At 45.5% G+C, this 71614-nt stretch overlaps 1 protein-coding gene across 5 annotated transcripts; it reads right to left on the bottom strand.

The window, feature by feature from the left end:
- Window positions 1-45926: 45926 nt before the first annotated feature.
- Window positions 45927-66205, bottom strand: CSF1 (colony stimulating factor 1). Of its 5 annotated transcripts, none has more exons than XM_021921961.2 (9): window positions 65723-66205; window positions 62319-62441; window positions 61012-61074; window positions 59261-59431; window positions 54917-55064; window positions 52727-53751; window positions 52087-52139; window positions 51713-51771; window positions 45927-48054 (listed from the first exon to the last, which is right to left on the bottom strand). In XM_021921961.2, the coding sequence occupies exons 1-8, from the start codon at window positions 65759-65761 to the stop codon at window positions 51726-51728; spliced, it is 1668 nt and encodes a 555-aa protein (XP_021777653.1). In that variant the 5' UTR covers window positions 65762-66205; the 3' UTR covers window positions 45927-48054; window positions 51713-51725. The 5 variants fall into 5 exon arrangements, with proteins under 5 accessions (XP_021777653.1, XP_009213123.1, XP_009213110.1 ...); XM_009214859.3 differs by having other exon boundaries at window positions 52727-52857; XM_009214854.3 differs by lacking the exon at window positions 45927-48054 and adding an exon at window positions 50175-50852.
- Between the last annotated feature and the right edge of the window lie 5409 nt (window positions 66206-71614).

The following is a 71614-nucleotide window of genomic DNA, read 5'->3' as shown; positions in this document are numbered from 1 at the left end:
CTTTTCTGAAGAGTCTGCAGCCAAGAAAGCCAGATATGGCTGATTTCTCAATCACGTTATTCTGCCACACTAAATGTTCAATTAATCGCCATGTTACACTTACAACAGCAAAAGAAAAGTTCAGCAGTAAGTGACTAATAATACTGTACAGTCATAGAAGGCTGTACTGTGTAGCCTGGCAGAAGGATATTTAATGACATGGAAAGTTGTTCATGATAATATTGGTAGCTGAAAGAAAGCAATTTTGAAAACAGCATCATGATGTGACCCAATTTTTTGGTAAACACGAAATTAAATATTTATATAAAGAAAAAATAACTGAAAGGTAAACACCAAAATGCGTATTTCCTCTATGTGGTAAGATTATAGATCATTTTTATTTTCTCATTTTTGCTTGTCTTCCTTTTTCAAAAATTCTGCAATGAGTGTGTATTATCTTATGTTGCTGAATAATTCAAATTAAATTTAAATGTAATTTTTTTTTTTCCTGAGACAGTTTTGCTCTGTGGCCCAGGCTGGAGTGCAGAGGCACAATCATAGCTCCCTGCAGCCTCAAGCTCCCAGGCTCAATTGGTCCTCCCACCTCAGCCTCCCACGGAGCTGGGACTACAGGTGTGTGCCACCACACCCAGCTAATTTTTTTTTTTTTTTTTTAGTAAAGACATGGTCTCACTATGTTGTCCAGGCTAGTCTTAAACTCCTGGGCTCAAACAGTTCTCCTGCCTCAGCCTCCCAAAGTGTTGGGATTACAGGCAAGAGCCACCATGCCTGGCCTAAAATAATTTTTTTAACCTACAAAAGTAAAACATACTCATTGTAAAAAATCTAAACAAACAGGTGTACGTACAACAAAAGTGAAAACCCCTCACTCTCTCTCTCCTGACTCCCACACTCCAGGTGTAGAGTGGGGTAACCTCACCTCCACATCATATTTTCATATGTGGCTTTTAAAATTGTACATATGGTACTATTCGTATTACTTGGCAAACCCTCCTGTGATAGTTTCCTAGTGAAATCAAGATAACAATGATACCCACCCTATTAGGATATTTTTCAGAATTAAATTAGTTAATACATGTAAAGCTCTTAGAGCAGTATCTGGCATATAAAAAGCACCACATGAGTTTTAACTATTTTAACTTACTTATTAATCATTTATTTCCCACTCTACTTCATAAGCATCCCTCCACATTAGGACTATATACATTTAATATGTAGGACAAATTAAAAATAGTTTTTTAAAAAGATGGAACAAGATAAATGAATAACTAACTTCTCGTCTATTCTTCCCAGCACCGGGAGAGGGACTGCCTGGTGGAAATTTCCCGCTTTGTCTGCTTTCACATGTCCTAGTCGATGACCTGGGACGGCCTTTATCTGAACAACCATGGGTCTCAGGTGGGCAGTCTCCTCAGCCAAATGCTGTGCTTTGTTAGAGGCCTGGGTTACCTGACCTATATGTACTTTTCTGGAGGAAAAGGAAACAGAAATACCCTCAGCTCCTTGGAATCTACATAGTTGTGAAATGCACAGAGGTCTTGTCTTAGTTTACCCAGTTGGTAGATTTTGTTCCACTTTGGCTGTGGCTATGAAATAGAAGAAGAAAAAGCCATCAGGTTGGCCGTGCAGCTGTAGGAAACTGTAAACATTTGTTGCATCAGTCACTGAAAATGTGTCAGCAGGAAAAACCCATTTTAACAATTATGATAAGACAGCGAGATTATACAAGTCAGTTATCACCGAGAATAACATGACTATCATCTGTATTTGAAATTCAGGAGCAAAACATAGTCATATTCAATTCATAGACCAACAAATGCTACCAGGAAGTGTCTTTTGTGGGATGTTTGCAGAATCCTTGTCATTTCTTAAGTTCCATCCTTTAAAAATAAAGCATTGGTACATGAACAGGATATCATTATACCAAGGCCAGAAAAAAATCAGAAAACTACAGACCAATATCTCTCATGAACATAGACACAAAAGGATTTCTACACCATGCTCATGTGGGGTTTATCTAGGGAGTGCAAGCCTTGTTCCATATTTGAAAATGAAAAAAAAAAATCAATGTAATCCCCATATTTGCCATTTAAAGAAAAAAGCCATTGCAACTGATGCATAAAAACCATTTGACAAAATGACATCTATTTATGATAAAAATAAGAGGCATACAGTTTGGACAAGAAGAAATAAAACCATCTCTATTCACATATCACATAATTGTATATGTAGAAAAGCTTGAAGAATTCATGCAAACACACACACACATATTGTATAACTAATAAGTGAGTTTGACAAGGTTGCAGGACGTAAGGTCAACATATACAAATCAATTATATTTCTATATACTAAAAACAAAAATTGAAAACCAAATTCAACAAAACCAATGCCATTTCCAATAATTAAAAAATGAAATATTCAGATGTAAATATCCTAAAACATGTACAGGACTTTTGTGCTGAAAACTATAAAATATTGATGAAAGAAATCGAAGATGATCTAAATAAATGGAGAGAGAAACCATGTTCAGGGATCAGAAAACTCAATCAAGTATACATTCAATTCTCTGCAAATTGATAAATAAATTTAACTCAATTCTAATCAAAACCCTGGCAGATTTTTGGTAGGCATAGACAAGCTGATTCCAAAGTTTATACAGAAAGGAAAAGGAAATAGAATAGCTAGAAAAATTTTGAAAAAGAATAACAAAGTGGATGAATCACACTACCTGATTTTAAGACTTACCACAAAGCTACAGTAATCAAAACATTGTGGTATTGGAAGCAGAAGAGATACATACATTAACGAAACAGAATGAAGAATCTAGAAATAGACACACACAAAGATGGTCAATTGATGTTTTACAAAGGTGCAAAGGCAATTCACTGGAGAAAGGATAATCTTTTCAACAAATTGTGTTGGAACAGATGGATATCTGTAGGCAGAAAAACCTCAACCTAAACCTCACACTATACAAAAATCAATTCAGAATGGATCACAGATTTAAAACATAAAACTATAAAACTTTCAGGAGAAAATGTTAATGACCTGGAAGTACGCATAAAGACCTAAGACATGACAAGAAAAGCATGATCTATAAAATAAAAATATGGGTATATTGGACTTCATCAAAGTTAAGAAAAAACTGCTGTAAAATACACAATAAAGGGGTATGAAAAACAAGCTACAGACTGTGAGAAAATATTTGCAAATCAGGTTTTTAAAAGGACTTGAATACAGAATATATAAAGAATTCTCAAAACTTTGCACAAGAAATCAAACAACCCACAAAAAAATGAGTAAAAGACACTTTACCAAAGATGATATATAAAGCAAATAAGGATGTTCAACATCCTTAGTCATTAGGAACATGCAAATGAAACCCTTAATAAGATGCATGACACACATCAGAATAGTGACAATAAAAATATTGACAATACAAAGTGCTGATGAGAAGACTCTCCTACAATGGAACTCTCATACACTGCTGGTGGAAATGCAAAATGGTACAGCCATTTTGCATTTTGTTCAACACAATTTGTTGAAAAGATTATCCTTTCTCCAGTGAATTGCCTTTGCACCTTTGTAAAACATCAATTGGCCATCTTTGTGTGTGTCTATATCTAGTTCTAGGGCAACTAAACAGTTGCCCTAGAAAAATAAAAATTTGTGTCCACACAAACACCCATACAAGAATATTTATAGCAGCTGTACACATGATTGCCCAAAATGGATAATCTAAATATTTTTAAACAAGTACATGGATAAACAAACTGCAGTTCATCCGCACAATAGATTAAAAAAGAGTAAACTGTTGATACATGAAACAACTTTGATGAACCTAAGGCATGCTGAGTGAAAGAGACCAGTCTTTCAAGGGTTACATACTGCATGGTTCCATTTATATGACATTCTTCAGTAATGGAGAACAGATCACTGGTTGGCAGTGGTTAGACACAGGGAAAAAGTGTAATTACAAAAAGACAGAATGAGGAAGTTTTGGGGTGATGGAACTGTTCTGTGTCCTGATTAGGGTGGTGGTTACACCAACCTATACATATGTTAAAATTTTCAAGTCTACACCCATCCATGCCAATTTAATATTATGTTAAAATTTTTAAAATTAGATGATTTTTTAGAGCAGTTTTAGGTTCATAGCAAAATTGAACAGGAGGTACGGGGATTTTTCATATATCCACTGTTCTCACACATGCACAGCCTCCCCCACCATGAACATCCCTCACCAGGGTGGTATATTTGTTCCAATCAACAAACCTACATTAGCACATCATTATCACCCAAAGTCCATAGTTTGCATCAGGGTTCACTCTTGGTGTGAACATTCTACAGGTTTTCACAAATGTATAATGACACAGATCCACCATGACAGTATTGTACAGCATATTTTCACTGCCCTTAAAATCTGTGCTTTGCCAGTTCATTACTCCCAGCCCCTTGACTCCTGGCAACCACTGATCTTTTTACTGTTTCCATAGTTTTGCCTTTTCCACTATATTATATAGTTGGAATCAGATAGCAGATGACTTTTTCAGATTGACTTCTTTTATTTAGTAATATGTATTTAAGTTTCCTTCATATCTTTTCATGGCTTGATATCTCATTTCTTTTTAGCACTGAATAATATTCCATTTTCTGGATGTACCACAATTTATCCATTCACCTACTGAAGGACATCTTGGCATCCACGTTTTGGCAACTGTTAATAAAGGTACTATAAACATCCATGTGTAGGCTTTTGTGTGGAAGTAACTTTTCAGCTCCTTTGGGTAAATATCAAGGAGCCGGACTGCAGAATTATATAGTAAGAGTATGTTTACCTTTGCATCTGCTTCTGGTGGGGGCCTCGAGCTGCTTCCATTCACAGCAGGAGGGGAAGTGGAGCTGGCATGTGCAGAGATCACATGATGAGGGAACAGAAGCAAGGGTGTTGGGGAAAGTGCCAGGTTCTTTTTAACAACCACCAATCTGTCTTCCAAAGTGTCTGTACAAATGTACATTCCCATCAGCAATGAATGAGCATTCCTCTTGCTCTACATCCTCAGTCACACCTGGTGTTGTCTATTTTCTGGATTTTGGCCATTCTAATAGATGTATAGCGGTATCTCTTTGTTGTCTTGGTTTCAATTTCCCTCATGACATGTAATGTTGAACATCTTTTTACATGCTTACTTGCCATCTGTATATCTTCTTTGGTAAAGTGACTGTACAGGTCTTTTGCCTATTTTTTAAATAAGGCTGTTTTCTTATTGTTCAGTTTTAAGAGTTCTTTGTATATTTTGAATATGTCTTTTGCAAATATTTTCTCCAGTATGTGGCTTATCTTCCCATTCTTTTAAAAAATTTCATTGCAGTAAAATACATATAACATAAAATTTGTCATCTTACTCATTGTAAGTACACAGCTCAGTTGTATTAAATACGTTCATAATGTTGTGCTACCATTATCACCATCCATCTCCATAACTCTGTTCTTCTTGCAAAATCTGAAACTCCATGCCTATTAAACAATAACTCCTATTTCCCCCTTCCCCAGCCCTTTGCAACCACTAGTCTACTTTCTGTCTCTGTGAGTTCGACCACTCTAAGTATCTCACATAAGTGTAATCGCACAGTATTTATCACTTTAAGACTGGCTTATTTCACTTAGCATAACGTCTTCAAGTTCCATTTATGTTGTAGCATATATCAGAATTTCCCTCCTTTTAAAAACTGGATAATATTCCATTTTACATGTTGCTTATCCATTCGTCTGTTGATGGACACTTGAGTTGTGTTTTAGCCCATTTAGTGTACTATAAAGGACTACCTGAGCTAGGTAATTTATAAAGAAAAGCAGTTCATTTGGCTCGTGGTTCTGCAGGCTGTGCAAGAAGTATGCCATTGGCATCTGCATCTGGTGGGGGCCTCAAGCTGCTTCCATTCATGGCAGAAGGGGAAGTGGAGCTTGCGTGTGCAGAGATCACATGATGAGAGAACAGAAGCGTGGCTGTGGGGGAAGGTGCCAGACTTTTAAACAATCTTTGCTCTAGTACAGCAAAGTCGTTCATGAGAGATCTACTGCCATGACTAACACTCCTCATTAGGCCCCACCTCCAACACGAGATTAAATTTCAGCCTGAGGTTTGGAGGGCCAAATATGCAAGCAATAGCGTAAGCAAAAACAATAGTTGCTTCCATGTTTTAGCTGTCGTGAATAATGCTGCTATGAACATGGGTGTACAAATACCTCTTCAAGACCCTACTTTTAATTGTTTTGGGAATATATCCAGAAGTGTAATTACTGGATCATGTGGTAATTCTATTTTCAATTTTTTTGAGGAACTCCCATACTGTTTTCTACAGTGACTGTATCATTTTACATTCCTGTCTTCTCGTTTTCTTGAGTTTTTTCACAGAGCAGAAGTTTCTAATTTTAATGAAGTGTAGCTTATTAATATTTCTTTTTCAGGTTGTGCTTTCAATGTTGTATCTATAAAGTCATTGCTATACCCAAAGTTGTCTGTATTTTCTCCTATGTTATCATCTAGGAGTTTTGTAGTTTTGTGTTTGTGTAGTTTTGTGTAGTTTTACATTTAGGGCTGTAATCCATTTTGAGTTTTATTTTATTTTATTTTATTTTATTGTTGAGATGGAGTCTTGCTCTGTCACCAGGCTGAAGTACAGTGGCACAATCTCGGCTCACCACAACCTCCACCTTCCAGGTTCCAGATATTTTCCTGCCTGTGCCTCTCAAGTAGCTGGGACTACAGGCGTGCACCACCATGCCCGGCAAATTTTTGTATTTTTAGTAGAGACTGGGTTTCACCATGTTGGCCAGGCTGGTCTCGAACTCCTGACCTTGTGATCTGCCCACCTCAGTCTACCAAAGTGCTGTGATTACAGGCATGAGCCACCGTGCCTGGCCATCATTTTGAGTTAATTTTTGTAAGAGGTATAAAGTCTGTGTCTGGATTCATACTTTCACATGTGGAAATCCAGTTGTTCTAGCACTATTTGTTGAAAAGACTGTCTTTATTGATTGCCTTTGCTCCTTTGTCAAAAATCAGTTGACTATATTTGTGCAAGCCTATTTCTGGACACTCTATTCTGTTCCATTAATTGATTTGTTTATCCCTTCACCAGTAGCACATTGTCTTGACTAGCTATGTAGTAAATCTTGATATCAGGTAATGTTGGTCCTCCAACTTTGTTTTTCTCCTTCAACATTGTATCGGCTATACTCGGTCTTTTGCCTTTCTATATCAACTTTAGAATCTGTTTATCAATATTCACAAAACAATTTGTTGAAATTTTGATTGGGATTATGTTGAATCTACAGATTGAGTTAGGAATAACATATCTTGACAATATTGTCTCTTTCAATCTATGAACTTGGAATATCTCTCCACTTATTTAGTTCTTTGATTTCTTTCGTTGAAGTTTTGTAGTTTGCCTCATATTTATCCTGTACGTATTTTGTTATATTTATATCTGAGTATTTCGTTTTTAGAGATGCAAATGTAAATAGTATTGTGTTTTTAATTTCAAATTCTGTTTGTTTATTGGTGGTATATAGGAAAGTGGTTGACTTTTATATATTAACATTGTGTCCTGCAGCCTTGCTATAATTCCTTATTGTTCCAGGAGATTTTTGTCGATGCTTTCAGATTTTCTACATAGACAATTACGTCATCTGCAAACACAGACAGTTTTATTTCTTCCTTCCCAATCCGAATATGTTTTCTTTCCTTGTCTAGTCTTATTTCATTAGCTAGGACTTCCAGTACAATGTTCAAAAGGAATGGTTAGCGGGGACATTCTTGCCTTGTTCTGATTTTATTGGAAGACTTTCAGTTTTTTACCCTTAAGTATGGTGTTAGCTGTAGGGCTTTTGCAAATGTTCTTTATCAAGTTGAGGATTTCCCTTCTATTGCTAGTTTGCTGACAGTTTTCATCGTGAATAGGTATTGGATTTTGTCAAATGCTTTTTCTGTATCTATTGATATGATTGTATGATTTTTTTCTTTAGCCTGTTGATGAGATGCATCACATTAATTGATTTTTGAATGTTAAATCAGCCTTGCATACCTGGGATATGACCTATTTGGTCATGGTGTATACTTTTTGTTTTTTTTTTTAAGAGACACGATCTTGCTCTGTCAACCAGGCTGAAGTGTAGTGGCTTGCTCATAGCTCACTACACCCTTGAACTCCTGGGATCAAGCAATCCTTCTGCCTCAGCCTCCCAAGTAGCTGAGACTACAGGCATTTGCCACCACATCTAGCTAATTTTTTATTTTTTGTAAGGACAGTATCTCACCATGTTGCCCAGGCTGGTCTCAAACTCCTGGGCTCAAGCAGTTCTCCTACTGGCCTCCCAAAGCACTGGGATTACACTACTATGTAATCCCATGAGCTACCATGCCTGGCCTGTATAATTCTTTTTGTACATTATTGGATTTCATTTGCTAGTATTCTGTTGAGGATTTTTGCATCTATGTTCATGAGAGATATTGGTCTGTAGTTTTCTTTTCTATAATGTCTTTGTCTGATTTTGGTATTAGAGTAATTCTGGCTTCATAGAATGAGTTAGAAAATATTCTGTTTGCTTCTATCTTTTGGGAGAGATTATAAAGAAATGGCATAATTTCTTCCTTAAATGTTTGGTAGAATTCACCAGTGAATCCATCTGAGCATGGTACTTTTTGCTCTGGAAGGTCATTAATTATTGATTCAATTTCTTTCATAGATATAAGCCTATTTAGATTATCTATTTGTGTGTTTGTGTGTGAGTTTTGGCAGATTGTGTCTTTCAAGTAATTGGTTCATTTAATATAGGTTATCAAATTTGTGGGCATACAGTCACTCACATATTTAGTTATTATCCTTTTTTTCTTTTTTTTTTTTTTTTTGAGATGGAGTCTTGCTCTGTCGCCCAGGCTGGAGTGCAGTGGTGTGATCTCCACTCACTGCAAGCTCCGCCTCCCGGGTTCACGCCATTCTCCTGCCTCAGCCTCCCGTGTAGCTGGGACTACAGGCGCCCACCACTGCGCCCGGCTAATTTTTTGTATTTTTTAGTAGAGACAGGGTTTCACCGTGTTAGCCAGGGTGGTCTCGATCTCCTGACCTTGTGATCCGCCCGTCTCGGCCTCCCAAAGTGTATTTATTATCCTTTTAATGTCCATGAAATTTGTAGTGATGCCCCCTCTTTCATTTCTAATATTACTAATTTGTGTCTTCTCTCTTTTTTTTCTAAGTTAGCCTGGCTAGAGGCTTGTCAATTTTATAGGTTTCTTCAAACAACCAGTTTTTGTTGTTTCATTGACTTTATCTATTGATTTCTTGTTTTGAATTTTATTGATTTTGTCTCTAATTTTTATTATTTCTTTTCTTTTGCTTACTTTGTATATAATTTGGTCTTCTTTTTCTAGTTTCCCTAGGTAGAAGCTTCAATTATTTATTGTTTTAGTCCGTTTGGGATGCTATAACAAAATACCAGAGACCGTGGCTTAAACAACAAACATTTGTTTCTCACAGTTTTGGAAGCTGGGAAGTTTGAGATCAGGGTGTCAGCATAATTGTGTTCTGGTGAGGGTTCCTTTCATGTCTTGCAGAGGGCTGCCTTCTTGCTGTGTCTTCACATGGTGGAGAAAGGAAGTTCTGGTGCTCCTTCCTCTTCTTTATAAGGGCACAGATCTCATCATGGGGGCTCCACCTTCATGACCTTATCTAAATCTAATTATTTTCCAAAGGTCCCACCTCCTAATACCATCACATTCAAGGTTAGAGCTTTAACATATGAATTTCGGCCGGGCGCGGTGGCTCAAGCCTGTAATCCCAGCACTTTGGGAGGCCGAGACGGGCGGATCACAAGGTCAGGAGATCGAGACCATCCTGGCTAACCCGGTGAAACCCCGTCTCTACTAAAAAATACAAAAAACTAGCCGGGCGAGGTGGCGGGCGCCTGTAGTCCCAGCTACTCTGGAGGCTGAGGCAGGAGAATGGCGTGAACCCGGGAGGCGGAGCTTGCAGTGAGCTGAGATCCGGCCACTGCACTCCAGCCTGGGGGACAGAGCGAGACTCTGTCTCAAAAAAAAAAAAAAAAAAAAAACACATATGAATTTCAGGGAGACACAAACATTCAGTACACAACAATTATTAATTTTAAATCTTTGTTCTTTTCTAATGTATGCATTCAATGCTATAACTTTCCCTCTAAGTGCTGCTTTCACTGCATCCCACAAATTTTGATAAGTTGTATTTTCATTTTCATTTACTTCAAAATATTTTTAAAAGTCTCTTGAGATTTGTTTTTTCCATCCATGTGTTGTGTAGAAGTGTTTTATGTCCCAAGTATTTTGGGGCTTTTCAGCTATCTTTCTGTGATAGATTTCTAGTTTAGTTCCATTGTCATCTGAGGGCAGACATGGTGTGATTTCTATTCATTTAAATTTGTTAAGGTGTATTTTATGGCCCAGAATGTGATCATCTTGGTGAATGTTCCGCGTGAGCTTCAGAAGAATATGTTTTCTGCTGTTGTTGGATGAAGTCGTCTATAGATGTTAATTATATCCACTTGATTAATGGTGCTATTGAGTTCAATTATGTCCTTACTGATTTTCTGCCTGTTGGATTTGTCCATTTCTGATGGAGGAGCGTTGAAGTCTCCAACTATAATAGTAGTTTCTTCTATTTATCCTTGCTATTCTATCTATTTTTGGCTCACATATTTCGAAGCTCTGTTTTTAGGTGCACACACATTAAGAATTGTCCTGTAGGCTGGGCACGGTGGCTCAAGCCTGTAATCCCAGCACTTTGGGAGGCCGAGACGGGCGGATCACAAGGTCAGGAGATTGAGACCACCCTGGCTAACACGCTGAAACCCCGTCTCTACTAAAAAATACAAAAAATTAGCTGGGCACGGTGGCAGGCGCCTGTAGTCCCAGCTACTCGGGAGGCTGAGGCAGGAGAATGGCATGAACCCGGGAGGTGGAGCTTGCAGTGAGCTGAGATCTGGCCACTGCACTCAAGCCTGGGTGACAGAGCGAGACTCCATCTCAAAAAAAAAAAAAAAAAAAAAAATTGTCCTGTCTTCTTAGAGAATTAACCCCTTTATCATTATCTAATGCCTCTCTTTACCCTTGATAACTTTCCTGCTCTGAAGTCTGCACCTAAAATTAATATAGTTTCTCATACTCCCTTTTGATTAGAACTAACATAGTGTGCCTTTCTCCATAATTTACTTTTAATCTGTATGTTTATATTAAAAGTGGGTTTCTTGTATACAACATATAGTTGGGTTTTTAAAAATCTACTCTGACAATCTGTCTTTTCATTGGCATATTAGACCATTGATGTTTAAAATTATTATTGATACATTTGGATTAATATCTACCATAGTTATTACTGTTTTCTATTCATTATCCTTATTCTTTGTTCCTATTTTTGTCTTCTATTCTTTTTCTGCCTTTTGTGGCTTTAATTTAGCATTTTGTATTATTCCATTTTCTCTCCTTTCTTAGCATATTAATTAATATATACTTTTTAAAAAATGTTTTTTAATGGTTGCCCTAGAATTTGCAATATGTGTTTACAATTAATCCAAGTCTACTTTCAAATAACACTATACCACTTCAGGGATATGGAAAGTACCTTACAATAACAAAATATTCTTAATTCCTCCCTCCCATCCTTTTAATCATTCATTTGTTTTACTTAATACATAAACATACATAAGCATATATAGACACACACACAAGTATCCATAATATAATTACTTTGAGCAAACTATTGTTAGATCAATTAAGTATAAGAAAAATAAGTTTTGTTTTACCTTCACTTATTTCTTGTCTGATACTCTTCTTTATATAGAACAGTTTCTGACCTATATCATTTTCCTTCTCTCTGAAAAAACTGTCTTAGCATTTCTTTCAAGGCAGGCAACAAATTCCCTCAGTTTTTGTTTGTCTGAGTAATTATTTCTCTTTCGCTTTTGAAGGATAATTGCACAGAATTCTAGGTTGGTGCTTTTTTTTTCTCTCTTAACGTTTCAAATATTTCACTCTCCTCTCTCTTGCTTGCATGGTTTCCGAAAATTCTAATGTAATTTTTTCCTTTGCTCCTCTACAGGTAATGGGATTTCCTCCACTAGCTGGCTTCTCTATCTTTGATTTTCTGCGGTTTGAATATAATATGACTAGGTGTGGGGCTTTGCTTTTGTTTTTGGCATTTATTCTGCTTGGTGTTCTCTGAGCTTCCTGGATCTGAGGTTTGGTTAACTGATATTGATTTGGGGAAATTCTCAGTCATTATTGCTTCAAGTATTTCTTCTGTTCCTTTCTCTTTTTCTCCTCCTTTCGATATTCCCATTATGCTTATGTTACACCTTTTGTAGTTGTCCCACAGTTCTTGAAATTCTCTTCCTTTTTTTTTTTTTTTCAGTCTCTTTTCTCTTTGGAATTTTCTATTGCCATATCCTCAATCTGAGAGATTCCTCAGCTATGTCTAGTCTGCTAATGAGCCCATCAAAGGCATTCTTCATTTTTGTTAGTGTTTTTTATCTTTAGCATTATTAAAATTCTTTCTTAGAATCTCCATCCCTCTGTTTACCCGTTTGTTCTTGTATGTCGTCTACTATTTCCATTAGAGGCCTTAATATACTAATCACAGTTGTTTTAAAATCCTGGTCTGATAATTCCAACATCCATGCTATACCTGAGCTTGCTTATAATGCTTGCTCTGTCTTTTTAAACTATGTTTTTTGCCATTTGTATGTCTTGCACTTTTTTTGTTGAACCCCAGATACAATGTACTGGGTAAAAGGAACTCTGATAAACAGTCCTTAGTGGTGTGGAGTTAAGACGTAGTGGGAGGATGAGCATTTTATATAATGAGGTCTCAGTTTTTTAGTAAGCCTGTGCCCCTGGGCTGTAAACTTCACAGTGCTTCTCAATATCCACCTCAACCCCCAGTGTGGGACAGGATGGCTGCAGTGGGCTGGAGTTGGGTATTTCCCTTCCACCCAGTTGGTTTTAGGCTCTGATAAAACCCCATTCGGTTAGGCTCTGGTAAAATAGTTTCCCTTGAAGGCAGACCTTGTTCAGAAGAACAGAACGCTCTGGCATATTTCAAAATGGTTACTTTTCCCCAGAAGTATAAAAGGATTTTTCTGTAGTACTCTCTGTGAGAACCTGGTAGCGCTCCTGGAGCTAAACCTCACAAAAAATTTGTGGGGCCTCCCTCTGACTGGGACCCCCTGGAATTTTTATTTCTCAGACTTGTCCACATGGAGCCTCTAGCAATTTATCAATTACAGTTTAAGTTGTTGTACCCTAATACTGGTTCCCGCAGAAGTTTCTGCTCATGGGTTTCTGCCTTGGTTAAGTTGTAATTCTCTGTATCTGTCTCTAATTTTAGAGGCAGTGATTTGTCCCGTGACCTCACTTCTCTGAAGGATCTAAGAAGAGCTGTTGATTTTTCAGTTGTTCTTAAAATGTTTTTAAATAAAAGAATAAGGAACGGAGTATAAGGAATAAGAAAATTTTTCCAAATGTTTGCAAGATATCTCCACATGGTTATCATCAACATATCAAATTCAACGTATTCACAATCCCTTTAATTGACTTTCCCTCTTATGTTCTGGATTTTCAGTCTGGTGCCACCTTTCTGTTGGTCACTCATGCTTGAAACCTTGGGTCATTTTTGACCATTCTCTCTATCTAAAGGTTTACCAATTGCCATGTCATGTGTGCTATGCATTCGTAACTTAGTTGTACATCCATTTTCTTGTCTTTTTCCCCCCGCGTTCCCCTAGTCCATCACCACTTGTCAGAACTTTTGAAACTGCTTCCTAATACTTCCCTGCCTTAAGAGTCAACTTTGGTGTCAGATCAACCTGAGATTAAATCCTAGCTCTGCCACATGTAGTTCTTTGATCTTTGGTATAAAATACTTAACCTCTTTGAACCTTGGGCAGTGCTATAGGTTCAATATTGGTCCCCTCCAAAACTCATGTTGAAATTTAACCCCCACTGTGGCAGTATTGAGAGGTAGGGCCTTTAAGAGGTGATTGGATCTTGAGGGCAGAACTGTCAGGTGCATGGGGCCTGCACATAGTTGCCTACAACTCCTCTGCCCCCTTCATTTCATCTACTTTTTTTTTTTTTTTGGTAGAGTCTTACTCTGTCACCCAGGCTGGAGTGCAGTGGTGTGATTTTGGCTCACTGCAACCTCCACCTTCTGGGTTCAAGCGATTCTCCTGCCTCAGCCTACCAAGTAGCTGGGATTACAGGGGCCTGCCACTATGCCCGGCTGATTTTTGTATCTTTAGTAGAGATGGGGTTTCGTCATGTTGGCCAGGCTGGTCTCGAACTCCCGACCTCCAGTGATCCACCCGTCTTGGCCTCCCAAAGTGCCGGGATTACAGGTGTGAGCCACTGTGCCTGGCCATTTCACCAACTTTGTGAACTTTTCTTCTCCATTTCCCCTGATCTGTTTGCCAGAGGGGTGGGACTGGAAACAGAACAGCTGTGGCTGCTTTGTCTCTCCCCTCCATGGTGTACTTATAGCCTGAGTGGTGACTCACAGGAACCTGGCCACCTAGGTACTATGCACCTTCTTAACCTTTGAACTGGAACTGCTGGCTCACACAGGGTTTTGAACAGCTGCAGCAAAAATCGTACAGAAAAGCTGGATTCCTTTGCCTTATGTGGAAACAGCAAGGCTCCTCTGCCAGGTGCTCACCACTGGTCCTGGCAGAAGTGGCTGCTGCTGAAAGTGACCTCCAAATCCTTGGTGTAACTCGGCACTACAGGCTCTTAAATAAAAACCCTTTAGGCACAGGGGAAAAAAAAAAATCAAACATTTGATGTGAGCAGTGCCCTCATTTGTGGATTAATTCATTCATGGATTAATGGATTAAATAGTTAATTAATTAATTAGCATGCTCAGCCTCTCACCATGGGGTGCCCTGCACTACCTGGGGACTCCCCACCAGCAAGAAGACTCGCCAGATGCAGCCCCTCAGCCTGGGATTTCTTAGCTTCCATCACTGTAAGAAATAAACTTTAGAAGTTAGTCAGTTTCAGGTATTCTGTTATAAGCAATAGCAAACAGACCAATACAGACATCATCTATAAAACTGAGGTAATAATAATAATCAATTTACAGGACGATTGTGAGGGTTGGAATACATTATGGGCCAGACACCGAGTCTTAAATGCATTAACTATTACTTTCATTAAGTGAGAAAATGTATGCAAAGAGTTTGGCATGGTGCTGGGTGCATAGTAGCTACTCAATCATTGCTGGCTACTTTATATAGTTATTCTTCAACCCAGTCCAATTTAGGAACTGCTGGCAAATTAATTTGCCTAATAAGCATTTTTTATTATGTTTATCACTTGCTCAAAATCTTCTTTGGCTCCCTCTTGCCTATTTCAGTAAGTCCAAACTCCATGCCACACATTCAAAGCTCTACTTATCAGTTCCCTCCTACCTTTCAGATTTTATCACCTGAATTTGACTATTCAGTATATCCCATACATCCTCCTGGTTTTCCCTCCGCTTTAGCTTTGTTCAAACTCATCTCTCTCCCCAGAATGCCCTTCTTGTCCCATTTTGCTCAGTAAATATTTGCTGAGTAAATAGATGGTGTCCTTTGGAAAAGCTGTCCAAGGGAAGCCAGCTCTTATTCATGCTATATGTCCCTCCTGTGGTGGGAACACACAGGGCAGATTATGTTTATTACCAGCAGGACTCTCAGTAGGGGACGCATATATGCAACTGAGAGGTTTTAAAGAAGTCACCCCTGCTCTACAACCTCTCCACCCCTCCTGAATACTGATGCTACATAATACTGATGCCAAGAGGTGATATTGCTAAATTCCTCTTGTTTAATTAGCCTCTCAATTCAGGGCATATTTATCAAATACCTACAAAGTGCTCTGCAACTTGCCTGAAACTGTGCGGGTCAGAGCACATTTAAGACCATCTGGCTGGAAGTGAGAAGACTTGAAAAACATTGGCAAACAATGCATGTGAATTCAGAGTTGGGTTCTAAATTTTGTAATGCTGAAGACAAGTCTTTGATTAGGATGAGCCTGTGCACTAGAGCAAAGGTCAAAAGAGGTTATGGCCAGTTGAAACTTTGAAAGGGCCCTTCCTGGGGTGCATCTCCTTGTCCCACATGCTTTAAGAATGTATGGTATGCTAAGACAAACATCTGATGTAGGCTGGTGAAATGCAAACCAATAGTCTGTATTCGTGTGATAAGCCAGGCCCAGGGCAGTCTCCCAAAAGGCAGCTTTCTTAAAATCACTGGTAACTTTCTGCTTCTAAACATATGGGTGCAGGGAGAGAGTTTTTTTCCCCCAAGGACCAGCTCCCACACCCAATGTAGTCCATTGGTTCAGCACAAGCTCAGTTGTTTAAGATGCTAAGACATCTTTAACAACAGGAGCAGTAAGCACAGGGAGATGACAAACAGACGTATTTCTGAGTTTACTCAGTGTCTTAGCCCAGCTTAACTCACTATCTAGGCTTTTGGCAGGTCTCTAACCTGGATTCCCAGAATATTCTCAGCTCCCAGATTATTCAGAATGAGATAATAAAAGTTAAAATTGGAGCATGTGCTTTGAAATCAAATGAATTTGGGTTTGAACCCAGCTCAACCACTTACTAGCTCTGTGACCTTGAAACTCAAAGATGTTCTCTGAGGTTTGGTTTCCTTGTTTTGACAATTGGGGTGATACCACTGATGTTAGGATTTATTGTGAGGATTAATGAAATGATGTGTTTGGAGTGTAGACTCAGTATTTGATGGTTAGCATCACCATAACAATGACTAGAGGTCCCCCACACTCCATTCCACACCCAAATTATCTCCTCCAAAGCTACCCAAATTCTATTCTATTTTATTTTATTTTATTTTATTTTTTAAGACAGAGTCTCCTGTTGCCTAGGTTGGTGTGCAATGGCACCATCTCGGTTCACTGCAACCTTCACCTCCCAGGTACAAGCGATTCTCTTGCCTCAGTCTCCTGAGTAGCTGGGACTACTACCACTCCCTGCTAATTTTTTTTTTTGTATTTTTAGTAGAGACGGAGTCTCGCCATGTTGGCCAGGCTGGTCTCCAACTCCTGACCTCAAGTGATCCACCTGCCTTGGCCTCCCAAAGTGCTGGGATTATAGGCATGAGCCACCGCGCCCGGCCCTAAATTCTAAATTTAACAGCTCTCTTTGGTCTGTATTCTGCCTACACCTCTTAATAACAATAAGTGTAAACAGTAATATTTGCCAAGCACTGCTATAACCTACTACATGCCCATGCCTGTGGTGGACACTTCCAAACGTTATCTCCAATCCTATTTCCAGTTTACAGTGCAGGAAACGGAAGCTCAGAGAAGGTAAGTGACTTGCCCAAAGTAAGTGGCAGAGCTGGAATTAGAACCCAGGCCTTCTCTCTCCAAAGCACATGCTCTTTCTACTTGGCCACATTTTCTCCTTTGTAAAGAGAAGTCCATTTTTCTGGATGCAAAGACCAGATACTCTGGCTTCCCCTTAACAACTTTCAGACCTTTTCTAATTGTTTGCCTCTGTAACTATAATTAATTCATTTATTCACCCCACAAATGTTTACAGTGTATATCAGGTGGTAGGGATATAAAAATGATAAAGACAGTCATCTTCAGAGTTCACACTTTGATGGGGAAGACAGACACATAAATGGGTAAGTGAGGAAGCCAGTGATTAGATGAAAGGGCACAGTAGGACCGCAGAGTCCAGGTGGGGTTGGACGAAGAAATGATGGCATCAGAAGAAGCTTTCAAAGGACTTGGGTTGATTCATTGTCCTGCTCTTTATTTCATTCATTTCAGAAATGTGTTTTAAGCAACTGTTCTGTTTCAGGCTCTAGGCTAAGCCCTGGGATTAAATGTAGGCATGGCTTCCTTCCATCTGGCCAGGAGGGATGGACTATAAATAATTAAATGACATTAAAATTGTCTTGGGGTTATGCCAGAAGGATGTACAAGTTAAATAGGTCAATGGAGTGGGGGTTGGGTGCACAAATAAATGGTTAATTCTCTAGGGCAAGGGTTGTTTCGAAGGTCCAATTTCTTTTAAACATGTTTTTTCTTTTTCCTATTCATTTCTGTCTTACTGGGTTTTTTTGTTTGTTTTTTTGTTTTTTTGTTTTTTTTTGCATTTTAAATACCTTTGAGGATATCCCACAGACCATGCCAAGTAAAAATAGCACATCTAAAACTACATTTATATTTTACAACATTCTCCAGGGAAAGAAGCTTTAATTCAAACCACAATACGTCAGGACTGGGCGATGTCTCCACAACTATCAACATCTTGGTGAAATGAAGGAGATGAAACTTTGGCCATAGTATTACAAAATGAATTATTAATTATGTTTTAACTCTGTTATTTGACCACTATTGTCCTCTATAGAGTGGACAATAGTGCAGGACAGAGTGCAGCTCTACAATTTTGTGACTTTCCCCCCATAAATCATTTCTTAGACCTAGTAAACTTCAGACTAGGTCTGATTCAGATTAGGTGAAAGCATGCTCAATAAGAAGTCTTCAGAAATAAGTATGTTTAATATATGATAAAGGTGGCCTTTTACATCAGGGACAATGTGTGGCCATTTGGAAAAGATAAAATTATATCTATAATATAGGCTTTTATACCAAAATAAAGTCCAGATGGATCAGAGATATTTAAATTTTGACAAATGAAATTCCAGAAGCACAAGAATATAGAAGTTTTTTTGGTTTTGTTTGCTTGTTAGTTTTTTCATAATCTCAGGGGTGGAAAAGGCTGAAGCCATAATATAAAGAATTGATAAATTCAGTCAGATAAAAATCAAACATTTCTGCATGGTCAAAAAAAATCACATAAATGATTAAAGTCAAATAACAAACTTGGGGGGTGGGTGAGGATATCTAAAAATTATAATACAGCAAAACAATAATTATACATATTATTATATTTTATTATATTTGTATCTATGTCTATAACTATTATTCCCTCCAGAATTGCTCACATCTACCTGCCTCTCCAGGGCCTCAGTGGCTTGCTCCATAGGGTGCCCTGAACACTTCCCTCTCTACCTTCTCCCCAGCAACACTGCCTGTCTCATCTCCCCTCAGGATGAAGGCTGGGCAAGGGCCACAGTTGCACAGGTACCCAAATCTGGAAGATATGATGCTCTCCTCCTTTGGTCTCAGGCGGGCCATAGGACCTGGCTTTCCCATCATCTGTGCTAGGTGAGGCAACCCAGAAGTGCAGGATAGTTAATGCCCTGTGTCAAAAGAGGATCTATGAGAGGCTGCAGATAGGAGGACAGATAAAATCCTCTCATTCCCATTCCCACCATCCTTCACTCCTGACAACTGAGCAACTTAACTGAGCAAATGTCTGTATCCTCATGAAGCTATGGTCAGCCTGATAATGTATCATGTTGTTCTTGCTTTCTCTCCTTTTTGTCCTCCCTTCCGTTTTTCCCTTCATGCATTCTGCTCTGGGCTTGCACTCCCTCAGTAAAGCATTACCATGTGAGCTTTGCTTCAGGCTCTGTTTCATAGGGGATTCTGAGCCAAGACCATATATAAAGAACTATTATAAAACAATGTGAAAAAGACCAACAACCCAATAGAAAAGCAGGCAGGTCTAAATAGTTTACCAAAAAGCAACTCTAAAAGCAAATAATCATGTAAATTACTCTTAAAAAACGTGAAGAGATGTTCAATCTCACTCATAACATAAAATACAAAACAAAATTCTAGTGATATTTACTTTTTTACCTATCAAATGGAATATTTTGTAACGTGCTGTGTCAGCAAGGGATGGAAAAATAGACACTCTCATTGCTGGTGGAAATATACATTGCTATAACTTCTATGGAAGATAATTTAAAAATAGAAAAAAATACACATACTTTTTAGTCCAGCAATTTTATGCTCATTTTTGTTTGTAAAAAGATTGGAGATAATCTAGCAACCACCGACTAGAGACTGGGTCTGCAAATTATGATACAGCCATAAATGGACACTTTTTAAAAAGAAAGAGGGCTTTTAAAAATGGACTGATATGACCTTGTCTCTACCAAAAATACAAAAAATTAGCCAAGCATGGTGGCGGGCGCCTGTAGTCCCAGCTACTCGGAGGCTGAGGCAGGAGAATGGCGTGAACCCAGGAGGCAGAGCTTGCAGTGAGCTGAGATCGCGCCACTGCACTCCAGCCTGGGCGACAGAGCGAGACTCCGTCTCAAAAAAAAAAAAAAATTGGACCGATATGTAGAGACCTGCAATTTATATTAAGTAAAAATATGTCTAGAAACATACATCGTAAACTGGTAACAGTGGTTGCCTCTAAGGTTGGGCACTTACTTAAAATCTTTTGTACCTTTGGAATTTTGTACAATGTGTATTATCTATTTTTTCCTAATCAGCTTTATAGAGCAATAATTTATGTATAGTTAAACCACATCCATTTAAAATTTACAATGCAATGACATTTGAAAATTATACACTTGTGAGGCTGGGCACAGTGGCTCACACCTGTAATCCCAGCACTTTAGGAGGCTGAGGCAGGCAGATCTCGAGGTCAGGAAATTGAGACCGTCCTGGCCAACATGGTGAAACTCTGTTTCTACTAAAAAAACAAAAATTAGCTAGGCACGGTGGTGCGTGCCTGTAATCCCAACTACTCAGGAGGCTGAGGCAGGAGAATCGCTTGAACCAGGGAGCTGGAGGTTGCAGTGAGCCGAGATTGCACCACAGCAGTCTAGCCTGGTGCCAGAGCAAGACTCCGTCTCAAAAAAAAAGAATGAAAGAAAGAAAGAAAGAAAGAAAGAGAGAGAAAGAAAATTATACACTTGTGAAACCAGCTCCACAATCAAGACACAGAACATTAACGTTTCCTCAAAAGATGCCTCATGCCCTTTGCCATCCGTCATCTCTCCTCCCTGGCCCCAGGTAACCACTGATCTGCTTTCTGTCATTAGAGATTAGTTTGCATTTTATATCAAAGGAATCACACAGTATATACTCTTTTGTATCTGACTTCTGCACTCTGCATAATGATTTCGAGATTTATTAGTGTTGTTATGTGTATCAATAGTTCATTCCTGAATAGCATTCTATTGAATGGATATACCCCATTTTGTTTATCCAGTCTACTGTTGATGAACATTTGGATTGTTTACAGATTTGGACTACATGAATAAACCTGTTAACGATCATTTTGGTTTGTTTGTTCCTGAGACAGAGTCTTGCTTTGCCACCCAGGCTGGAGTGCAGTGGCACAATCTCAGCTCACTGCAACCTCCAACTCCTGGGTTCAAGCAATTCTTCTGCCTCAGCCTCCCGCGTAGCTGGGATTACAGATGCCTGGCTAATTTTTGTATTTTTGGTAGAGATGGGGTTTCACCATGTTGGTCAGGCTGGTCTCAAACTCCTGACCTCAAGTGATCCTCCTGCCTCTGCCTCCCAAAGTGCTGGGATTACAGGCGTGAGCCACCACGCCCTGCCCAGCCATTGTTATGAACATTTGTGTATAATGTTCCATTTGAGTGGAAATATGTTTTTATTTATTTTGGGTAAATAGTGAGTGGAACAGCTAGATAGTATGGTAGGTATATGTTAACTGTTAAAGAAATGCCAGGTTTTCAAAGTGATTTTATCATTTTCCATTTCTACCATAAGAATTCAAGTTGTACTCATCCTTGCCAGTACTTGGTGCTGTTGGGTCTTTTTAATTTTATATTGAGTGTGTAGTGGTGTATTCACTATTTTAAAAGAAATATTTAAAATAAAACATAAATAAATAGGTCATTACTTATAGCCTCTCCCTCCAAGTCTGTAAATAATGCTATGAAAAAGCTGAATGTTGAAATTTTGAGAAGGAAGGTGTCTAAGTTTTTTTCTATTGCTATGTAGCAACTGACCCCAAAGTTAGTAGCTTAACACAGCATACATTTATTATCTCACAGTCTCTGCGGGTGAGGAGTCCAGGCATGGCTCTGCTGAGTGTTCTGCTCAGTGTCTCACAAGGTGGCAATCAAGATTTCTGCCAGGCTGCATTCTTTTATGGAGCTCGGGTCCTCTTCCAGCTCACATGGCTGTTAGCGGAATTCAGTTCCTGTGGTTGTAGGACTGGGCCCCTGTTTTCTTTTGACTGTCATCTCTGGCCTGCTCTCAACTTCTAGAGGTCACCCACACTTCCTGGCATATGACTTTTTCACAGGCTGTCACAACATGGCCTCTTACTTCTTCAAGGCCAGCACAAGAACCTCTCTCTAGTCCTCTAAGACAGAATTTCATATAATGTAGCGACATAATGTAAGTCTCGCATAATGTAAAGTGTAATGTATACTGTAACATGAGAGTCTATCCCACTGTCTTTGCCATTTTTCTTGTATAATGTATACATTTTTTACATTCTTATATACATTCTTGCATAATGTATAAATTTTTCTTGCATAATGCCATTTTTCTTGTATAATGTAACATGAGAGTCTATCTCACTGTCTTTGCCATTTTTCTATTGCTCAGAGGAGGGTCACAGTTTCCACCCAATGACTCACTAGGGGGTCACCCTAGAATCTGTCCTACATAGGCAGCATAACGTGTCAAACTTGGGCGGTGGTTCTGTTTTGTGTATACCTAAGAATCGCCTGGGGGCCTGTTAGTAGATAGATTCCTGGGACCTATCTCCAGAATTTCTGACTCAGTGAGTCTGAGGTGGGGCCCAGAGATCTGTTTAGTTAGACAGCAGTTAATTTCTCAGATACATCTGAGGCAGGTGGTCCCCAGGCCATAGCTACACAAACACCACCATGGAAGCTACTTCAGGAATTCGGAGAAGGGCACACTTGTATCTGAACCTCTCCTTTTCCTATAATCTAATGAGATTGACCAATTCCATCTTCTTTCTTGAAGATCAAAGAAGAGGACTGGGTTCTACTTATCAGCAGATTCCTATAGAGGCAAAGAGCACAGCCAGGGACAAAGAAGTCACCTGAAAAAACTTTCGGTAAAAATAATCTACTAGGACATTATCAAAAGGCAAGATTAATGAATCAAAGTAAAAACAACTGGTAATATGATATTTAATAAAGTTTAAATTACGGTTCTACCACTAACGAGATATAAAACACGGACAAGTAACCAACATCCCTGAGCTTCAAAGTCTACAAAATGAAGATAATAGCTACTTCCCACATTTGTTACCCCATATAAATGGGACAATGTAGGCAAAAAATATGCCTGACATTCAAATATCTGTCAAATCCCATCTGAAAAACCGGAACCTCAAAAAGGATTTCAGACTGTCAAAATATAACCACAAAGATTGGTATTGGTACTTCTGTTCCTCTTCAAGACGAGTTAAAGAAATCAAGAAAGTCAAGAATGATGAAATAAAGATAAATACCAGGACCAATTAAAGATCTTACAAGTATATCACTTATACATCCAGAAGATAACTCCCTATAAGGAGAAAATAAGTTTAAAGACTGAGTTAAAAAAGAAATGTAACTATTAATTATCTATAAGAAAAATAATTAGGCCAGGCAGGGTGGCTCACGCCTGTAATCCCAGCACTTTTGGAGGCTGAGGCGGGCAGATCACAAGGTCAGGAGTTTGAGACCAGCCTGGCCAACATAGTGAAACCCTGTCTCTACTAAAAATACAAAAAAAAATTAGCTGGGCATGGTGGCGCACGCCTGTAGTCCCAGCTACTCAGGAGGCTGAGGCAGGAGCAGGAGAATAGCTTCAAGTCGAGAGGCGGAGGAGGTTGCAGTGAGCCAAGATTGCGCCCCTGTACTCCAGCCTGGGAGACAGAGCAAGACTCCTTCTCAAAAAACAAAACAAACAAACAAACAAAAAAAACAAAAAAAAAACAAAAAAAAAGAAAGAAAGAAAAAAAAAGGAAAAGAAAAATCACAAATCACAAGACTTTTTTTTTTTTTTTTTTGAGACAAGTCTCACTCTGTCACCCAGGCTGGAGTACAATGGTGTGATCTTGGCTCACTGCAACCTCTGCCTCCCAGGTTCAAGTGATTCTCTTGCCTCAGCCTCCGAAGTAACTGAGATTACAGGCGCCTGCCACCACACCTGGCTAATTTTTATATTTTTAGTAGAGACAGGGTTCCACCACGTTGGCCAGGCTGGTCTCGAACTCCTGACTTTAGGTGATCCGCCCACCTCATCCTCCCAAAGTGCTGGGATAACAGGCATGAGCCACCGCGCCCGGCCTAAAACCACAAGACTTTTTTTAAAAAAAGACTAAGATGATGGGAGTATCCTAACTTCTCGCCTGATTATATAAAAAAATGGCAGCAAAGGAGATTTTATGATAACAAATATGAAGAATGATAACCTATGTTGAGCAATGAATGTTTAGTAATCCTCAAGTTTTAGGATCTAAATAACGCAATAATAAAGACATGCAAAAAGAGAAAAATGAAAATATAATTGCATTTGGATTCCTTGGCACTTTATTAACTAGCTAATTTTCAAAAGAGAGAAAATAGGGAAAATTAAACCGTAAATAAAAAAAGAAAAATGATTTTTAAGCAAACTATATTTTTAATATTTGTTGAAAAGTCAGTCAGTAAAGTTTAATATGTATTCCTTATTAAATCTTTGTAATTAGATGCAGAGATTTTTATTCTCAAATAAGAACAAAATGTACTTAATCTGAAGAACCAATGTCATACTTATTGGAGATGCATGAAGCTTGTTTCTCTGGAAAACAGAACAGAAGGTGCACCCATGTGTATTTTTCTCAATATGGTACTAGAAATGCTGACAATAGCTGTTTGGGAAAGGCATAACTAATTAGGGTAGGCCAGGCGCAGTGGCTCACGCCTGTAATCCCAGTACTTTGGGAGGCTGAGGTGGGTGTATCACAAGGTCAGGAGTTCAAGACCAGCCTGGCCAAGGTGAAACCCTGTCTCTACTAAAAATACAAAAAATTAGCCAGGTGTGGTGGTGGGCGCCTGTAATCCCAGCTATTCGGGAGGCTGAGGCAGAGAATTACTTGAACCCAGGTGGCGGAGGTTACAGTGAGCCACTGCACTCCAGCCTGGGTGACAGAGTGAGACTCCTTCTCGGAAAAAAAAAATATATATATAATTAGCGTAAAAAATACTACTCCAGTTGATGCGATTATTTATCTGAATGTTCCAAGAATAGTATCCCCTAAATTACTATAAATAATAAATGAATTTAGCAAAGATGTGAGCCAAAAGAAACCCACATAGAACAATTGCATTTCTGTCAGTGAAATATAGCTGCGTATTAATAAAAACATAAAATAAAAAGAAAGATTCCATTCATAACCATAAACCAAAAATAAATTTGCTTGAGAATTTTCTTTAAGCCACAAGATTTATTCCAAGAAAATTACTAAACGATAGCAGGAAAAGTAAAGGAGGATATGAACAAGTGGAGAGATATACCAGATTATTATTGGAAAAATACATATTAATAAATGTGACAGTGTTTCAAAGTTAATAGATTTCAAGCAGTACTAGTTTAAGGCCTTACAAAATAATTACAGAAGTAGAATAATAGATAACAATCTTAGAAAATAAGAAAAGATACAGAAAAAGTAGGGCTTTCACAGGATTTAAAATGTATTACAAAAAGTACATTGATCAAAACTTTCTCAGCACCACAGCCAGGGTGGCCCTGATAAGCTAAGTCAGACCCTGCCTTTCCTTTGTGCAAAACCATCCTAGACTTCTCATCTGCCTCTGAGTAAACACCACAGTCCTTACAATGCACGACCTGGCCCTGCAAGATCTGCTCTCGCCCTTCCATGTCAGGTCACCTCTCCTGTTCTGTCCCTCACTTATTCCACTGCAGTCACCTTGGCCTCTTGCTAGGCCTGAATGCATTAGGCACTTTCCAGCTCATAAAATTTGATGTTCCTTTATACTCGTGCTTCTGTCTGGAATCCTTTTTTCTCCCACATATTTGCATACTTCTTCCCTCCCCTCCCTCCTTCAGACTTTGCTAAAACAGCCTCTTCTCAATGAGATCTTCCTTAAGATTCCCAGAGAAAAGTTCAACTTTTCATTCCCATGCCAGGCTCCCTATCACTCGTTCCTATCTTATTTATTATTTATTTATCCATCTATTATCTATTTTTAAATTGTCTCCATCACCACCAGAATGATATAACTCCATGAGGGCAGGGATGTTTGTTTTGTTAACAGCTGTATCCTTGGCACCCAGAATGGTACCTGGCACATAGTAGGTGCTTAACACATATTTGTCAAATGAATGAATGAATGAGATAGAACAGAAATTCCTGTGGCACTGCTATGCTATTTTATAAACTTAATTTACAACAAAGCAGAAGCAACACAACAATGCAGAAAGATTTCACTGCTTGCTAATTGTTTGAGCAATGAAATAATAAAAAGGGAATTTAATATCTTAGAGTAATACATGGCATTATGTATAATAATACAGCCAGGCACAGTGGCTCAGGCCTGTAATCCTAGCAATTTGGGAGGCCTAGGCAGGCAGATTGCTTGAGTTCAGGAGTTCAAGACCAGCCTGGGCAACATAGTAAAACCCCATCTCTACAAAAAAATAAAAGAATTAGCCAGGCATGGTGGCACACACCTGTAACCACAGCTACTCAGGAGACTGAGGTGGAGGGATCACTTGAGCCCATGAGGTCAAGGCTGCAGTGAGGCTGAGATCATGCCACTTCACTTCAGCGTGGGAGACAGAGTGAGACCCTGTCTCAAAAAAATAAAATAATAATAATAATAATAATAATAATACATTTCAGATGGATTAGAGTAAAACCTACACTGGTTTTTTTTGTTTTTTGTTTTGTTTGTTTTGGTTTTTTTTTTTTTGGTGGGGGGACGGAGTCTCGCTCTGTCACCCAGGCTGGAGTGCAGTGACGTGATCTCGGCTCACTGCAACCTCTGCCTCCCAGGTTCAAGAAATTCTCCTGCCTCAGCCTCCCGAGTAGCTGGGATTACAGACGTGTGCAACGACGCCCTGCTAATTTTTGTATTTTTAATAAAGAGGGGGTTTTATCATGTTGGCCAGGCTGGTGTCAAACTCCCTACCTCAAGCGATCTGCCCACCTCGGCCTCCCAAAGTGCTAGGATGACAGACGTGAGCTACCGCACCCAGCTTAGTATTTTTTTAAATGGGAAAAATAACATGGTTATCTCATGTTTGAAGGGGTCATAAATGTCTGACTATTGAAGAAATGAAAAAAATGTATTATGGACAAGGTAGAGAAATATAAATATATATTATTTTATTATTTTTTAGACAGGGTTTCACTTTATTCCTCAGGCTGGAGTGTAGTGGCACAATCTTGGCTCACTGCAGCCTTGACCTCCTGGGTTCAAGCGATCCTCCTGTCTCAGCCACAGAAGTAGCTGGGACTAAAGGCACACTCCACCATGCCCAGCGAACTTTTGTATTTTTTTTGTAGAGATGGGGTTTCACCATGTTGGTCAGCCTAGTCTTGAACTCCTGACCTCAAATTATCTGCCTGCCTCAGCCTCCCAAACTGCTGGGATTATAGGTGTGAGCCACTATACCTGGCCAAATACATAAAGATTACTCTGAACTTTACAGTAGCTACTACATACAAGACTACGCTATAGAAATAAAAGATATGTGAAAAAATTAATTATTAAAAGCTTATCCCCAAATAGAAAACAACAGATGGAGAAAATTCTTGGCTGTGTCTGGATTCTACTCTGTAAATTGTCAAAGAAGAGGAATAGTTTCTTCCCCCCAAAAAGGAAGAACAATTATCACATAGAAAAACATACAGCCTTGAAAGCAATAAAGAGAAGACCATTTAAACAACTTTAACATATCATTCTAGAACTATTAGACTAGCAAAAAGCTAATAAAAGTGATAAATCCCATGTTAACAGAACTGTGGGGAAACAAGTGCTTATATGTTGCTGGTGATAATATGAACTTGTGCAATCTCTTAAACAATAAAAGGACATGCATCAAAGGCAGCAAAAATGCTCATATCTTTTGGACTATTGACTCTGCTTTTGGAAGCTTATCTACAAGGAAGCAAATAAACCCAAAATTAAGCAAACAGAAAAAAAAAAATCAATCTGTTTCATCCTGTGTGAAAAAGTGAAACTTTGAAATGACTCAAGTGCCAAATAATAGAGGAAATTCTAAGCAGCCTTTCTTGTAATAACACACTGGACAATTAAGAATGAAAATCTGGGGACTTTTTTTTAACATGAAAGAATGCGAATGTTAACACAGCAGTGCTACCACCTGAGATGCTGAAGTATGATTTTTCTGTAATAAAGCCAAGAGAGGTCACCCCTGAGAACAGAATTCTAATCTTTGGAACAGTGCGCTGCCCAGAACTTATTGTCCTAGGTGAACAATCCTCTTACACAGGGTTATGCCAACCTGCCAGACTGAAAAGTCTAAGAAACTCCCTGGTGAGGCTTGAGGCTTGAAGTAATGATTTCATTTCACTTCATGGACACTATTAACTTGGCCTCAAGGACACACTTGTCCTGCAGTAAGAGGAAGAGAGGAGGGTGCCCAGGCAGGCAGGACTGAAAGGTTCAGCTTCATTAGGAACTGGGTGCCCACAAAGGAGGAAGCTGTAAGCCACACTCGGGGAAACTAGAGAACTTTGCAGGGAGCATTGCACCAGGGAGGAAGTGCCTTCTAAGGCTGCAGGAATGGCAGGCCTTGGGATGGGAAAATTCCAGAGTAAAGGTCCGTTGTGAGGGAATTCTGCCTGTGTGAACCCAGAGCCTTCTGTAAATGCCACAGGATGCATGAAAGTTCTAAACAGGACACATGGCAAGACGGAGAGGAGTTACAATTTATTTGTCCAACTCATAATACAGGTAAACAGGAAGATGAGATGTTTTGCCTACCTGCATGGCATGCCAGACTGCCTGACTTTGAATTCTTTTTTTTTTTTTTTGAGATGTAGTCTCACTCTGTGACTCAGGCTCAAGTACAGTGGCTTGATCTTGGCTCACTGCAACCTCCATCTCCTGGGTTCCAGCAATTCTCCTGCTTCAGCCTCCTGTGTAGCTGGGATTACGAGTGTGCACCACCATGCCCGGCTAATTTTTGGATTTTTAGTAGAGAAGGGGTTTCACTATGTTGGCCAGACTGGTCTCGAACTCCTGACCTCAGGTGATCCACCAGCCTTGGCCTCCCAAAGTGCTGGGATTACAGGTGTGAGCCACCACACCCAGCCCTGGCTTTGAATTCTGACTCTACCATTTATTAGCTGTGTGACCTTGGGCAAGTCACTTACACGCCTGTGGCTCAGTTTAACAACAGCACCTTCCTCTTAGGGGTGCAGTGAGGTTTAGGTGCAACAAAACAGGAAAAGTTCCCACATTAGGATTCTCATTAACTTCAAGCTCCTGTCATTATTTTGTACTACGGTTATCTTGCCATGCAGCAAGGTGCCTGGGAGCACTGCTCAGAGAATAAGAAAGGTTGGATCAGACAGAAGCATCAGGAATTTATAACCAAGAGCTACCCAACCCAGTGAGTATCTGGGAGGAGGAAAAAAGAAAGCCTTCAAGTTATTTACACTGGAGAGGCTGGGTTGGCGTGGGGAGGTTGGATGCCCTAAGCCTTCAGTTCTCAGTTGGGCTACGAGGCAGGTTTCTCCCCTCACCGGAGGCCCTCTCAGAGTCAGCCTTGGGGCCCCGGCTAGAGGAGTTCTTCTTGAATTGCTTCTAGTGAGGCAGGACTGGTCCCAAATGGAGCCATGGGATCATTGGGCACTAGACCACGGGTGCCTTGAAGACCCCACTGTGTGGGAGACAGATTCAGAAACACATCCAAGAATTTAGAAAGTAGATAGTGCTTTTTTTTTTTCCTTCCTGCTGATTGCCTGCCCATTGGTTGAGAGTGGGTAGTGTCAAAATTAAATCCTGATGCTTGTGCATTTTCCCTGGGAAAAGTTACAGATTTGGCTGGCTGAGGCAGTGGATGGGCAGGCAAGTGCAGGGACCAAGTGAAGGGGTCTGGAGGAGGGAAGAAATGTCTTCAGGGCATTTTTAGGAAGCGTTGCTGTGCAATGTGTTGTATAACCTTCTCCTCTACGTCCCAAGATAATTTTGCTAAAGACTGACATTTATTTTAAGGCTTTAAAAGAAAAGTCAGCTTTAGATTTCTTTGGAATGTTGTGCTGTGATGCTCCCTAAGGCAGAAGCAATAGAAGTCTGTAAGTATGGGATTGTTTATTCACACAATCATTATTTATTAAGCACCTACTGTATCTGAGGAGCCATGTTAGGAGATGAGAATAGAGAGGTAGATAACGTACAGTCTTTGTCCTCAAGTTGCTCACAGGGTATTGGAGATACAGATACATATACAAATAATAGGTAAATTGTGGGTGTAATAATAGTTGTGGTAGGCTGAATAATGTCTCCCAAACAGATCCAGGTCCTTGTGTCTGGAACCTGTGAATGCCATCTTACTCAGGTGGGCCCTAAATGTGATCAGAAGAGTCCTTATAAGAGGAAGGCAGAGGGAGATCTCCCCACAGAAGAGAAGACAATGTGACGGTGGAAGCTGCAACTGGTGTGATGGGCGTTGAAGACGGAGGAAGGGGGCACACACCAGGAATGCAGGAGGCCTCTAGAAGCTGAAAAAGTCAAGGAAACAGATTTCCCCCTCGGAGTGTCTGGAAGGAACCAGCCCAACCCACACCTCGACTCTGGCCCACTGAGACCAATTTCAGACTTCTGAGCTCCAGATCTTTAAGAGAATAAATTGAATAAATTTGTGGGGTTTTTTTTTGTTTGTTTCGGAGACAGGGTCTCACTCTGTTGCCTAGGCTGGAGTGCAATGGTGCCATCTTGGCTCACGGCAACCTCTGCCTCCCTGGTTCAAGCAATTCTTCTGCCTCAGCCTCCTGAGCAGCTGGGATTACAGGTGTGAGTCGCCATGCCCGGCTAATTTTTGTATTTTTAGTAGAGACCTGGTTTTACCATGTTGGCCAGGCTGGCCTAGAAGTGCTGACCTCAAGAGATCCACCCACCTTGACCTCCCAAAGGACTGGGACTACAGGCTTGAGCCATCACACCCGGCCCAATTTGTGTTGTTTTAAGTGACTAAGTTTGCAGCAATTAGTTATATTGGCAGTAGGAAATTAATATATTAGTGTTTAGTGAAAGAAGAGGCACAGAATGGAATGGACATCCTGACAATTGCTCTGTTGACATGCAGCTCATCCAGGTGTCAGAAGGGAATACAGAGAAGTGGTGCTATTGACTCTTGCCGTAAAGGAAGTTGGGAAGTATGTTAAGAGCATCTTTACCTAGCACTGTTAGGTGTGGAGAGGTGAAGGGATTGTCCAGGGTCATACATATCCATTTATTGAGCACCCGCTCTGAACCAGCTCCTGTGTTGGTTTTGATGGGATATGAAAATAATTAAGGCAGGGTTCTTGCCCTCAAGGAACTTACAGTCCAGCAGGGGAGTCTTGGCATAAAAGCTCTGGGTTGTCATGACTTTGGACCAGTTATTTAACCTCTTTGGGTTTAGGTCCTTCTGTGTAAACCACAGAAAGAGCTGCTTCACCAGATGTGAGGACCAAGTGATAAAATATATGCCAACTTGCTTTGTAATCTGTAAAGCATTATAGAAATAAGAGGTGTTATTGTAATTAGGTATAAGAAAAACAAGACACTCACTTAAGTAGCTTGAAGGCATATGGGAAAGACATAAAAAACAAGACACTTAAGTAGCTTGAAGGCATATGAGAAAGACATAAATGACATACTGGAGATTCAGATGGAATGACAGAAGAGATTAACTCAGCCAGCAGGATCAGGACAGCTTTCTAGAGGAAGGACATTTTAGCAGGTTGTGGTTGGACAGGAAGTAGATGTGAGAAGGGGAAGGGGAGCGAGAGCCCAAGGAAGGGCAAGGAGAAAGAACATTTACTAGATGTGAATGTGAGTGGCTGCAGATGAGGTTAAATGGTTAAATGATAGATTGGGCCCTGATTGTGAAGGGATAACCTGCATCCTTTGTAGGTGACTTGAACCTCTGGATGATGAGGAATTTCAGTGGTGGGGAAGTTGGCACCTTCATAGGGCTAAATCTTAACTTTTCCATAAGCCCTTCTTAATCCTACTTCCACCACCTCATCCCAGCTCCTCATTAAGGTGCCCAGAGCAGAACCCAGGTTGTGTGGTTCCAATCAGTGCTCCTTTCTCCATCAATTCTATTTCAACACAAGGCAGAGTTAGGAGCTGAAATTTGTTCGTGTTTTTTTTCCCCCTTTAAAAAATACTGTTGACGTTTTTTTGTCTTGTTTTTGGTTTTTGTTTTAGAAAATTACTCATTGTTGGTCAGGTGCAGTGGCTCATGCCTGCAATCCCAGCACTTTGGGAGGCCGAGGCAGATGGGTCACCTGAGTTCAGGAGTTCGAGACCAGCCTGGCCAACATGGTGAAACCCTGTCTCTACTAAAAACACAAAAATTAGCCGGGTGTGGTGGTGAGCGCCTGTAATCCCAGCTACTTGGGAGGCTGAGGCAGGAGAATCACTTGAACCAGGGAGGTGAAGGTTGCAATGAGCTGAGACTGCGCCATTGCACTCCAGCATGGGCAACAAGGGCAAAACTCCATCTCGGAAAAAAAAAAAAAAAAGGAAAAGGAAAAGAAAATTGCTCATTGTTAAATCATGCAAAGGATGAAGACAACAGTTTCTGCGAGAGATGAGCATTCACTGTGAGCCAAAAAGCCAAATGCTGTTTAAAGTACATTCTACTTGGACCTCTGCTGATATTCTCATATCAAATAACATTGTGCTGAAAAATTGGTGGAGAATGGTTGCACTAGAACAAAAATTCTGGTTCAGGGTTTGGTTCTTGGTTAAAAAATGAACTATGGGAGGCCGAGGAGGGCGCATCACAAGGTCAGGAGACTGGGACCATCCTGGTTAACATGGTGAAATCCCGTCTCTACTAAAAACACACCAAAAATCAGCCAGGCATGGTGGCAGGCGCCTGTAGTACCAGCTACTGGGGAGGCTGAGGCAGGAGAATGGTGTGAACCTGGGAGGCGGAGCTTGCAGTGAGCCGAGATCAGGCCACTGCACTCCAGCCTGGGCGAAAGAGCGAGACTCCGTCTCAATAAATACATAAATAAATAAAATAAAAATAAAAAATAAAAAGGGGAATAATTGGTCTGAAAGTTGTATTCGTCTTCTCTTTCCATTTTGCTCTTATCAGCTCCACGGATGTTAAATGAGCGCCTTCTCTCTGCTGGTCTGTGGTGGGTGGTGGGCAGGCCCTGTGAATGGAGTTCCCGTCCAATGATGAGGGAATGTCAGACGACGTTCATCTACCTCAGTATTTGAGCTTTTAACTCAAAGAGTTATGACTTTTAAGGAAGATTCTAAAGACCACTTAAAATTTCTCCTCCTCTATGTATTCTTCCCTGATAATTTGCTGGAAGGACTCTCTCTCTCTCTTTTTCTGTCCCTTGGCCTCTCTCCCTTCTCCATACCCTTTCCTCTAGGTAGGAGTAATCTTTTATTCTACATCTCCCAGGACAGTTAAGATTTCAAATATTTTACCCCACAATCTCTACGTTACAGTGAAATGCAAATATTTTGACAACCAAGCAAGAGCTTCTGAAATACCTGTGTCTCCCAAATGATAAAAACTACAACTTGCATGGTGCTATTTTCCAGGACAGTTTAGAAGTAAGAACTGTGCTATTATCACCCTCAATTTACAGATGAGAAAACTGAATCACAGACAGATTAAATTATTTACCCAAGAGCACTTCGGTCAGATCTTGTGGCTCAATTTTTGGCTCAGAAAATTTGGTCCACAGAACTGCCTATCATCTGTCTCCCATTCCTGAGACACATGAACTTTCTTTCCTCCCTGGCCTTGTCTGAAAGCTTTGAATGCACAAAACATAGAAGGTAAAAGAGTAAAAAGCTATCTACAAAAATTGTAATGACATGCAAAAATATTCATGATTATGTGATTATGTAAAAAATCAATACTATACATTCATTATGATATCAACTATGTAAAAATATAAACATACTATTAAAATACTGGAAGGAAATACAACAGAATGTTGACAGTAGTTATTCCTGAATGGTGCGGTTAAGAGTGATTTTTTTGAGACGGAGTCTCACTCTGTCGCCCAGGCTGGAGTTCAGTGGCACAATCTTGGCTCATTGCAACCTCCGCCTCCCAGGTTCAAGTGATTCTCGTGCCTCAGCCTCCCAAGTAGCTGGAATTATAGGCATGTACCACCATATCCGGCTGATTTTTGTATTTTTAGTAGAGACGGGATTTCACCATGTTGGCCAGGGTGGTCTCCAACTCCTGACCTCAGGTGATCCACCCACCTTGGCCTCCCAAAGTGCTGGGATTACAGGCATGAGCTACCGTGCCCAACCAAGAGTGATTTTTATATTCCTAGTTACAGTTTTCTGCATTTTCCTATTTACCTATTATCAGCTCATGCTAACTTTATAAAAAGAGAAAATGTTTTAAAATAAATCATCCACTTAAAGGAACACATGAACACCATAGAAGAGACTGGTTGATTGAATGGTCATCCTAGTGATCTGTGGTGTCTGAAGGGTGGAGCTGCATAATGAGTAGATTTGTGTATGTGACACACTGCTGCAATTAGATGGTCTATATGTGGGGATACAGATTTAAATTATTACTTATGAATGAGGAAACAAAAAATGCCTCTTCTTAGAGTTTAAATGGTTTATGGAATTTGGAGGAAACCAGTCCAGAAAAGATTAGAGTGTCAGAGCTAGAAAGGGGCTTCAGAGATCCTAAAATCGAATCTTCTTTTCTTACAGATCAGTATCTGATGCCTCCTTTGTTCAGGGTTAACATCGACCAGGAAGGAGAAGAAGTTTGAAATCAGAAATGGAAATCTCACATCTTCCTCTGTCCTGGTCAAATTTCAAGTCTGGCCTTTGCTGTCCTGGTGGAAGGACCCTTGGGCATGCCTTCCATAGCTGCTACGCTAGTCTAGCCCTGCTGGAGATCTTTGCTGCTAGAGGGATCGCGCCTCTGTGGCTGTGTGAGTGATTTGGTCTCATAGTGAACGATTTAACGGAGAGCACAGGGCAGTGAGACTGGGCTTTCTGAAGACTCAAGCCTACTGGCCAGACCAGCTGAACCAAAGGATCTTCTCCCTTGGCCTTCCTAATGAACTCTTCTCCACTCTTGCCAGGCTCCCGTGAGCAGCAGACTGATTTTTGTGACCAAAATAACCACTCAGAGTCATCAAACAACCAGTGACCAACCAGCAATGGACTAGCAATTTGTTCTATGACCACACTGTTTAGTATGTTTAGATCTTGCCTCAAGGTAGCATTTTGCCATTCTGTGGATCAGCAGTCCCCAGCCTTTTTGGCACCAGGGACCGGTTTTGTGGAAGACAATATTTCCATGAACCAGGGAGTGGGGGATGGTTTCGGGATGGTTCAAGTGCATTACATTTATTGTGCATTTTATTTCTATTATGATTAAATTGTAATATATAATAAAATAATTATACAACTCACTGTAATGTAGAGGGAGTGGGAGCCCTGAGCTTGTTTTCCTGAAAGTAGATAGTTCCATCTGGGGGTATGGGAGACAATGACTGATCATCAGTCATTAGATTCTCATAAGGAGTGTGCAACCTAGATCCCTCACATGTGCAGTTCACAATAGGGTTCGTGCTCCTCTGAGAATTTAATGCTGCTGTTGATCTGACAGGAGGCAGAGCTCAAGTGGTAATGCCAGCAATGGGGAACAGCTGTAAATACAGATGAAGCTTTGCTCACTGGCCCACCGCTCACCTCCTGCTGTGTGGCCTGGTTCCTAACAGTCTATGGACTGGTACCAGTTCCTGGCCCTGCTGTGGATGACTTCAGAAAAATCACAACTTCATTACAAAAATACGAGTTTTATAAAATTTTTTTTCAGATTATAAAAGTAATGTAAATGTATTATTAAAAATTGGAAAATGTAGAAGGAATAAGAAAGAAATTAAATCACCCATAATTCTAACCCTTAGTAATAGCCTCCATTAACATAGTCATTTTTCCTTGCAATTAATGGCTCCTTTTCATCTTTTTTTCTATGTACAGGTATATGGCTTACCTTATTTATTTATTTATTTATTTATTTATTTATTTATTTATTGAAACAGAGTCTTGCTCTGTCACCAAGGCTGGAGTGCAGTGGTATGATCTTGGTTCACTGCAACCTTCACCTCCAGGTTCAAGTGATTCTTGTGCCTCAGCCTCCTGAGTAGCTGGGATTACAGATGTGCACCACCATGCCTGGCTAATTTTTGTAGTTTCAGTAGAGATAGAGTTTCATCATGTTGGCCAAGCTGGTCTCAAACTCGTGGTCTCAAGTAATCTGTCCACCTTGGCCTCCCAAAGTGCTGGAATTACAGGCATGAGCCACTGTGCCCAGCCCCATGGGTATTTTCTATTCTCATTTATTCCTTAATATTATATGATTAGCATTTCCTATATCACTCAGTATTCTTTAAAAACTATGACCAGTAATGATTGCACAAAATTCCACTGTAAATGATGAACTATTATTATATACTATTCTCCTAATATCAGATATTTAAGGTGTTTCCAAGTTTAAAGATAAAGATATCATGAAGGCAAAAGGAGACAACTGGTTCTATGTACCCTTCTGATCAAAGTATACAACAACACCTATGAAGTATTCTTATAAAAACAACTGATCCAGAACCTGGTTAAATCTCTACATTGAATTTCCAAATTTGTAGAAAATATAAGTGACAGAGGAACACGTTAGTGACATATTGAGGCTGCAACCAGAAAAATTCAGATATTGGGAAACTCTATAGGACAAATAAACAAGTTTTTCATCAGATAACCTGCTGAGGGAAAGAGATGAGGAGAAGGAGACCTAGAGATGAAAAGTGTTAAGAAACATATTGACTAATTGCAATGTATGAATATTGGATCCATATTCAAACAAACTTTAAAAAATTTGAGACAAATTATTGGATTACATTAAGAGATTATTAATTTTTAGAAGTGATGAGTATTGTAGTTATGTTTTTAAAAACAAATCTTTATCTTTTAAAGATTTGTACTGAGATTGTTATGTTTGATAGGGTATACGTGGGATTTGTTTCAAAATAATGAGGTGGGGCAGGGAATAGTGTGTGGTAATATAGATGAATGAATATTGGCTGTAATTTTTCAGGCTGAGTGATGAGTGCATGGGATTTCATTTTACTATCTGTTTATTTTGGTCCTTTTTTTTTTTTTTTGAGACAGGATCTTGCTCTGTTGCCCAAGCTGAAGTGCAGTCACATGATCTCAGCTCACTGCAAGATCACAGTGATCTTGCAGCTCACTGCAAGAGCCTCCTGGGCTCAAACGATCCTCCTGCCTCAGCCTCCTGAGTAGCTGGGACTACAGGCATGCATCACCACACCTGGCTAATTTTTGTATATTTTGTAGAGGGAGGTTTCATCATGTCACCCAGGGCTGGTCTCCAACTCCTGGACTCAAGCAATCCACCTGCCTAAGCCTCCCAAAGTGCTGGGATTACAGGTGTGAGCCACTGTGCCCAGTCGGTACATGTTTTATATTTGCCATAATTAAAACTTAGAAAAGAAACAAAGGAAAAGCAAGCCAGCATTTCTGACAGCCATGTGCTAAGCTGAGCTGTGGAAGAAAGAGTCGTGAGTAAGATAGACCTCACTCTTATCCCAACTCTCACACTTACTGGCTGTGTGTCTTTGAGCTGTTTACCTAACCTCTCTGAGCCTCAGAGCCCTCACTTCTAAAACTGATATTATGAAGCCTGCCTCACAAGGTTGTTTTGAGGAGAAAACATGATATTTTCTGGGAAAGGGCATGCAAAACTAAGGAATGCTGGATATTTTATGTTAAGGTATGAGTAAAGCGTAGGGCTGGGAAACAAAGGGGATATGCATATTTCCCCTTCTCAGGGAGTTCAGACTCCCCATTTTTTGCTGGTTGCTTAAGAGTGAGGTTTTCATAGAAAAATACTTTGGTGCACCATTTTAATTTTCTTGTCATTTCTTTTATTATATATTTTTGAGTTGTTTTCCTAGTAATTGCCTTGAAGATTACCATTAGCAACTTAGTCTATAACAATCTAGTTCAAGTTAATACCAATTTAATTCTGATAGTACACAAAACTTTGCTCCTATTTGGCTCTGTACCTCCCTCTCCTTTATGCTGCTATTAACACAAATTATATCTTTATACATTTTTTCCATTGACATAGATTTATCATTAATGCTTTATGAATTTTTTTAAAAAAATTAAATAGGAAAAAAATACATTTATACTGTCTTTTATGTTTACCTACATAGTTACCTTTACTGGTGGTTTTATTTCTTTGTGTGGATTCAAGTTACTATCTAATATATTTTCAATTTAGCCTGAAGGACCACCTTAGTATTTCTTTTAGGTTGGATCTGCTTAGTGGCACTCTCTCAGTTTTTCTTTATCTAGAAATGTCTTAATTCCTCCAACATTTTTGAAGAATAGTTTTGCTGGATATAGAATTCTTGGTTGACACTGTTTTCCCTTCAGCGCTTTGATTATGCCATCTCACTGTTTTCTAGCCTCTCTGGTTTCTGATGAAAAATCAGCTGTGAGCCTTATTGAGCATTCTTTGCATGGATGAGTTACTTTTATCTTGTTGTTTTCAAGAATCCCTCTAATAATGGTCACCAGAGGCTGTGAACAGTAGTCAGGGTGGGGGTGAACAGGGATGGGTAATGGGTACAAAAATGTAGTTAGATAGAATCAATAAGATCTAGTATTTGACAGCACAACAGGATGACTATAGTCAATAATAATTTATAGTACATTTAAAAATAACAAAAGAGTATAATTGGAATGTTTGTAACAAAAAGAAATGATAAACGCTTGAGGTGGTGGATATCCCATTTACCCTGATGTGATCATTATGCATTGTGTGCCTGTATCAAAATATCTCATGTATCCCATAAATATACACACCTACTATGTACCCACAAAAACTAAAAATTAAAAAAATAGTCCCTCTATGTCTTTTGAACGTTTGATTGTGACGTGTCTGTGTTCCTCTTTGAGTTGATCTTACTTAGAGTACATGGAGCTTCTTGGATGTGTAGATTAATGTCTTTCATTAAACTTGGAAAATTTTCAAACATTATTTCTTCAGATATTCTTTTTTTTTTTTTTTTTTTTGCTCTTTCACCCAGGCTGGAGTGCAGTGGTGCAATCTCAGCTCACTGCAACCTCCACCTCCTGGGTTCAAGTGATTCTCCTGCCTCAGCCTCCTGAGTAGCTGGGATTATAGGTGCCTGCCACCACACCTGGCTAATTTTTGTATTTTTAGCAGAGGTAGGGTTTCACCACGTTGGCCAGGCCGGTCTCAAACTCCTGACCTCAGGTGATCCACCCACCTCAGCCTCTCATAGTGCTAAGATTACAGGTGTGAGCCACCACACCTGGCTGAAATATTCTTTTTATTCCTTTCTGTCTCTCCTCTCCTTCTGGGACTCCCATTATGTATATGTTGATATGCTTGAAGATGTCCCACAGGCCTCTGTGGCTCTGTTTATTTTTTCTGTTCTTCATTGTTTCTTTGTTATTTATCTTCCTCAGACTGGGTAATCTCAATTGAGATAACTTCAAGTTCATGGATTCTTTCTTTTGGCTGTTCAAATCTACTATTAAGCCCCTCTGGTAAAATGCTCATTTCAGTTATTGTACATTTCAATTCCAGAATTCTATTTGGTTCCCCCTCCCTTTTTTTTTTTAGATGGAGTCTTGCTCTGTTGCCCAGGCTGGAGTACAGTGGCACAATCTTGGCTCACTGCAACCTCTGCCTCCCAGGTTCAAGCAATTCTTCTGCCTCAGCCTCCTGAGTAACTGGGACTAGAGGCATGTGCCGCCATGCCCAGCTAATTTTTGTATTTTTAGTAGAGATGGGGTTTCACCATGTTGGCCAGGATGGTCTCGATCTGTTGACCTCGTGATCCGCCTGCCTCAGCCTCCCAAAGTCCTGGGATTACAGGCGTTCCTTGTCTGTATGTTCTCATCTTTATTGGTATTTTCTATTTGGTGAGACATTATTCTCATATCTTCTTTTAGTTCTTCATACATGTTTTCCTTTAGTCTTTGAACACTTTGGAATACCTGATTTAAAATCTTTGTCTAGTAAATCTAATGTTGGGGCTTCCTCAGAAGCAGTTTCTATTGATCGCTTTTCCCCCCTGTGTATAGAGAATACTGTCTGTATCTTTACATGCCTTGCATTTGTTGTTGTTGTTGGAAGCTAGACATTTAAAATAATATAATGCATCAACTCTGGAAGTCACATTTTTACCCCCTCCCCCAGGATTTGTTGTTGTTGTTAATATAGAGAAATACTCTGAACATAGCAGAGGACTTGGGCCCAAATACCCAAAGAGCTTCAAACTTGAAACTCCTCTTCAGGAGAGTAGACAGAGACTGTTTCCTGCATGTGGGCATGGAGCTCTTTTCAGGAAAGCCAACATGGAAAGTGTACCAATAGTGCCCTCTGATAGTGACACCTTTTGGAAGATCCCCTAAATAACACAGGCCAGGTGATGGCCCTGCTCCCACCTCTGAGATTCTTCAGCCTCTAGTCTTTGGTCCGTCTTCTCAGAATCACTAGAGCATATTAAGCCTGCAGACGTCACACTTGGTGGTCCTGATCCAGCCTTGCCCATGAAACCCCAGCCCAGGCCTGGACAACCTCCCCTGGAGATCTTGCTGGGTGTGGGAGAACAAATTTCTAGCCCTTTCTTCTGGGAAAGTTGTAATCAGGCAAAATAAGAATGATGACAAAGCCTGCTGCCAGCTGGAGTGATCAATGGCCAGGTGTCACCTGGCTCAATAATTAACCAGCGGGTTGGGATATGTCCAAAGGGTGGGCAGGAAGAAAACACATGGGTCACAAAGGACTCAAGCCAAGAGAAGCCAGGAGGGACTGCCAGTCAAGAGAGGCCTTTTTCAGAAGCCCAGGCAGTGGACACACCACCCAGGAGAGGTCCTTTTGCCTTTCCTGGTGGATTTAGGGATAGCAGCAAGACTGAGAAAACAGGAGTCTGTCATAGGCACCTTTTGCCCAGTTTCAGACTACACAATCCTTTTGAGGGGACAAAGAAGGAGAATTCTAAGGCCCTGGGGACCCTCAAAGCCCACCAAGCTGGCACGAGCTGTCCGTTTGTGCATGAAGCATTTGCTAAATGTCTGCTAGAGTGTGATGTTACGATGCTGTATTTGAAAACAGGCAGATCTGGCTTCAAATCCAGGCATTGCTACTTGCCAGCTGCTGTGATCTTGGCTGAGCTAAGTTTCTCTAAGCCTTAGTTTCTACATCTATAGATGAGGATGTTAGAACCTCGCTTACAGGGCTATTATAGGATAGAATGCAATTGCATTTTTATAGACTGCCTCATACATACCAGTAAATAGTAAATAGCCTTCCATTCGATCTTGTTGACAGTCTTGGACAAGGAAGAGGAACAGACCGTGCCTGACTTCCTGTTACCCTTATATGGCTTCCTTTGTCTTAAATCTTCCTGAAGTCCTGCAGAGTGCAGCATCCCTGGTCAGGTTCCTATTAGACATCTTTCTAATTCTATTCATACTTTATGACTAGATATTTATTTGTGATTGTTTTACTAATACCTGTCTCCTTCACTGACTCTTTTATTTACCATTTTTTCCTCAGTGTGTGGCAATCAACGGGGAAATGAATGAATAAATAAGGATGAGGCTCTTGCCTTCACAGACCTCACTAGATGCACACACATGAGGAGGACAAAATAGCAGAGTGACTGGGGGAAGACGTCTAAGACCTCAGAGCAGGGGTGGGGCCTGTGGACTAGAGAGGCTAAAGTCTAACTTGGGGTTCTCCCCTAGCCCTCCTCAAGGAATTCACTCGAAAACTCCCTGACTTCTCCACTGCCCCAATGCATAACCTCTTCTGACTCAGCCACCCAGTAGTGGAGCTGAGTCAGTATGGACTCTAGATGGTGCCATAGAGGTCAACCTGTGGGCTTTCCTGTGGTCCAGCCACTTCACCATGGGGCTTTCCAAGCTAGTGTGGTCCACTTGCTCCCTCAGCAGTCCCAGCATTCAGGAGCAGAGCCTGGTGACTGTCCTACCCCTCCTAGAGCCTGAAGAGGGAAACCAGCAAACAAAAGTGCTGCTGTGGCAGAGGAAGCCTTCACTGGGGCAGGGGACATGTGCTCACTGGGACATGTGGCCTTTTCTCTTCAGGGCTGCCTGGTCACTGCCCTCACCAAATAACTTTAGTGCCTTATTCAAGGGGTCTTTGGACACCCACCCAGGCCCTGCATCTAGTCCTGTCACCAACCCTTCTTGCCACGGCCCACAGTCTGCACGAGGTTAACCTCAGGCTTCTTCCTCGTCTCCTCTGATTCACTTTCCTGCCTCTGGCCGGATAGTGGTTTGGGGTTTGGCCGTGGTCTCTGCTTATATAGTCCAAGCCAGAGTTCCTGACCCTGCCTGCTCACCGGCACCCGTAGCAACCCAAGGCCACTTTCCCCTCCAGTCTCCTACCTGGCTCTTCTTGTCAGCCAGAAATCCCTGAGCTACAAGCTCTCTAACTGCTCATCCCTGTGGGAAGCACCCAGCTCTGCCACCTTCCTCTGAGAACAGCCAGGGCCTGGTAGCATGCTGGTCCCCCAGGGCTTGCCCAGAGGGGAGCTCTCTGTTTGGCTTGGGCACTGTTGGACCAGCAGGCAGGCACATTACCAGTACACATTTTATTCAGGGGCAGCCCTTTGGAGCCCACAAAGTGCTTTTGGGTTTGTCATTTCATTTGAACTGCAGTCCAGGTATACCTGGTTTGTACTCTTTTTTTTTTTTTTTGTGTGTGTGATGGAGCCTCGCTCTGTTGCCCAGGCTGGAGTGCAATGGCGCAATCTCGGCTCACTGCAGCTTCTGCCTCCCGGGTTCAGCTGATTCTCCTGCCTCAGCCTCCGGAGTAGCTGGGATTACAGGCGTGCACCACCACGCCCGGCAAATTTTTGTATTTTTAGTAGAGAAGGGGTTCTACCATGTTGGTCAGGTTGGTCTTGAACTCCTGACCTCAGGTGATCCGCCTGCCTTGGCCTCCCAAAGTGCTGGGATTACAGGTGTGAGCCACCGTAGCCAGCCACCTGGTTTGTACTCTTAAACTAGTTCTACAGACGAGGAGAAACCTGAGGCTCAGAGAGTTTAAATACTTACTTAAGGTCAAACAGTAAGAGCCAATGAGAGATTCAAGTCAAGAACCTAACTTCTGTTGGTTTTTGGGTTTTGATGTTTTTGAGACAGGGTCTTGCTTCATTTCCCAGGCTGAAGTGTAGTGATACGATCAGGGTTGACTGCAGACTCAACCTTCCGGCTCAGGCTATCCTCCAACCTCAGTCTCCCATGTAGCTGGGACTACTGGTGTGTGCCACCGCATCTGGCTAGTTTTTTGTTTGTAGAAATGGGGTCTCATTATGTTGTTCAGGCTGATCTCAAACTCCTGGGCTCAAGTGATCCTCTCACCTCAGTCCCCCTAAAGCGCTGGGGTTACAGGTGTAAGCCACCACCCTCAGCCAGTTCTCTGGTTCTCAATTCAAAGCGAATATTGCTGTATAGGTACGATGCTTCCCAAGCAGCCCCTGCAGCACATGAAGCCCAGGAAAGGCCTGCTGAGATTCTCAGCTCTTTCTGGGGGTTCCGGAAAGGCAGCTAAGGGGAAGGGATCTTTTGCTCCCCTCATCACCAATCCTTACTTAGAGGCTTTGAAGTGTACATTCCATCCACCACCGCCCAGTGATCAGGAAGGGCTCTAACCTAGCGCCATCTCTGTCAGAAGCCAGGAAGACTCCTCTGCTGAAGATCCTTCTGCGTGGCCATTGAACAGTAGTTATTAGATACTACTCTCATTTGCTAATACCAATAAGGCCTCTAGAAAAGGCCACCCATTACATCTGGTCAGAATTTGCATTATGATGCCTCTGTTCATGCTTTCAATATTAACCTTTGGCACACAATTACCGAGCACCTACCGAGTGCCAGATACTCTTAGGCACTAAGACACTAGGTGCACGTCCCCCTTTAATAAAAGGAGGGATGTAGCAGTGTCTGCCACTGACCATGGCCTGGTGGGACAGACAGACAAACAGGCTCCAAATTCCAAATCTGGAGCAGCACAGGTGGGGAAGGAATTGAACCTGGGTAGGCCTCAGGAGCTCGAGTCAGGCTGGGAAGGCTTCTCAGAGGGGCCTTGAACAATAAAATGTTAAGTTTCTTCAAAAATCTTTTCTGTAGCTCTTTTGATAGAAAGGGAAGAGCCATCTTAAGGGAAATGATAAGGGACAGGGTGGTAGGGGTGAGGGCACAGAAAGGGGTGACTGAGACGCCTGAACACTTAGCCCCTGGTCAAATTTGCTTGATGCCAATCTTGGCCCTGTATCCTTGGTCCCTAAGTCCAAGGACCTAATCTCTGGGGTAGCGCTGTCCAGTAGAATTTCTGGAATGATGCAAATGTTGTATTTCTGTGCTGTCCAACATGGTAGCCACATGTAGTTACAGAGCCCTTGAAATGTGGATAGTATAGCTAAGGAACTGAATGTTTACTTTTATTTCATTCTAATTAATTTAAACTTAAATAGCCATCTTACCTGACAGTGCAGCTCTAGATACTTCCTATCCTGGATCACAGTGGAATCACCTGAGATGTCTTTTAAAAAGTTTTGACACCTGGTGCCTGAGCCTCGCCCCTAAGATTCGATTTCATTGATCTAGGGTGGGGCTCAGGGGATCAGATTTTTTTTTTTTTTTTTTTTTAAAACAACTCAGGTGATTCTCCTGGAAGCCAGCGTTGGGAACCACTAATCCAAAGCTGTCTACCACACCCTCAGGGATTGAGAGGCCCCTCTTGTCATAGCTTTGCCCAGGGTGTATGTTTGGGCCTTCAACTCCTCTGGCCCTGCCTAATACCCCTCTCCCCACGGAAAGCCACACCCTCAGTCTCCTCTCCAGCTCCAGTAGGAAGGTCAAGCCCAAACGAGGGCCCTCACACAGACTCCTGGCTCTCCCCCGCTAAACACATTCACTTCGCAGCCTGGAAACAGGACTCATTCATCTCAGAGCCTGCAAGGACCTAGCCAGCTCCCTCTGCCCTGGTCAGCAGGGCTCAACGGTCAAGGAGCCTTATCCTCACAGGCCCCCGGGGTCCTTGGACAGAGCCCAACCAGCCATTTTCCTAGGCTGGGCAGGAGCAGGGGCCGGTGACCAGGCCTGGGGTTTGGCCACTTTCTGCCCAATACGACCAGATATGCAGGTGAATGTGTTTGGGACAGCAATAATACAGGAGGTCGGCCAGGCGCAGTGGCTCAAGCCTGTAATCCCAGCACTTTGGGAGGCCAAGACGGGCGGATCACGAGGTCAGGAGATCGAAACCATCCTGGCTAACACGGTGAAACCCCGTCTCTACTAAAAAATACAAAAAACTAGCCAGGCGAGGTGGCTGGCACCTGTAGTCCCAGCTACTCGGGAGACTGAGGCAGGAGAATGGCGTAAACCTGGGAGGCGGAAGTTGCAGTGAGCTGAGATCTGGCCACTGCACTCCAGCCTGGGTGACAGAACGAGACTCCGTCTCAAAAAAAAAAAAAAAAATACAGGAGGTTTTGGTAACAAGACTGAAACTTGGAGAGAACCTTCCTCCCCTGTGTTTTGTGGAAAAAGGTTCTCTGAGCTGGGGTTCATCCAGCAACTGCTGCCCACCCACCCTGATGTTTGCCACCCACACCCCAAAAGCAACTTTCCCACGACTCACATGGCAGCTTGTGCACTTCTTTTATTATTAAATATATAAGCAGCTTCCTATCTTTTAAATAGATATTTAAATGACTTTATATAAAATAATTCACCACTTCCAAGTATAAAAACAAAATCTCACAGTGCGTGAGCCAATGTCCTCTCTCGACTTCTCAGAGAACAGAAGGGGTTCCTGAGCAGGTAGCCTGGGGGGACACCAGAGGCGGCTCTGGGGCTCCTCCTGCTCTGATGCCACCAAGTGCTCACAAAGAGCTTCTGCAGTGGGTTGGATTGCTTTTTTGACCTTTAAAATATTATATGTTTAAGGTAGGGGGATGAAGGGGGAATGCCTTTTTTTTTGTTTTTTTTTCTTCCATTTTAAAATATGTGTTTTCTAGCATCAAATATAGAGGCTGTGACTAGAAGGCTAAGCCCCATATGCAAGTTCACTGCCCTTCCCTTAGCTGTCAGCATCAGGACAGGGGAGGTGGGGCCAGCAGACCCTCACTTTCCTGGGCAGGAAGAGAAAGTCACGGGCCCAGTGGCCAGGCAGGGTGGGGTCTCTCAGTGGAGGACCCAGGGCAGCAGGAGAGGAGGCACACAGCAGCACAAAGGAACCCAGGGGCAACTGGCAGCCCTGTCGCCTGTTACCTAGGCCTCAGAGCCACCACCACGGGCTGGCCACGAAGTGGAGGCCCTCCAAGCATTGGAAGCTGAGGCCTGGCTCTCCTGATTGCTCTTCCACCCTGGCTTGCCTGGTTAGAGGTGATGGTAGACGGGTGGGTGAGTGATGGAGGTTATCACTGCCAACCAAGGTCAGGAGGAAAGAAGGGTGAGAAGTGGATGGGAGCTGGGTGCCATGCAGGTGCGGCTGAGATGCAGCCCAGCCCACGGCTCCTGACAGGGATAACCTGCTCAGCTCCAGGTTCCTGTCAGCAGCAGGGAAAGGACACTGGGCTGGGGTTTGGGAGTGCAGACCCTCCCCCAACCTCAGGGGCATACCTATATTTCAAAGGCCCATCTTCAGTCAGAGCTTGCCCTGCAGCCTCTCTGTCTGTACCCTCCCCTCCCTGGCTCTCTCCCACTAGTTCCTTCCCTCTTGGGAATGTCAAAGTGCAAGATGCAGAAACCTGGGCGAACAACACAGCCTAAAGACCGGCTCTGGCTGGCAGCCCAGGAGGTTCTCCCACCCCGCTCCACCCCGGGGAGTCAAAGGCCAGGTCAGGAGAAGGTCAGGGCTGAGGGGCTCCCTCAGTCGACTGGTGAGGCCAGCTCAGTGCAGGAGGCTGGGGAGAGGCTGGAGAGTGGAGGACAGATGGATGCTGGCTCATGGATGGACGGGGGCAGGCTGTTCAGCAGGCTGGTACAGTGTTCACAGTGCAATGGCTTCCTTCATGAGGGGAGCCTCTGCTTGGCCTCCCGGAAAAACTCTGGCAGGTGCTGGAAGGAGGAGAGGCAGAGGCCAGTGCTTGATCCCCCTCTTGGCATCACTGGCAGGTCGGGCCGGTCCTGAGGGCAGGGCTGGCCTCCCCTCTGTGCCTGGCAACCAGCACAGGGCACTTGGGTGAGCCGAGGGTGTAGACCCTTCAGGCTGTCAGTGCAGACCAGCAGGTCCAGAGGCCTCCTCTTCCCGTCTCTCAGGCTGACACCTTTCCGGGAAATCAAGCCGACGCCGTCCCGCCCTGTGAACTTCAGGCTCCTCTCTCTGGAGACAGGTCCATGCCTGTCCAGGCTGGGATCCCGTGGCACCAGGCGGGCCCTCTGGGTGCAGGGTTCTTTCACTTCTCAATGTCCACCCTACTTTCCCACAAACCACAGGCTGATGGGTCCCTGGCCTGGGTGCTGGCATGGAGGGGAGGGAGAGGAGGGTGCAGCCCCTGAGGAAAGAGGGTCCTGAGCCGGGCTCGCCGGCCTTCCTCAAGCACATGGGAGCCTCCAGGGCTCACAATAAATAGTGGCAGCATGGGGAGCATCCTCTGGCCTCTCTCAGTCAACGGTCTGCGGGTTGAGACAGAGGGGCCCTAGCCTGGCTGCTCTGGTCCGGTCCTCTGGTGGAGGGCAGACCACATTCCAGGAGGATGGCCGGGGAGGGGTGGTGGTGGACGCCCCATAATGTCTCCTCCCACGGAGAGACTGTCCTGTGCGTCCAGCTGTGGGAGAGAAGGAAAGGCTAGTCAGCAGAGTGGGAGTGCGGGGAGGGTCGTTGAGGACATGGGTTGGGAGGTGTGGCATTCCTGTGGGCTGTTGGCGGTGTTGCAGGCGGGACTTCCTTTCCTCCCTTCCCTAGCCTTTCCAGACACCACAGAGAGAGCAGGCGGCTTTCTCTGGCACCAGCCCAGGCCTCTGGCCAAACTGGCCTCACCTCCTATCTCCTCCTGGGGAATCAGGGCCTCAGTGGAAGATAACAGGGCCCAGGAGAGGTCTGGGCAAGGCTAGGAAGAGGGGTTACTCCTCAAGCAGAGGGCTCTGATGAGGAGCGAAGCGGGCACTTGAATGTCTTTGGATCCCTCCTCAGGCAAGGTCATCTCATTGGTCTCGGCCCAGTGAACAAAAGGTGATTCCTGCTAACACTAGCAAAGAAGAATCTTTCATTTCCACCTCCACCGCATTCATTAGAGGGGCATCACATATGATGTTCAAGACAGTCGGGCAGAGCTAGCTGAAGAGGAAGAACTTGGGCCAGAGAGGAAAAGTCTAGAGGTAGTGCCGGGACAAGGAAATTCCCACACTGCCATTTGGCATGCTGACCCCTAAGCAACCCAGCCCCTCCTGGATGGGCTGAGGGCCTTGCCTCCTGCATCATCCATGGGAGTCAGGGCCTTGCCCTCTCCTGCTCCACCCCCATCCTTGTCCCCTTGCCCAGCATCCTCAGGACGCTTTGTTCCCAGAGCAGAAATCCCCTGGACCCCATCCAACAGTTTGACTTTGGACCTTGTGTGGAGCCTCCCTCCCTAACATCCATAGGCCCTACTGGGTAAGGAGGGAAGATGGAACCACAGCCTCTGGCTCCTTGCCCATTCCCATGCTCTAGAGGGAAAGAAGGGGAACCATAAACTGGACATGAGCCATGATGGGTACAGCCAGGCCACAGGCCCAGCTAAGGCCCAGGAGGGGAGAAGGACCCAGTGGGCAAGTTCTAGCCTGCTGCCCAATCTCCTAGCTGCTTAGGGCTGAGGTGCTGGTGTCTGCATTTTCTGTGGCTCTGAGTCCCTATCTCAGTCTCTGCCTCTATGTTTCCCTCTCTCACTTCTTCCATCAGAGCAGCAGTCAGTCTAGGGGCTGGCACTCAATCTCTCCAAGGCCACTGGTGCCTGGCCTGGAGACCACCTTAGGGTTGGACCTGCTGGGCCAAGTGGGATCTGGATGTAGCCCCTTGCCCCGGGTTCCCTCTCCAAGTGAAATCTTGGAGGGAGGAAACTGAAAGCTTGGGACGGGCCTGAGAATAAGCAAGTGGGGAAAGGAGGGTGGGCATGTAGAGGGATGGGACAGAGGGCCAAGACCACGGCAAGGGGCTTGGGGGACAGGCGACCAGTGGGAAGGGTGTCGTGGCACTGAGCCACCAGCCACCAGTTCTGAGGAGGCCTGGGTCATTTCACAGTCTCGCCAGTGCCCCAGCTGACCCACTCACCCATCTTAGCCCACCCCACTGACAAGGTAGACCCCAGGATTCTAGATATGTTGTTACTGCTGGCTCTTGTCTAAATAGGTTCCCTGGTTTTGAGCATTTGCCAAATTCCCTATCTCTCTAGAAGGGGCCCAGACCTGTCACTCCACACATGGGAGAGCCCTGCAGCGCTGGCTTGCACTTGGTAAAGAGTGTGACTAGAAACTTGACTCGGCCACCCCAGCTAGTCAGCCAACCAGTCAATTAGTCAGGAAATCAGCTAGTCAGTTGCTCAATGAGCTCCCCAAGCAACAGCTGGCCAGTTACCAAGATAGTTGGTTGGTTAGTCATTCACCCAGCCGGCTGGTCAGCCAGTCAGTCAGAGTCAGTCAGTTAGCTGGTTAACTGGTCAGCTAGAGGCTGGTCAGTTAGAGACAGCTGGCCAGAGTCAGTCCGTGAGTCAGCCCTGAAGCCAGTCAGTCAATATTTATTTCATGTTTGGCAAATGTGGAGAGGCCCTCTCTGTAGTAGAACCCAGGATGGAAAAAGAAACACAAAAAAAGTGGAAGACAGTTCCTGCCCTCAAGGGGCTTACAATCTTAGGGATGTGGAATGTACACATACATATAAAATAAGATTTTAAAAAATATGAAAACAACATCCAAATAAGTGCAAATTGATATACTATTAGCCAAATACAAAAGAGCAGGAGGGGCATGACTGAAAGAAGCAGTCAGAAGGTTGTAGAGAAGCCAGGAAGGCTTCCTGATGGGCTGGCTGTGGGCTTGGGTGGGAGGGGGAAGACGTGCGCCAGCTGGGGTTGGGGGGGCCAGAGGTGAGGAACAATAGGGTCACAGCTACATCAACAACATGGGCAAGGACAACAACAGGCACTCATCAATGTGCAGGAGCCACAAATGGGAGGGCTACAGAGATGACAGAATTAGGATTTCAAACAACTTCAATAGGTTCGGGTGATGGGCAGAAACCAACAAGGTGGCTTTAGCAAAGGTGAATATAAACTGCACTTTGGTTAAAAAAGTTAAGTTGTCCAAGTACAGGGTAGAGATGGTCTGGCTTGACAGAGGTTTATGGGAAACGGAACTAGGGGTTTTAATAGACCACAAGCTCAACATATGACAACAGTATGATGCAGTTGTTAAGAAAAAAACTAATGCAATCTTAATCTGCACAAATAGAAGAATACTGTCCATATCAAGGAAGGTAACAGTCCCACTGTACTCTCTCTGAGCTGGTCAGACATCTGGAGTACTGTGTCCGGGGCTGGGCGCCACATTTTCAGAGGGACATTGACAAACGAGTGTGTCCAGGATGGTGAGGGGTCTGAAAACCATATCATATAAGGAACGTTTGAGGGACTTGGCCATTCTTAGCTTAGAGAATTCTCAAAGGGGACATGGATACCTGACTTGAAATATCTGAGGGCTTTCATGAGAACAGGAGGGAGGAGCAGTATGGAGGGGGCAGGGAAGCCAGTTTTGCCTCGCATCAGGAAGACGTTTCTCCCAGTCTGACTGGAAGATGGCACGGGCTGTGGCTAGGCAGGGAGCTGGCTTGGAACTGGGAGTGTGTGACAGTCAGCTGGCTGGCTGCCTGTTGGGGACATGGAGAGGGACAGTCCCTTTGGGGTGTGACCCAGGGCCAAATGACCCCTGAGAGCCCTTCCAAGACTCAGGTTCTATGTCAACATGATCCTAAAAGCAAGGAAGCAGAACTGTCCTCGGCTGGGGAGGAGGGTCAACTGGTGGTGTGGGGGCGATCTGGCAAGCAGCTGCTGTTGGAGGGTCTTGGCAGCCAAGCCACGAATATAGGGCTTGCAGTGGCTGCCACACAGAGCTACTGAAGATTCCTCAGGTGGGTAAAGACCTTATAAAGGCCGCATACGAAGAAGGGGGGTTTAGCTGCTCTGAGGTCAAAGATGGCAGCAACACTAGAAGCCCAGTGCAGAGGTAATAGTCCCTGGCCTCAGCGGCAGTGGATGGAATGGAGGGGCAGGGGGATAGCTGAGGACCTGGAAAGGAGATGGTGGCTGGACCTGGCTGGCAATGTATAGAAAGGGAACTGGAGAGAGGCAAGGGAGTCAGTGTGGGGGTCTCAGGGGAATTGGTGTCACCAACAGGTGAGGGTGACTGGAAAAGGGTATAGCTAAGTTTTAGGAGTGGAGATCAAAATCAGAATCTTACCTTAGAATTCCCTCTACACTGGCAGTTCCACCTGTCTGTCCTCATCCTGAGTCAGGGGGCTGTAGGCAGAGCACAGCACTGGCATTAGACATCAGCAGGAGCAGGGGAGTAAGGGGACCCCGTAAGTTTACCCCTAAGCCCCACACATGCTCTAGGCCCTCTCAGACTGAAAAATCCCAGAACCATCTAACTCTACGGAGAAATGAGGAAAAAGCCCAGATATCTGGGAAAGGAGAGAAGACCGTCTCTACCCCATCCTGTTCTGCAGCTCCATTTCCTCAGAGCAAGCAGGAGAGCCCCACCACCACGAAGAGGGGAAACAGATCCCAAGCCAGGCCCCCAGTGCCTCCCAGAGCCCCACCTCAAGCTCTCACCTGCCTTCTGGCTGCTCCAAGGGAGAATCCGCTCTCTGAGGCTCTTGACGGCTCTGAGGACAGGAAAGAGCATCTCACTGAGGAGCTGGGGGAGGGTGGGGGGACGGTGGCCCCATCCCCAGTAAGGGCTGCCCCAGGTATTTATGAGAGAGTTGCAAGAGTCCTCCCAGCTTCCCAAAAGTGGTGATCAGCCAGAGGCCCAAGGGAGATTTGTGAGGTCTCTCTGCTGATGGTGTTCCCTCTCCTCTCCCCACGCCCTTGCAGGCTGCTCCCTATCGGTTCTCCTGTCCTAGGCTCTGCAGAACTCCCAGTGTACGCCCACCCTGACACACTCACACAGCATTGCTCTCCTCCTCCAGCTCCCTGCCTGTCTGGATGTCATCCTGCTGTCAGCCCAAGAATATTCTCTCCCGCTCCCTTCTGCTCCACTCCCTTCCCATTGACCTTATAGCTTGAGCCTTCCCAATTCTCGAAGCAATCCTCAATTTCCACCTCTCATCCTCTGTGCTGAGCCAGCCCCTATCTCTCTGCGTCTGAAGAACTCAGGCCACAACCGAGCTGTCCCCCTCACCTGCACCCCCGCCAGGCTCTGCCCCTGCCCTAAGGGACGCCCTCTTCTTCCTCATGGGGATCTGCTCACCCGCCGCCTCCGCCTGTAGAACAAGAGGCCTCCGACAGCCAGCAAGACCAGGATGACACTGGGCACCAGCAGGTGGAAGACAGACTCCTGGAGCTGCGGGCTGGAGGATCCCTCGCGCTGCCTCTCATGGCCTGTGTCAGTCAAAGGAACGGAGTTAAAACGGGCCAGGGGCCCAGCTGCCCCTTCACTTGCTGGTCCTCCTTCCGGCTCTGCGGGGCTCCTCCGATCCCTGGTGCTCCTCCTGCCCTCCAGCTCCCCAAGGGGCAGCACGCTGCCCGAGGAGTGGCTTCTGGAAAGCTGTGGCTGAGCAGAGAGGGTGGAGGGGTTGCTGAGGCCTTGGGGGCGTGGTGGTGAGGTCCTGGGAGAGCCTGGCTCCGGGGGGTCTCTCAGCAGGGCAGATGGATGGTCTGTCTTCTGGGGGGTGTGATTCCAGTCCTGGCCAGTGGGCCTCATGGGGCCCACCCTGGGCAAAGCGGTACCGGTTACATCTGCTAGCTGTTGGCCCTTTGCTGATGCAGGGAGTGGAGAAGATGCTGAGAGGAAGTTGCTGGGTTTGGCGGGCTCTGTCTGCATGCTGCCCCCTCCTGGCCTGGAGGGGTAAAGCTCTGTCCCTTGGGACACGGGAATCTCACTGGCCTCTCCAGAGGCTTCTTCTGGGGCCCAGTTAGTGCCCATTGCCGAATCAGGAATATCCTCCATCCCGGTGTTGAAGGCCCCGACAGAGGGGCGAGGCTGTGGTGAGCCACCGATGGTGCTGTCCTTGACAACCGGGGTCTCTGGCGGCTCAAGGCTCTGGCAGGTGCTCCTGGGTGGTCGCTGCTTGGCACTGCCTGGATCCACTGTGCGCAGGGGCTGCTCACCAGGCAAGAGGGAGCTGCCCTCAGTTCCCTCAGAGTCATCCCAGGTCAAGCCAGCCATAGGGGCCATGGAGGGGGCGAGGGGTTGATGAGGGGAGACAGAGGCCGGGTCACTGCTAGGGATGGCTTTGGGGTACAGGCAGTTGCAATCAGGCTTGGTCACCACATCTGAAAGAACCATAGAGAGAGGGAGAGAGAAAGATGGGGAGGAGATAGAGTCACTAGCCTCCAGCACAGCTTTCCTAGAGCGGGGCAAGAGGGGAATATGAGTCTGGGGGGCCCTCATCTCCTAGCTCAGCCCTGGAGCTGAGAAGAGGATGGGACTAGAGTGGGTGCTCATGACACAGGGAAGGTGCCATATGCAGGGTCTTATGGGCAGTGACAAAGAACAGGGTTGAGATGTACACACTGGGGGTAGGGGAGAAGGAAGATAAGAGAACAGCCCATGCAGGGGTACCCACTGGCCACAGGCCAAGTTAGGGGTGAGCAGCAGCCAGGTCAGAAGGTTGAACAGTTGCCTTCCAGACCAACACAAGACAACTTCAAGCCCCAAAGACACTGGTTTCATGCATAGCCAGGAGCCACACAGCCACAGCCACAGCCCCAGGCAGGGACAAGCTGGGGCTAGAATGCAGCCAAGTCTTGAAGCCTTGGGATTGAAGCAACGAGACCAGACTTGGCCACTGGCAGGTTGCAGGGCCCTAGACCCTGCCTTGGGAAGCAAGGTTGAATGTAGGAGGGCATGTGTGGCACGAGACGCAGAGACGAGGACACGCAGTGTACACATGTATGCAGCTGAGCCAGCCCTGGGAGTTCCAATGATGCTCAGACTTCAAATCCAGCCTTGTCCCTTGAGGGAACGCCCAAGGCATCCTGGGGACTTCGGGAGCCAGGGTATCATGGTGATTCGCAGCAGAGCTCCTGGAGCAAGGGCCCTGACTCCCAGATGGGTGTCAGCTGTCTCCACAGAGCCCCCCACATGTTCAGTCAGCCTGCAGAGCCAGTGGGGAAAGCTTCCATACCTACAGGGCTCCCAAGACAGGCTCCCATTTCCACTCTCTAATCCCAAGGCACCAGCATGATCCTTCTTGACGCTGCCACATGCAGACATAAGTAGGTGTGCATGCACACACATATCAGAAAAGACATGTGCCCAGGACCAGAGGCACGTGAAGCCACATATGTACACGGAACAAGCACATTCATGCATACAGGAACACAAGTAGCAGCCAGACTGCCTCCCCAGGGGTCCCCCCAGCTTCACATCTCACCTCCCAATCCCCGTTCCATATGCCACCACCCCCACACACTTCCTGGCCCCTGCCATGCTTACCTTGGCCGGAGCATTCAGCAAAGCTGTTGTTGCAGTTCTTGCTGAAAATATTCCAGTCCTTGTCAAGAAGATTCTTTGTTTCATTAAAGACATTCTTGACCTTCTCCAGCAACTGGAGAGGTGTCTCATAGAAAGTTCGGACACAGGCCTGGAAGGAGATCAGGGCCCCCTTTTGTGAGCATGACCATTAGCCCCATGTCTCCGTCTTGTTTGTCAAATTCCCTTGGCCTTTCTCACATCTGTCTTCTTTTTCCCTTTTGTTTCCTCCCTCCCCTTTCCCCTGGTTTGCAGCAGAATGAGTCCTGAGGTTATGAGATATGTCATTTATTCACCGACCCATTCAACACATGTTTATGTGCCAGGCATATGGTAATTACCTGGGAATCACGCAATGAACAAGAGAGAGGTGGTTCCTGGCTGAGTTGGACACTGAGTCCAGCAGGGACTAAACACATTGTTACAAGTGCAATGAGTCCTGTGAAGAAGTACTGGGTCATCCGATGGTGTGCAACAAGGGAAACAAAACAAGTGTTCAGGGAGAATTTCCCCAAGGAGTCAACTAAAAGATGAGCAAGAGTTAACCAGGAAAGAGATGAGATTCCAGAGAGCTGTCCAGGCTGCAAGAACAGACTGTGCAAAGGTCCTGAGGCAAGAAAATGCATGAAAGGTCCAAAGACTAAAAGAAGGCTGGCGTGGCTGCAGCACTACCATCTAGGAGGAGCATGGCAAGAGATGCAAAAGGAGAGAGGTTAGCAAGCGCCTTGTGGGCCAAGCCCAGAACTTTTAGTTTTGTCCACAGAGCAAAGGGAAAACATCTGAAGGGGTGTTAGGGGTGGGCGGTGGCATGGTAAGAGTTCAGTTTGAGAAAAATCATCGAGCTGCAGTGTGGAGAAGGGAATGAGGCAGCCGCCAGGCCTGTGGGTCCTTTGCTGGTGTTGGTGTGTCTTGGCGGGAGGGCTGAGGAGGTCCCAGCCTATCTTCTGTGCTGCCCAAGGGGCCCCGGCTTCCTACACCTACTAGAACTCTGAGAAACTGCATCATCCTGAGTCTTCTCCCACCTTCTGTCTCCTTACCAAGCTCCCCTTCTCCTCCTAATGTCCAAATGCTGCTATCCCTCAGGGTTCACTCCTGGGCCCACCTCTCCTTTCACACAAGGCCATGCCATGCATGCCCACAGCTTCATCCAGGGCCTAACTGCCACTGAATCACAAATACCAAGTTTTTCCTTAAACTGAGCTTCACAGGGAAGAACCATGGGCTTTTCTAAGCTGTGAAGTCCTTGAAGGCATCGCTGCATCCCCCTGGCCTGTGCACAGTCGGCTCTTAAGAAATGTTTACCAGATAGGCCGGGCGCGGTGGCTCATGCCTTTAATCCCAGCACTTTGGGAGTTTGAGGCAGGCTGATCACGAGGTCAGGAGTTCGAGATCAGCCTGACCAACATGGTGAAACCTTGTCTTTACTAAAAAGAAAAAAATTAGCCGGGCATGGTGGCACGTGCCTGTAATCCCAGCTAAAAAGACAAAAATTAGCCTGGCATGATGGCACGTGCCTGAAATCCCAGCTACTCGGGAGGCTGAGGCAGGAGAATCGCTTGAACCCGGGAAGCAGAGGTTGCAGTGAGCTGAGATGGCTGGAGTTGGGCACGCCCCACTATGCCCAACTTTTTTTTTTTGATGGAGTCTCACTCTGAGTTCCCTCAGGAGCTCCGAATCCCTCCCACTGTCTTCTCCGGAGACTTGATGGGAGCTAGCTCCTCCAGCTTCACCCACCCTCTCTCTTGAAGCCTGCCCCACAGCATTCACACCCGTCTATGGGTGAACATCCAAGGGGGTCAGAATCATCAGTGGGACAGCTGCTTAAGATGCAGATTCCTGGGGTCACTTTTTTTTTTTAGATGGAGTTTTGATCTTGGCTCACTGCAACCTTTGCCACCCTGGTTCAAGCGATTCTCCTGCCTCAGCCTCCCGAGTAGCTGGGATTATAGGCATACGCCACCAGCCCCTGCTAATTTTTGTATTTTTAGTAGAGATGGGGTTTCACCCTGTTGGGCAGGCTGGTCTTGAACTCCTGACCTCAGGTGATCCACCTGCCTCGGCCTCCCAAAGTGCCAGGATTAGAGGCATGAGCCACCATGCCCGGCCCTGGAGCCACTCTTAAACCCAGTATATCAGACTGTCTAGGGGTGTGTCTGGGAATATGCATTTTCAACATATTCCCAAGTGATTCTTAGGAATCTTAATGTTAGAAAATCACAGATTTAGTACCTGTCTTATTAAAAATGTTTTCCTGGCCAGGCACAGTAACTCACATTTGTAATCCCAGCACTCTGGGAGGCCAAGGCAGACAGATCGCTTGAGCCTGGGAGTTTGAGACCAGCCTGGGCAACATGGTGAAACCCTGTCTCTACAAAAAATAGCTGGGCATAGTGGGGTGTGCCTGTTGTCCCAGCTACTCAGGAGACTGAAGTCAGAGGATCAATTGAGCCTGGGAGGTTGGGGCTGCAGTGAGCCGTGATTGCACCGCTGAACTTCAGCCTGGGTGACAGAGTAAGACCCTGTCTCAAAACAACAATGACAACAAAAACAGAACAAAAAGTCCTCCCTCAATCACACACTCCCTCCAGCTATATCTCTTTTCCTGCCCCCATTCGGATCCAAGTTCTTCCACAGTGGTGTCTCCACTTCCTTTCTATTCACCCTGATCCGGCACCTGTGACACGTTGCCAAATCCAATGGATAATTTTAGCCCTCCCCTTGCTTGATTTCTCAACCCTCTTTTATGAAATTCCATCCCTTTTTCCACCTTGGAACCTAGTGCCTTGACTCTGCACTCTCTCTCTTTTCCTCCCACCTTCAGGCTGCCCCTTGCCAGGTCCGCTGTCCTCTGCTTGCCCTCCAAATGCTGGGTTCCTGGGCCTGCTTCTCTTCTCACAGTGTCTGTGCTGTCCAGTCCCATGGCTTCACAGATAAGCCGAACCCCCATGCCTCATAGATCTGTGCATTGCCGGTCACACTGAAGACCCGCACACCCAGCTGCCTGCTCAATGTCTCCACTCATCATTTCATGAGCACCTCACGTCTGCTGTGCCCCAGACTGAACTGTCTTCCCTCAAACCTGCTCTGCCCATGGATCATCCCCATTTCAGCATCATTGGAATATCCAGGTGCTCAGGACAAAAACCATCCTTGGCTTTTCCTTTCCCTCAGCTTCTCACATCCACTGCACATACCAAGTCTTGTTGATTCTGGCCCCCAAGCCCAGGGGAAAATGTCCAGTCCACTTGCCTCCACCTTCACTGTACCACCTGGTCCAAGCGTCTAGCCTGGACTCGCACCTTCTGCTGGTCTCCCAGCCTCCATTCCTGCCCCGTGGTTTATCCTCCACACAGCAACCAGGTCAGTCTTATAACCTGAGAGTAAGCCACATCCTGTTCATGACAGCTTCCCTCACCCTTAAGACAAAATCCCACATCTCTAAAATCACACATGATCTGGCTTCTGCCTTCTCTCCTCTCCCTCCTGCACTTCCCATGCTCTGGCCATGCTTATAACCCTTCGGGTCCCTGAATGTGCACTTTCCTGTTTGTTTACCTTAGGGCTTTGTGCATAGCTTTTCCTGTTCCAGAATGTTCTTCTAGCCTTACCACTTTCAACTCTTACTCATCTTTGGAGCTCAAATCAATATTTGCTTACTCAGAAGCCTTCCTTGTCTCTGCCTCCCCAACTCCATGGAAGTCTGAGTTCCCTGTTGCTCTCCCTGAGCCCTTCACGGTTCTTGTTCCCGGCTCACTCCTCCACCTCCTTCGGGTTGTCTCATCCCTGGTTTACTCTTCTCCAATGCTGTTATTGCCATGCTACATATTGTATATTTTACATACATATTTTGTTAACTGTCTCACCACCACTACCACCACCCCCAAATGTAAGTTCCAGGAATGTGGGGATTTTTGTCTGTTTTGATCACAGCTGTTTCCTGGTGTCTAGAACAGTATCTGGTACACAAGAGACACACAAAAACTGTTTGCTGTTGGAATGAACAGTCCTTATAGTTTGTAATTCTATTGACTGGTGTCATGGTTTGTTTAACAGCTGCCAAGCTCACTTGACTATAAGCTGCATGGGGTGGGACCATGTATTTGTTGCTCATGATGACATCATCAGGGCCCAGCATGATCCCTCGTACCTCCTGCCTGGTAAAGGTTGGTGGGATGACAAATGAATGAGAGTGAGTAAGCAACGGCGTGAGGCGAGGTAAGCGAACGTCCTCTGTGCCTGTGGACCAAGCGGCGCCTCTGTAGCCGCCCTCTGCCCTCACTCAGTACTCCCAGCCTCAGGGCTTCCTACCTTGTCATGCTCTTCATAATCCTTGGTGAAGCAGCTCTTCAGCCTCAAAGAGAGTTCCTGCAGCTGCACAATGGCGATGGCATTGGGGGTGTTGTCTCTGAAGCGCATGGTGTCCTCCATTATGTCTTGTACCAGGAGAAATGCCTTCTTAAGGTAGCACACCGGATCCTTCTGAAAAAACAGGAACCTGGGGCTTATAGCCTGGCCATTGTGGCCTGGGAACCCCCAACCCCAGGCAGATGGAGGGTTGCACCTTGCTCTCCCCCTTCCCCCAGGGGAGGGACCACACCATGCCAGCAACGAGGAGAAAGCTGCCCTCAGCTTGCCTGTCTTTCTCTCTCTTTGGGATCTAGCACTATTGGAGACTGGGTTAGAGTGAAGGAAATGTGGGTTCTGATTAGAGAGTTCTCTGGGTTTCTGGAATATGAGGTTTTAATCAGGATAGATGTACATAGGGAAGGTGGGCTCCAGGGAACCTCCCCCTGCCTTTCTTTCTGTCTTCCTCTTGGCTTGCTTTCACAAAAATCTTTTACCATATGGCCCCTTCATATCCTCCAGGATATAGGGGGGGGTGAAGACTATCTCATGGTACAAAGGATAACCTCTGTGTTTTGTCTCCTTAAGAGATGGTAGTTGCCTTGAAGACCCACTCTGCCAGCATCTAGTCCAGTAGGTTCCTAGCAAATGCTAGTTCAGGCATGAATGCTAGAGCAAGCAAGTGAGTGAGGCTATAAAATACTGAGGCTATTCTTTGGACCATGAGGTGGTCTCCAGTACTAACAGAGGTGCATATGGGTCTGGTGTGTGGAAGCTCAGAGACAGGGGCAACTTCTGGATATCATGGCAGTTTTGCATGAGGCATAAAGATGAACAGATGTGGAATAGTGACTGGGGGAGCAGGTGGAAAGGCATGACAGTCATTGAGAAGAGCTTGTGCAAAGATGGGAGGCAGGAAGGAGCAGGGAATGGGGAGGCGGTGTACAGGTTTATGTGGTGGAGAATGGCTAGACCTGGTGTAACCCAGGCTAGACAACGTTGGCTTTCTTCTGGAGTGATGGGGCCCCTGATGGTTTTGGGAGAGTGAGGTAAAGGCAGCAGGTTGGCGTTTCAGAAAATTCCCCCTAGTGGTAAGATGAAGAGTGAACTAGAAGCAGGGAGACCAGTTAGGAGGCTCCTGAAATTGTCCAAGCAACTGATTGAGGGGTGAAGGTAGGGATGGAGGAGACAGAACCCAGAGATGCTGAGAGGCAGAACCAGCAGCACTTGGTGGCTTGCTGGGTGTGGGGCAAGTCCAGGAAGGGCTGGACTGCCTCCCTGCCTGCTGGTTGGCCTAGTGAAGAGAAGTGACATCCTTAAGCGAAGCATGTGACCTGGAAGTATTGATTTGCCTCAAGTCCTACAGCCAACCTTCCTGGATTCAAATCAGGCCTCTATCACCTAGTAGCTATGCTCCTTTCACCTCTCTGTGGATAATAAACAGTATTTGTGTACCACATAGTGGTACTGTCAGAACTAAATTAGCAAAGTGCTTGGCACCTAGTGAGCGTTTGCTATGTATCAAGCCAGGAGAAGGGAATGGCAGGGGACTTGAGCCCTGGATACTGGCACCCCAGAGTTGAGCACCCATGGATCCTCACACTCTCAACCTTTCCAGCTCTAGGCATTCTGCTGCCTTCATGCTCCCACACACACCCCACCCTGGGAGTTGCATGCAGACTGGTGCATGGATTTTGTAAACAGCCATCACTCACCAACTGTTCCTGGTCTACAAACTCAAAGGTAATTTGGCACGAGGTCTCCATCTGACTGTCAATCTGTAAGAGAGAGCAGGCCAATGATTGCAGGGCAACCTACAGCTCAACTCAGCCTTCTTCAGAACGGGGACCTTAGCTTCTGAATGCATTGGGGTTTGAACTTCATCCCTGCCAACCACATGTGGAAAGACAGAGTCAAGTCTAGGAGAAGATCAGTGCCTTCCATATGCCCAGGGGAAGGCTGTAGAAGAACAAGTCTTTTCCTTCCATCTGCCACTCCAGGAAATCTGACAAATGCCCATTTGTTTTAAGAAAGAAATGTCTATAGGAGAATATAGGATATAATCTTCCCTGGGAGGTAGTGAGCACCCTGTCATGGCAGGAATTCAAGCAGAGGCTGGACAAGCTCTGGGGACTGAACATCTGTAGGCGTTGGAGCTGGATGCCCTTAAAGCCCTCTTTAGCCCCAGAGCAGCAGTTCTGGGTTTTAAGCCTCAGAGAATGCTGGGGCTCTTGGTCTACCTTGGATTGCTACAGCAACTACATGCAGGAGAAGTAGTGCTAGGACAAGAGAGGCGGAAGGCACAGCCCCCAGGCCCCAAGCTCAGGGCCCTGGAGCGGGCCTTAGCCAGTGATGCCCCACCCTGCCTAGCTGGCCAGAGGGATGGTAAATTCCCACTGAGCAGGACGGCAGCCATGACAGCAACCTGATTCTGCCTGGCTGGACCACGTATGGGCCTGATTAGAATGAGATACAGGCTCCTTCATGGCCTAGACGAGCAGGCCATCCCAGCCTCAGGGTATGGGCAAGAGCCAGGGAAGTGAGGGTGGAAGGCTGGGAGTTAAGTGAGCACTTCCCCTCCAAATCTGGGTGGGGCTCTGATGCCAGACTGGCGCCACACATGAGAGTCCAGGAGCTAGACGCAACATCTGGACACAGCAGGCTGCCTGGGCTAGCTTCCCAGAGGAGGCATCCCACTGAGGGACAGCAGACCTCAGAAGCCTTTTCAGAATCAGTGGTTGATATTCCTGGGCAATCACTAACCCAGGCAAGCAGCTGGAAGCCCACCCCATCCACTGCCTGCAGGGGAGTCAGAGAGGGCTTCAGAGCTGGGGAGACCAGAGGTCCTAACTTTGGGAAGGCTAGTGAAGGATATCACTGGTGGAGCTAGTGGGAACCACAAGCAATGTCCTGCACTGCCCTATTTTCTTGCCTGCAACTGCTCTCTTTGACCTGCTCCCTGGCTCCTGCCTCCACTTCCCCAGTGGGGAGAAGGTAGAATACAGCACGGCCACACACTCACCAGCCGCTGCAGAGACTGCAGGTGTCCACTCCCAATCATGTGGCTACAGTACTCCGACACCTCCTCGGTGATACTCCTGCTCGCCAGGAGACAGACCAACAACAGCAGGGAGCCCAGCCATGTCTGTGACAGAGAGGGTGTCATTTCTCCCCAGCCCTCACTCTCCCCAGTTATCCCCATGCCCTGCTCACAGCAGAAAAACAAAGGCCTCAAACCTACAATGCTACAGGCTCTGCCCCTTACCTCAGGATACAGCATCCCTCAAATCCAGCTTTCCCAGGATTTCTAGCAGCCACAGCACAACCTTGTTCTACCATGAAAACAACCCAAATGTCACCTACAAGAAGCCTTCCCAGATTAAGCCAAACCTAACTACACATTGAACTAATAGTGACACAGATGGTGTGCCTACCAGTCTAAATTTTAATGACACAGGAAACTCGAGGGAAAGACTTGCATCTACCCATTTTTTCTGTCTCTGCAACATCAACACTGAGCCAAGCACTTTTTGAACTGCCCTCAAGATCACGTTCATGCACCGGCTTTCAGATGGCAAGCCAGAGACAGCTCCCCTGGGCCCAGCACTTCCTCCCACCTGGTTCAATGCAGATCTGGCTCTGCCACTGGAAAGACCGTGGGATCAAACTCAGTTTCACTGGAACTCATCCCTTGCCAGACACCTCTTGGAGCCCTGGGTATGTGTTTCAAAAGGAGCCCAACTGATTAATCAGAGGTACCAGTGCCAGTAACGGGCCATCTCTTGCCTGCCACCTGCCTATTTGAGCACCATCAGGCTTTGACTCCAGCCAGCCACCTCTTATCATGGCAGAGAAGTTTTTTCTGAGACCCCTCTTCTCTCCCAGCACCCACCTGGCCCAGTAGCTGCTCAGCACCAGAGTGATGGGACTGGCTCCTGATGCCCTGTCTTTCCTCCTCCTTCCTCTCTTCCTTCTCTTCACTGAGGTCTCCTCATCCCTACCCTTGACCCTAGGTCTCTCCTTCTTTAGCCAAAAGCAAAGGGACTCTTGGGCTTTCTTTCTCCAGCTTGAGGTCACCTCCTGAGAGCTCCTAAGCCTCCTGGCAGCTGATGCCCCCAGATTCAGGGAAATGCTGGCAGGGTAGGGTGAGGGTTGACACTATCCTGGACTCTGGGTTTTGCCTCAGTAATCCAGATGTTGAGACAAATACTGCAAATAAGTTGCTCACTGGAAAAACACAAGGAGGCTATGAAACAGCCCACAACAATGTGCTAATCTACATATCACCAAAAGCCCAAATGCTTGCCAGCTCTTATGGGGAGGAGAAGGCAGCTCTGGCTGGGTGACCAGGGAGACTGCAGAGAGGAGGGACCTCAGTGAGCCCTTGAAAGATGGGGAGAAGCTGATGGCAGGAGAGGGGTGGGAGGCATGGAAGGAAGAGGCAGAGGACAGTTTAATACCACTCAGCACAGGGACGGTGAGGGTCCTGGCCGATCTGAGGGAGGGAAAGTGTGGAAGAGGGGGCCTTGGAAGCACATGTGTGGCCAATGAGGAAGGTGCCCACGAGGGAGGGCACACACTCAGCGCACGTGACGACAGTCATGGGGGCTGGGGGGACTTCAAGCTCTGTTGGGGAGGTTGCCCTGGGTGGGAACAATGGCCCAGGTTCTCAGGAACCTTAGGTTCAAGAATGATTGGAGGAAACTGGGCCACTAGACAGTGTATCTACCCCAGGCTGGCTGCCACTCAAGGTCTGGAGTGAATGGTGCGTATGAAAGGGACCGCTCAGGACGACAACCTCCCTGGAGGAGAGCAAGGTGGGAGCAATGCTTAACCCCAAGGGCTGTCTGGCTTTGGTGATATTTCAGGCATCAGTGTGGGGAGAGTGCAGCCACCACATGAGAGGCTGACTTCGAAGGTGGCCAAAGGGGATACCCCTGGACCTGGGGCCTCCATTCTGCCTCAGGAGGATCTGGACAGACAGTGGGGGGTTAACACTCTGGCTTGCATCTGGCTGCGCAGGCTCTCCTCTGACTGCCTCTTCCTCCCACTCCCAGCCCTGGCTTCTGCCTGGGGAGCAGCCCTCAGAAGGAATCTCTGCTGCAGGCTCAGAGATGCCAGGACACCTCCGTCCAGCTGTCCAGCCTCCTCTGCCACCTATCCTATTCCATTTCATCTTCCCCCTCAACAAGGCCTCTGGAGAGACCTGGCAGAACCGGGCCCTTGGATTTCCCCTGTCTAAACACAGCCTCCTTGTCTTCCTCTTCTTTCCTCATGGTCTCCCCTTCAGCCCTGAAGCTTTGCTTTCCTGCCTAAGGCTAACCCTTCTCCCTTCCCCTCTCAACCCTATCTCCTCTCTCTCAGTGGGGCACTTTCTTTCTGTGGACCCACTCTTCCCTTTCTCTCTCACCTCACCTGCAACCCTCTCTCCTCTACCCCCAAATAATTTTCTGCTCTTTCCCCCCCAGGTTTCCCCTCTCATTTTCTTCTAGGACTCCTCAGAAGCAAACCCATTATGAGCCCACTGACTGGTCATGAACAGTGCCGCCCTCACTTTCTACGGCTGCATCTGCTACTGCCACAGTTAGGGCAGGGCATCCCCTGCACAGTCAGGAGCAGACCCTGCCCCTGGACACAGCTCTGCAACACCAAACCCTCTTTCCATTTTCCTCAAGCACTGCAAACCACCATAAACCACCACAAAGCCCAGAATCTCCCCAACCGATGAAACCAGAATTTGCAAGAAAAAGAGATTGTGAGCTAGCCCCAAGCAGCCCCAGCGAGGGGCTGTTTGTCGGCTGTTGCCGTCCCCCAACCCCCCGCCCCCCCCCCCCCCCCCCCCCCCAAACAGCCACCCAAGTCCTCCGCAGCTCCTGCCTGTGGGCTGGAACAAGCAGTGGCTTGCCCCTCTCCGTCCCTCTGCCAGCAAGGCCCTGGCGTTCTATAAGCTGGTTGACCCCCTGAACTTTCCCTGCCCAGAAGCGCCCATTCCCCTGCAGGGCCTTGGAAGCACGTGTGTGGCCGATGAGGAAGGTGCCCACGGGGGAGGGCACACAGCGCACAGCCACTCTGCCCGTGCCTTGGTGGTGGCGGGTACGGAGAGAGGCAGGGCACCCTGGCTGAGCGGGGGCTCGTGCCTGCAGGTGGCTCAGTGTTCCCCTCCGTGCAATGGGGTGAGCAGCCCTCCGTTTCCCAGGGAAGCTTGGCAGTCGGGGTGCAGCTGCAGGGCCGCCACCGGCCTCCGCCCTGGCGCCAGGGGCCCAGTCGGTGCGCAAAGGCGGTTGGTCCGCGGCGGGAACGCCAGGCCAGTGCAGCCTGCGCGCCCAGGCTGTCGGCTCCGACTGGCAGCTCCCGGCCGCCCGGCCGCCTGGCCGCCGAGCCCCCGTCCCAGTCTGTCCCGGGCCCCGCGCCGCGACCGCCGCTTACCGTGGGAGGGCAGCGCCCGGCGGCGCCCGGCGCGGTCATACGGGCAGCTGGGTCCCGGCCGGGCGCGTCGGCCGCCCTCGCTTACTCGCTCGCTCGCTGGCCGCTGCGGAGTGGGCGCCCCGGCCGAGGGCCGCGCCGCTGTCCCGGGATGCGGAGAGCGGCTCTGGCGCCGAGAGGACCCAGGCAAACTTTCACTTTCCCCGGGCCGAGCCTCACTGGCCAGCCCTCGGCACAGCCTTTTAAGAGAGGACTGTGGGGGCATGTGGTTTATGGGAAATCACCCTGGCCAGGCGCCAGACACACACATACACACACACACACACACACACACACACACACGCGCACTGACACAGACACACACACTCCAGAGGCCCACTCAGCCGCCTCCCCCGCCTCCCCCTCCCCCACCCGCCGGCCGGCCGGCCCCGCTCGCGCGTCTTCCCAGTCACCCTCTGTTTTCTGCGCTGCACTTCCAAGCCTTCAGCAAAGGAGCGCGGGCTCCACCGCGTGCCCACCCCGCCTTCCCCGCGCCCTCTGCGGACCGACCCTTTCCTTCCGCGCTCTCCAGACTGATCCGGTGCTAGCGCTCTTTCTATGATCTTCCCAAGGGACTTTCCCTCCAGGCCTGAAAATCCCCAAATCTTAGCAGAAAACGGACCGAGAGCAGGGACAAGCACTGGGAAGGGAGGAAAATCCTTTGAAGACGCCCCCACCCCATTCTCGGAGTGCCGAAAGGAGTCCAGTGTTACTTGCTCCCTCGTGGAGCCTGAGTCAGCAGGTTTGCCGGCAGCCCCCTTCTTCCTCTGCAGTCCCCAAGCAGCCCGCCCAGCCTCAAGTCCCATTATGGGAGGGATGCCAGCTACCTGACCAGGAAGGGAGCAGCTGTGTCCTACGACAGCAAGCTGGGGGGCTGTTCCCTGGGTGCCAGCAGACACTTCAGGGCACCTGACCCTTAGATGATGAAAATGCTGGCTGGTACCCATGCTCTCTCCTGGAGGCAAAATCCAGCTCAGATTGGAAAGGTCCTGCACCTGGACCCTAGATTTCCCTGGATGTTTTCGGAAATTGCACTTACTGAGGTGATTAATCACGTTTTGTTTCTATATGAGAATGAATCTAAGTGAGGACTAGTAGGATGAGCCTGAGCCTAAACCTATTAATTATAATGCCAACTTCAGGGGCTTTTTCTTTCTTCAATTCATTATGATTCAATTCCTCTGTGAGGCTGCCCATTTCCACTCCCTGGGAAATAAAGGATATGTGGCCTGCTCTTGAAGAGGAGTCTCTTGTCAGTTGCACTACATATCCCTCACTCCAGTCCTAGGCAATAATTTTACACCTGAATGCCTTTGCTCAGACTGGTCCCTCTGCTTGGCTCCTTTCTCCACATGGCTGAAGACAAACTCCTCATTTCAGGCTGAAATCGCATCTCATCCTCCACCAGCAAAGCCTTCTTTGACTCTCCCAGCAGAGCAAAGGGTCCTTTTCTTGTGTTCCCACTGGACTTGGCTCATTCCTCAGTGCTGGCTCTGATAAGTCGTTTGCCATCCATTCATTCTCCACAGTACTTTTTGAAGTGTGTAAGGTGGTACCGATGATTACATTCTGTCCCCACTCTAGACCAAGACTTCCTCCAGGTGGCACCCATGCTCAGTCACCTCTGGATCAATGGTACCTAGCACATAATGGGTACCCAGTTAATGATGGTTGAGTTGAATTAGGCCATTAGAGAATACTTTGTTCTTTTGACAAATATGTGCTACTAGATGCTAGGCACTGTGCTGGGCCCTGGGGATACACCAATGACATGGTCACTGTACAATAATGATTTAAGATAACATGTTGACACTACAGTTCTTAAGACTGATAAAAAATTAGAGGAAGTAACCTGAGAAAGATAAACCAACAGACTTGTTGAGAATGGGGTCCAGTTTTACTTGCTCCCTCCTTCACCAACCCAGCCCTGGCCCAGGTTCACTGAGGCTGGCATTTGGACTTTGCTCAGCTTCTGGAGGAGCGTAATCATTCTCCACGTTGGTGCAAGGCTTGAGGTCCTCATTCCCCAAACTGAAGTTCTTTACATACCCTAGTTTGAACCTGACTCCACTACTTACAAGTGATTTGACCTTGGTAGCTCTGCCAAGTTATTTGCTGTGTGACATTGGACAAACTTCTCTCAGTTCCCTTGTCTATAAAACAGAGATGTTAATTTCTCTCTCTGAACTAAGGTGTTATGAGTATTGAATGAGATAAGGCCTGTGAAGTATTTAGCACAGGGCCTGAAGACAGTAAGTGCTATTGTTACTATTATCTGTTCACTCACATGGGTTCTAAAGCAATGACACCGCAATGGTGCAGTGGACTTGGGAGTCCCAAGGTCAGATTTTAGTCCCAGCTCTGCCATTCATTTGCTGTGTAACTTTGGACAAACTCCTTAGCTTTTTGAGCCTCTCTTTCCTCATTTGTACAGTGGCAATTTTAAGACTTTCCCCAAGGAGTGGTCATGAGGTCAAATGGGTCATATGGGAGTCCCTAGGGCAATGCATAACACACAGTAGGGGTTCAGTGATGAAAGCTCTTTGGACATGTGGGCTGTGGGGCTCTGGGAGGCTCTGCCTTCACGGAGTTGCAGAGGGATGAGCAAGGTCCTTGATAACCATGACTCCACAGTGGGACTTGCAGCTGTCTCTTCTCTGTTACCTTAAAAGAAGGGATTGTGGATCTGCTTGATGTGGACATGTTTTGTCACCAGACACAGGGAAATTGAGGCTGGAAAAGCTGATGGCTAGCCTCAAGTGACTCACCTGAGTCTCCTCCACTTGCTCCTGCCCTGGAACTGATGTTCTTCCCTCCACCCTCCGCAAGACCCCCAGCCCCAGTGCGTCTGCCTGGCTGGCTGGGAGACTCGTGGCTGGCAGGTCCTGCCTGCATCTTAGGGCCAAGTCAGCAGGATGGTGTCCGTCTGCACATGGTGTCTTAGTTCTTCACATCCATGCAAGCTGTTTGTACCCATCCATGGGCAAGGAGTGCTGGTACCACAGAAAGAGATTTTTCACCCCATGTTGCCTCGGATGAAAAATGGAGGCCCAGACAGGATAAGCCTCCTCCAGAGTCACACATGAATGATGAGTTGAGGGCGGGGACCTCCAGAGTGAGTCCTGGAGTAAGAGGACTCAGCTCTGCATGCTTACCTTGGTCAGCTTAGCTGCTGGCCTCCCTGCTGACTACCAGTGAAGTCATGTCCCAGGCCAGGTTCTGGGACAGGTATAGGGGAATTGGAAGCATCCGAGATTTGGGGTTTTGACGATTTCCTAATGTAGCATCATCAAGGAAGCAGTGCTCAGCTGACCCCAGAAGAGAGTAGAAGGGAGCATGGGAGAGATGCTATTTGTCAGAGGAATGAACCACTGGAGGGAGGTGAGAGATTGAACAGAGGGAAATGGAGATGGATGGCAGGAAGTGGGAGGAAACCCTCATTTGCTGGTTGTCCAAATGTCATTTCCTTGAAACTATTTGACAGCCAATTTCCTCTTGAGATCTCTTCTAGGGAATGGCCTTCTATCACAAAGAGCTTTCTTTCTTCCTTTCTCTTTCTCTTTTCTTTCTTTCTCCCTTTATTCATGCATCCCTCCATTCCTCCTCCCTTTCTTCTTTTTTCTTTCCTACTTTTCTTTTGTTTGTTCTCCCTTTCATTCTTCATTTCTTTCTCTTTCTCTTTTCTTTCTTTTTTCTATTCCTTCTCTCTTCCTTTCTTTCTCCCTTCCTTTTCTCCTTCCTTCCCACCTTTCTTTCTTCCACCTAAGTGGCTCTGTGGCTCTTTAGAAAGTCAACTGGGGGTGGACAGCAGCTACCTTGGAATCTGGGGCTGCGAAGAAAATGCTGCTTTCTTGTCCCAGTGCTACAGAAAGGGCCAGAATGTAGGACTCCTGGCTGACCAGATTTGGGAGCAGGACATCAGAGCCAGAGCGTCCCATCTCCCAGCCATGCACCTATGTCCTTTGTACTGCAGCCTGCCCTTTCAGTTATGTCTTCTCCCACTTTCAAGATGAGGGGCAGCATGAAGGTTGGTAAAGCAGCCACCAGGGAAGGATCTTGGACAGAATGTCCTTGTCAATTAAACGGGAACAGCAGCTCCCACCTGCCAGCTTCCTAGGGCTGCTGTGAAGCCTTTGTGTTTGGCAAACTACCGAGAGCCAATCTTTGGTACTTTGGAACTATTGATACTTGTTGAGACCACGCCATCCTATGGCTGGGGGAAAGTCAGCTGTCCCCCTTGTCCCAGAGCCACAGAAATACGTGCTGGCTTCAGGACTTGTGCCACCCACAAAGGGCAAGCACTGCTGCAATGCAAGACTGTATCAGCAGCCTATCCACTTTCCTCTCCTGGAGCTTCCTGCCACAACCAGGCCCGGCACTGTCTCCTGGACCTCAGCAGGACTGATTCTTAGGTTGCTCTCATGAACCCCTCAGAACTGAAAAATCTAACCCAGAAATTGATAAGCAATTTATCCACAGTGAATTCTGGCTTCCCAAGTGGCCTCCCTACCCCCTAAAGTCACAACCCCTCAGCTGAGGACCCTTCTAGAATGAAAGTTTCCAACCTTCATCGGAAAAAGAGAATCATGAAAAGGATGATGTGTCAGCTGGTGCCCAAGCATCACAGCAAGCTCACTTCCTATCCTGGCCCTATGTGACTTCAGAGTAAATGAGGCAGAGAATTACCTAGAAACAGGAAGTGAGAATCTACACCATCTGTAGTCATCTGTTAGTACAATAAACATTTTTAGTGCCTGCTGCATGCCTGGCCTGTGCTTGTCCACACTTTGTTGAATTACATGGCCTCCCTCCTCACAGACTGCCAGGGACACACACATCAAGGGGTATGAGTATGACAATGAAGAAATGTTCCAGTGCCCCAAAGGCCCAAAGTGGTTTGGCTTCAGAAGTCACTTGAAGGAAATCAGAAACCTGGAGTAGAGAAGAGATTGGGAATTAGAAGAAATCAGGTCCTAGATACAGCCAGAGAGATAGACCCCTCTATTCCACTTACGTGATTTAAGGTTGCTCCTTGTCTTGGTTCTCTATGGTGGTTTGCCCAGTGCCAATTGGGAAGTCCAAGGTGATGCTTGGATGCCTGTGTGGAGGCCAGGCTGGGCAGAGATGGGGGAGGCCCAGAGCAGGAGAGTAAGTGGGGAGAGGACACCTTCCTAAGGTTGCCCTGTGTGAAGGGAGGAAAGTCATGGGTGACTCCAAATACAACAAGCAATAGTCATTTCTGTGGCTGCCGTGAGCCCCGGGCCGGGGGCCCAGCCCAGCCCAGTCCCGGGTCCTCCAGCCAGAAGACAAGTGCCCTTTCCATTGGCTGCTGCTAGGCACTTCTCCCTGGGGGAAGGAAAAGTCTCACAGCCCTCACAAGTGGAATGTGGCAAGTAAGAGCATTAGCTCTGTAACCCAACTGCTTGGGCTAAAATCCGAGCTCTGCCTCCTGATAACTCCATGACCCTGGGTAGGGTACCTAACCTTTTTGTGCCTCAGTTTTCTCATCTGTAAAATGAAGTTAATAATGGTGCCCTTACTCGGCCAGGCGTGGTGGCTCACGCCTGTAATCCCAGCACTTTGCGAGGCCGAGGAGGACAGATCACGAGGTCAGATCGAGACCATCTTGGCTAACACGGTGAAAACCCGTCTCTACCAAAACTACAAAAGAGTAGCCGGGCATGGTGGCGGGCGCCTGTAGTCCCAGCTACTCGGGAGGCTGAGGCAGGAGAATGGCCTAAACCCGGGAGGCGGAGCTTACAGTGAGCCGAGATCCGGCCACTGCACTCCAGCCTGGGCGACAGAGTGAGACTCCGTCTCAAAAAAAAAAAAAAAAAAAAAAGTAAAAAATAAATA

This window comes from Papio anubis, chromosome 1 (genome assembly GCF_008728515.1).
Source record: "Papio anubis isolate 15944 chromosome 1, Panubis1.0, whole genome shotgun sequence".
Taxonomy (NCBI): domain Eukaryota; kingdom Metazoa; phylum Chordata; class Mammalia; order Primates; family Cercopithecidae; genus Papio; species Papio anubis.
Note: the sequence above shows the minus strand (reverse complement) of the source record. Positions and strands in the feature narration are given on the sequence as shown.

What these genes read in the sequence shown, in the direction of transcription:
- CSF1 (XM_009214846.4), bottom strand. Translation starts at nt 62,576, where the DNA reads ATGCTGTATCCTGAGGTAAGGGGCAGAGCCTGTAGCATTGTAGGTTTG. An exon ending in TGCTGAATGCTCCGGCCAAG is followed by an intron (nt 53,752 to 54,916) that starts GTAAGCATGGCA and finishes TGGTTCTTTCAG; the next exon opens with ATGTGGTGACCAAGCCTGAT. An exon ending in TCTACAGGCGGAGGCGGCGG is followed by an intron (nt 52,140 to 52,726) that starts GTGAGCAGATCC and finishes TCCTGTCCTCAG; the next exon opens with AGCCGTCAAGAGCCTCAGAG.